The 69,010-nt window shown below is 52.5% G+C and overlaps 3 protein-coding genes across 3 annotated transcripts in view; 2 read left to right on the forward strand and 1 right to left on the reverse strand.

Annotated features, from left to right (window-relative positions):
• Positions 1–8,474: 8,474 nt before the first annotated feature.
• Positions 8,475–36,061, forward strand: Tspoap1 (TSPO associated protein 1). Its single transcript, XM_059271477.1, has 32 exons — positions 8,475–9,702; positions 10,361–10,468; positions 10,704–10,832; positions 11,383–11,562; positions 12,109–12,294; positions 13,546–13,623; positions 13,711–13,794; positions 14,019–14,108; positions 14,267–14,389; positions 14,655–14,759; positions 16,554–16,604; positions 17,695–17,715; positions 18,393–18,597; positions 19,093–19,265; positions 20,378–20,493; positions 20,777–20,886; positions 24,772–25,605; positions 25,770–25,921; positions 26,228–26,593; positions 26,678–26,917; positions 27,383–27,571; positions 28,098–28,943; positions 29,538–29,637; positions 29,735–29,886; positions 30,486–30,654; positions 31,372–31,443; positions 31,820–31,849; positions 32,025–32,128; positions 32,217–32,288; positions 32,510–32,614; positions 33,224–33,285; positions 34,899–36,061. Exons 1-31 carry the CDS (start codon positions 9,376–9,378, stop codon positions 33,251–33,253), a joined length of 5,547 nt encoding a protein of 1,848 aa, XP_059127460.1. The 5' UTR covers positions 8,475–9,375; the 3' UTR covers positions 33,254–33,285; positions 34,899–36,061.
• Positions 36,062–44,337: 8,276 nt separating this feature from the next.
• On the forward strand, positions 44,338–53,211 carry Mpo (myeloperoxidase). Its single transcript, XM_059269601.1, has 12 exons — positions 44,338–44,413; positions 44,560–44,653; positions 44,982–45,157; positions 45,563–45,686; positions 45,787–45,916; positions 46,003–46,209; positions 46,875–47,193; positions 49,035–49,195; positions 50,243–50,498; positions 50,824–50,994; positions 51,768–52,005; positions 52,647–53,211. Exons 1-12 carry the CDS (start codon positions 44,338–44,340, stop codon positions 52,849–52,851), a joined length of 2,157 nt encoding a protein of 718 aa, XP_059125584.1. The 3' UTR covers positions 52,852–53,211.
• A 2,400-nt stretch (positions 53,212–55,611) lies between these two features.
• Lpo (lactoperoxidase) overlaps positions 55,612–69,010 on the reverse strand; it is a 15,956-nt gene continuing 2,557 nt past the window's right edge. The window contains exons 3-12 of the mRNA XM_059269602.1: positions 66,549–66,709; positions 65,905–66,022; positions 65,488–65,617; positions 64,619–64,819; positions 62,927–63,251; positions 62,191–62,351; positions 58,682–58,934; positions 57,704–57,877; positions 56,334–56,571; positions 55,612–56,193 (exon numbers count right to left, since the gene is read on the reverse strand). Of these exons, the coding sequence (XP_059125585.1) occupies positions 55,986–56,193; positions 56,334–56,571; positions 57,704–57,877; positions 58,682–58,934; positions 62,191–62,351; positions 62,927–63,251; positions 64,619–64,819; positions 65,488–65,617; positions 65,905–66,022; positions 66,549–66,709 (1,969 nt within the window). The 3' untranslated portion in view covers positions 55,612–55,985. The remainder of the gene's footprint in view (positions 56,194–56,333; positions 56,572–57,703; positions 57,878–58,681; positions 58,935–62,190; positions 62,352–62,926; positions 63,252–64,618; positions 64,820–65,487; positions 65,618–65,904; positions 66,023–66,548; positions 66,710–69,010) is intronic.

Consider the following 69,010-nt stretch of genomic DNA (forward strand, 5'->3'; position numbering starts at 1 on the left):
GCTGAGAGTACCCCATACCAGGTCTCACGTCTTCTCTTCAAGCTAACTTTACCTGCCCAAAGCCTCCTCATCTCAACAGACAAGATGGCTGCCCTCAGGGTTAGTCAGGAAGAGATGGGAGTAAAGACTGTGAGTCTGGAGCCCTCCAGAATCACTTGTCCAGTCTGGGACTCATCCCTTAAGTGAACGGGGTTTTCTTTCTGTCACAGATTATCCCTAGCCCTACTTCCACATCCTAGGAAATAAGAACGTCGGAACCAGGGGCTGGAGATGTAGTTGCGCTGGAGAGTGCTTGCCTAGCTCGCACTAGGCAGGGCGGTGGTGGGAGCCATGCCTGTAATGCGAGCACTTAAGAGAGAGGCACGAGGACCAAAGTCTAGGTCATCCTGGATTGCATAGCAAGTTCAAGGCCAGCCTGAGCTACACAGATCCTGTCTTTAAAAAACAAGCCAAAACAAACAAACAGAAAACAGAGGCAGGGGGATCTCTGTGAGCTTGAGGCCAGACTGGTCTACATAGTGAGTTCCAGGACAGTCAGTATTACAAAGAGAAACCCTGTCTTGAGAAACAAACAGCCGGGTGGTGGTGGTGGTGCATGCCTTTAATCCCAGCACTTGGGAGGTAGAGGCAGGCGGATCTCTGTTAGTTCGAGGCCAGCCTGGTCTTCAGAGCGAGATCCAGGAAAGGTGCAAAGCTACACAGAGAAACCCTGTCTTGAAAAACCAAAAAAGAGAGAGAGAGAGAGAGAGAGAGAGAGAGAGAGAGAGAGAGAGAGAGAGAGAGAAACAAGCAAAAAGTCAAAACCAGAAAAAAAGAAACCTTAGAGGTTATTTTTCAGCAGAATTTAAATGGCGGCAGCGGCCTCGGGTGCCTCACTGTGTCTGGACGTGTTTCCAAGGGTGGAGTTCAACTCATGTACTTGAACTCTCTCCTAAGACCTCCCCTTTCAGCCCCAGACCACCACTGATGGTTTTGTTTCTCTCTTCCTGGGGAGCTCAGGCAACAGGAAACTTTGGGGGCAGCGGTGGGGGTTAGGCCTGTCCTTCGGAAGTGCCTGTATGCTCCAGGACTTCTGCCAGTCACCTCACCGGCCCCAGAGACCCAAGGGAGGCTGCTTGCGTCCTTGCAGGAGGCAGGTGTGTGCAGGAGTGGGCAGAAAGCCTTCCAGGTGAGCTGGGGGCCTGAGCTGTGGGCCTGCTGTGTGCGGCTCCAGGAAGTGCGGCACCTCAACTGCTCACAGGTGTGCACCCCGTTCCACACAGCACACACCTGATCTTCTCACACTTACTGGGGTCCCTGCCTAAGACTCCGACTCCCGTCTTTTATTGTGTCTCTTCTCTCTGGCTCTCACTTTTAGGGGGTTTTAGGCCCAGGCGCCCCAGGCTCCTCTACAGTTCCTTTGTTCTTCAGCCCCAGCCTCAAGATGGGAACCACAGAAAATTCCAGACCCTCCAAGAAACTTCCTGATCCCAAAAGCTATGGGTAGAGGCTGGACTCTGTGTGGTTTGGGGCACTAAAGACTGCCTGTAGAGGGGACACAACACAGCTTCTTCTCATAGGGAGTAGACGTCAGTGACACCCACCACCCTGCTCAGGACAGAGAGGGGCTGGTCCCCTCGGACTCTGAGGTCTGACGTGTTACAGGGTGTTACAGACTCAAGACATCTATGGCGCCACACGGGCCAGAAGCCAGGCCCTGGCCTCCCCAGGGCACATCTTCTCCAGGGCAGGGTGCCTCCCCAGTGATAGGTCTAGGGCTGCGAAGCCCTGAAGGATAGGGGTCCAGGGACCCAGGTTACTGCTCAACCTTGATATTCTTATCCTCTTATCTCCTGGGACAGCACTTCCCCTCCACCCAGGTCCGAGGCCTGGTGGTGGTCTCTTAAAGGAACACGGTCCTATTTTTGGCCAGCTGACCTCGAAAGGCTGTTCACCACTGTTTCTTTAGACCTTGGAGTAAGGGTCATGTTCTTACTTTCCTGCTTTCCCTTTGGGGGGGACTGGGACTGATAACTTTTCCAGGCTGGTAGTGCCTCTTGCAGAAGAAAAGGATGTGGAGCAGACCCCCCTCTCTCTGTCTGGCCCTCCCCCAATTCCTTTCTGGGCCTTGAATCTGTATTCCCTGAAGCCTGTGTGGACCTGTGGCTAGATGGGATGCCCAGAGAAGACTCTCATGGCCTTCCCAGAAGGAGTCATTAGTGGTTTTTTCTATCTCCTGCCTCTTCTAACTGCTCCTCAAGGCCATTCTTGATTCTAGAGCCAAGCTCACTGAGAGGGAAACCTGGAGAAAATATGGGGCCCACACTCAGGCCCCTAAACTCCTGCCCAGACCCCCACCTTGCTCCCATCCCCCAGCTAGGGGCCCTAGGCTGGGTAGTTTCCTGCCTTCCCCATGGGGAAAGTGGGGGTGACATGCAGGTGGGCGGGCCCGTGCCCACATCCGGTGGCCAAGAGAGCCTCCCCTCCTGTCAGAACCTCTTTTTCTCCCCTCCCCCAAGACTCCAAGATACCTAGGCCCTGCCCAAGGACCCTCTTCCCCACGGACATGGCCTGTCCTTCTGTCCTTATAGGCCCTAAAAACAAAATGAAGACCCAACCCGATTGTGACACACACACACACCCACACACACACCAGCTGAGGGCTTTAGGCTAGGCCTGGGAAACTGTTGGCTTTCAGGGGTCCTGAGGACACTGACTCCCTGGTCTATAGGTTCTGACCTCCCTTCATGCCTTTGTACTTCCACAGCCTCTCAGGAGAACAGCCAGGCCTTACTTGGTCTCAGCGCCCAGAGAAAGGGCTTGTCAGTGTGTGTATGTGGGGTGGGCTCGGGGAACTGTATTTTTCTAGTGTTGGAGTTCAGGACTCTTTCTCCTGGGCACTCACTGAAGGTCCTAGCAGGGACCTGGGGTCACCTCCAGTGAGTCAGCCTCAACTCTTGAACCATCTCCTGTGGCTAGTTCCACTGGGGAAGGGCAGGCCCGGGATCCAGGAAGCCACCTGCCCAAGGCCTGTGAGATGGCCTCTTCAGCCCCCTCCCGCCAAGACCCAGCCTGGTCTCTGGTTTCCTGTCAGTCTGCACTCCCCAGGGAGGGGAGGGATGGCTAATCTCTGGTGCGTTGTGGAGGCGGGCTCCAAGACCGTTGGGCGCCCTGAGGGCGGACCCACGTGGCCTCGGGGTTATAAGCCCTGCCCACCCCGAAGGGAACCCCACTTTGGAGCCCTGTCCCTCTCAGCTCGGCAGCATCAGGTAAGGGCCCTAAACCTTCACTCCAGCCCCAACCAGGGCTCCTTAGCTCCGGGCCTGAAGGGCGGTGAAGGGCTTTGGGTTCAGGTTCTAAGTAGAGGCTTGGGTGCCAGGGCTCCCTCACAAAGCGGCAGGCAAAGGAACGACGGCGCTGGAATCCGCTGGCCTTCATTTCGAACAGCTTTCAAAATCTTTTTTTTTCTTTTTCTTTTTTTTTCGAGACAGGGTTTCTCTGTGTAGCCTCGGCTGTCCTGGATCTCTCTCTGTAGATCAGGGAGAGATCCACCTGCCTCTGCCTCCCGAGTGCTGGGATTAAAGGCGTGCACCACCACCGCCCGGCTCAAAATCCTTTAAATTCTCTAAAAGCGGGGTTAAGGGGTAAAATGATTCCCGCACTCCCCTCTCCCATAAAGACGCCCCTAAGGCTCGGAGGAAGGGGGGCTGGAGAGCAGGGTGGGAATGGAGAGTGGAAGAAGGCTGGAATAGCGGGACCAGGATCTGCGACTGGTGATGCCCCCCCCACTCCCAACATGGATGGCCTCCGTCTCCATCCGCACATTCTGGGACTCCAGCTTGGGGGACAGCCAGGAGTGAGGGCCTCGGGGTCTCGGCCTGCTGGGGAGGGACACAGGCTTCTGGGGGCCTGAGCCTCTGTCTAATGCAAAGGCTGGGCACCCGGGCTTCTGCGGGAAGAGGCTGTGGCCGCCTCAGTGGGGTTCAAGGCTGGGAGGCACCACCCACCCAGGCAGGACGCTGCAGGTCTCAAGATAGGGCTAAGCCTCGGGAGTGGCCGTGGCCTCCACCTGAGTGTCCCCAGAAGGGAGAGCATAGGGTGGAAACCTGGAGGGGAGGGGGAAGGGAAGCCGGGCTCAAAGAGGAAGTTGGGGGGGGGGGAGAGACTAGCCTGGCGCCATGCTGAGTCACCACCCACAAGGCCCAGGGCGGGCCCTGGAGGGGGCCACAGGCGGGGTTGGGGGGGTGTAGGGGTCCTTGGGAAAGCAGAGGAGGGCAGAGGGAAACTCGGGGGCAGAGGGCTTATTTTTAACGCAGGAGTCAGCAGGAAGAGCAGGTGGCCTGAAGAATACCCGTGGACTGACGGACAGACAGACAGACAGTGCAGTCACCCATAAAGTAGAAAGCACTACTAACAGCACTGGAGGGTGTAGTGTTTCCTACTTTATGGATGAGTGTACTGTGGGCTTCGGAGACGACGACAACGACGCCACCGCCCTGGCCACCTGCACCGTCCTCCTCTGCCAGGACCAAGAAGACGGGTGAGCATCTCTCCAACCCCCTCCCCCACTTCACCAGTCCCCCTCCCCCCCAGACTTTCACTGCTCCCCAAGCACTGTACTTCCTGACCACCCCCCACCCCCACCCCAGACAACTGTGGAAACAGCACAGCAGCTCTCCCGCAGTCAAGTCTGAGGAGATGGGGTGGGCTGGATGCCACACCTGCCGGCAGACTGGGGGGAGGCCAGAAGGGAGGCCGGATGGACGGGGATGGGTCGGGGTCACAGGGCCCTCAACACTAATAAAGAGTGGACTTGTTTCTCCCTTTCGTCTGAGACTCTGTTATTGGGGTGTTGGGGTGGTGTGGGTTCCATGGGGTACCATCCAAGAGAAAGATTGGTTCTGGCTGAGGTAAGAAGGCGTAGGCCAGACTAGGCCGCAGCCTGGGGATGGAAGCGCTTGGGTCACCGGAAGCAGACCTCCTGGCAATGTGAACAAAGGCCTAGGGTATGAGGGGCCTCTACTTTCGATCCTAATTCCTGCTCCAGTTTCTGTTTACTCCCTTCACCTCCAAAATGAAGGCCACTTGCCACTGGTTTGGGCCTAAACAAGTCTAGAGCAGTGCTTCTCAACCTTCCTAACGCTGTGGCCCTTTGATACAGTTCTTCACGTTGTGGTGAGCCCAACCATAAAATTATTTTTGTGGCTACTTCATAACTGTAGTTTTGCTACTGTTATGTTTGTTTGTTGTTGTTGTTGTTTTTTTCGAGAAAGGGTTTCTCTGTAGTTTTGGAGTCTGTCCTGGAACTCGATTTGTAGACCAGGCTGGCCTCGAACTCACAGAGATCCTCCTGCCTCTGCCTCCCGAGTGCTGGGATTAAAGCCACCCACCACCGCCGCCGGGCTTACTGTTATGAATCATAATGTAAATATCTGTGTTTTCCAATGGTCTTAGGTGACCTCTATGAAAGAGGCATTCGATCCCCAAAGGGGTTGTAACCCACAGGTCAAGAACCGCTGGTCTAGAGGATCCTTGGTAGCATAAGAGTTGGGTAAAACCACTATGGCACACCGTGCCCACCAGCACCTTACACATTGACAGGTCATGGATGCTAATCAGCAAAACATACATGCGTCGCCGTTCATATGCATTTCACCAGGCCCTGTACACAAATGCCAGCAACATGCACAAGCCAAGAACAGACTGAGATGTGGCTGGCATATCACATGGTGTATAGTTACCTAGGACAAACAGATGTTCATAGTACTTCATACACATACAGTGGTATATATACATGACATGTCACGCCCAAGAATATATCCACATAGTGACATTCACATAAATACAGTGGCTCCATGTACATATAAGTGACACTTTTAGAGGTGATAATATAAAATCACATAATGGCACACACACAGAGCCAGGATCTCTGTGGGGGTTTCTACACCTATGGACTGAAAAAAAAAAATTTATTTTTATTTGTGTGTGTGAGTACAGGGGTATGTGTGTGTGTGCTCGTGTGCGGCGGCATGCATGTGGGGGTCAGAGAACACCTTGCACAAGGAGTCAGCTGTCCACTTTCACCATGTGGTTCCTGGGGATCGAACTCTGGTGGTCAGGCCTGGTGGCAAATATCTCCCCCCATGGAACCATCCTACTGGCCAGTTTGAGAGGGGAAAAAGTGTCTTTAATGGCAAACCAAGTGTGTGGTATGTGCCTGTAATCCAGCAGGTGGAGACTGGAGCTGTATTAGACCCTGAGAAAGGAAGCTGCATCTTAACGTACAGACATCTCTTGTCATTATTCTCACGGTTTCCGCAATAACACAGTAAATTAATTTGCTTAGCATTTACATCATATTATAAAGTAGATATTATAAACAATCTAGAGATGTAAAGCATGTAAGAGGGCTGACGATAGAGCTCAGTGATAGGGTGCTTGCCTGGCATGCAAGAGACCTTGGGTAAACAGTAAAATGTGTACGTATGAGCTGTGTGCAGATATTTCATCATGTTATATAAAGGACTGAGAATATATATATATATATATATATATATATATATATTGTCTGAGAACTTGGTGGGGCATCTAGAGATGATCTTAGAGCCAATCACCCTTAGGCATGGAAGAGAGAAAAAAGATAATGTATACATGCATCTCCATATCATCTTTTTTTTTTTCTTTTTCTTTTTCTCCCCTTCCCCCCCCCCCACCCCCCCGGAGCTGAGGACTGAACCCAGGGCCTTGCGCTTGCTAGGCAAACGCTCTACCACTGAGCTAAATCCCCAACTCCAATATCTTTTTTTTTTTTTAAATTGGTTTTGGTAGCCAGGCGGTGCTGGCACTTCAGAGGCAGAGGCAGGTGAATCTCTGAGTTCAAGGCCAGCCTGGTCTACAAAGTGAGTTCCAGGACAGCCAGGACTGTTACACAGAGAAATCCTGTCTCAGATAAATAAATAAATAAATAAATAAATAAATAAATAAATAAATAAATAAATAAATAAATAAATAAATAAATAAATAAAATTTAAAAGATTGGTTGTGTTTTTTGAGACAGTTCTTTTTGTGTGTGTGTGTGTAGCCCTGGCTGTCTTGGAACTTGCCCTGTAGACCAGGCTATCCTTAAACTCTCAGTGATCCATCTGCCTCTGCCTCTCAAGTGCTGGGATTAAAGGCATGCACCATCACACCAGGCGAGTATCATTATATACACATGTCATTGTGTGCCATTACACATTATTGCATGACAACGTGTGACCTAATTTGTTGATGCCATATAATGGCATCTATGTACATGATTTATGCCATGATGTTATAATTTGAAAACTTATAATGATAGCATCATACTCATAATTGTATGCACATAAACATGGTGTCAAACAGACACAGAAACTTGCACAGATAAATATACAATGAGATTCATGGATGTAAAATAGTACGCATACATACAAAGATCCTCTCCACATGTGCACAGATATAAATAGATCTCTTATACATACATACTATATAGTGACATGCATATTCATGCTGACCTAAAGTTACGTGACAAGCATCACGGAGTGACTTGCCCACTGATGTATACACTGCTTTAGGAAATGAACATGTCGCCTCCTGCCCATGCAACCCTCTTTCCCCTAGTTCCATCAGCTCCGGGCGGCCGTGGTGGAGCCTACCTACAGTCTGGGGTCAGGGAGTGTTCTCTATGGTTTAGCTGCTATTCCGCAGGGGTGCCACGTGAGGGCCCCCGACCTTGGCTTGAGACTACTTGTTTTGCTGAGTCCGGGAACAGGGGCTGCCTCTCCCCAACACTTCTCTCTAGGGATCTAGGTGCCCCACATACAGGCAGTCACCTGGGTGGGGCAGTTCCTACGTCCTTGTTCCCAAAAGCCATTTTTCTCATAGCAAAAAATAAATAAATCAGCAAAGCCTAAGGCTAGACAGAAGATGAACTTCCTGACAATTGAGGGCAAAACCAGCCCAACAAGTCATGTCTTGTGGTCTCCCCTGCTGGCCTGGGAAGCCTGGGTTGTCCCCCAAATGTTGGCGGCATGAAGAAGCTGAAGGAATTTTTCAGCTTATTTCGGCCTCTCTTTGGTCACCTTCCTGTTTTCAGTCTTTTATTTCTTTGTTTTATCCCAAATCCCATCTTTTCCAGTTCTGCTCTTCTGTATGGCTAGGTCTCTGTCACATTGTCCTATCTCTATCTGTTTTGCCTGACAGGCGAGGACCGCTCCATTTCCTTTCCTCTGCACCCTGAAAGATGAGGGGGGTGTGGGGTCAAGGGGATGAAGAGGCCACATGGGCGGGTGTCTAAGCTGCCATCCAGCAAGGAACCTGCTCTTCCCTCTGTCCCGACCCTGCCAGCCTGCCAGCCGGTCCAGCCCACCAGTCCAGCGCCATCGCCATGGAAACCAGCAGCTGACTTCCTATTGGTGGGCAGGAGGGGAGGAGGAGGGGGAAGGGAGGGCTGATGATTCTCCCCTGCTCCCCCCACCCCACTCTGAGGCTCAGCCCTCCTTCGTGCCCACCATCTCATTTGGGGAGCTCTGGAACCGTGAGGGACCCCTGCAGTCCCTCGAGCTGAGACTAGCTGGGGCCGAGACTATGAGGCAAGCAGCCCATCGACCCAGGCCTCCTTAGGACCGCCCAGCCACCCAGCAAGCAAGTGATCAGCGGCAGCGGAGAGAAAAGCTGGAGATAAAGGACCACCCTGGACCACTGGGGATCACCCCCAGCAACTCCTGAGGACCCCATCCAGGCTGAGGGTCATGATGGATGGCCAGACTCCCAGACACTGACAGACAGCTACCACTACAGATACGCTGGGCTTTACAGCACTGGCACACTGAGATAGAACCAGGGAGCGACAGCATCATACACTGCCACAGCCCTGCAATACAGACAGCCCCCACCCCACGCAGGAACCACTGGTAACTCCGAAATAGGCACAGACAGGGACACATAGCACCATCCTCCTCAACACACACACAAGTGGGGGTACCCATCCTCCAAACACATATGAGACATCATTGACCTGCAGGGACAGACCTGGACACGCGCATACACATACCTTCCGCTGGGCTTTGCTGGTGGTGGCCTCTGCACACCCTCGCTCCCCTCCACAGGAGACACCTTTGCTTCCCCACACACTCTTATACTCGCAGAGCCATGAGTAAACATACCTGACATTCCCCCCAGCTCCCGTCTGGCAACCCTGAGACCTTCTGAAGCCTCCTTCTTGGGTGGGAAGAGCTCAGCCAACCTCTCTCTGATGGAGCCTCGGTGAAGCCAAAAGCTTACAGGGAGAAGGGTCTAGCCTGGCATGACCCTTGTCAGTCTCCCCACTTGGCTGGGTGATGTCCCCAGGTCCAGATTCTGGGGACCCTTGTGGAAACCATGGAGCAACTGACAACCCTTCCACAGCTTGGAGACCCCGGAGCCATGGAGCCATGGGCACTACCGGCCTGGCAGTGCTGGACTCAGGGCCAGGGGTTCAAACCTGGAGATGCAGCTCCGAGCGTGGCGGTTACTCGGACAACTCTGCAGGTTAGAGGACTGAGGTCTGAAGAGAGCTCCGAGCCGGAGGGAGCCCTGAGCCCTGGGCCTGTAGGGAACACTGACCCTGAAGGAACCGAGACTGGGCTGCCCAAGCTGCGACAGCAAGCAGAGAGCCCTGGGCACAGCTGCTCCGGGCTAGAGGATGAGGAAACACAGGCTTGTAAGGTAAGGGAGGCTAAGGAGGGCTGCAAGATTGGCCAGCCATAACCTGTAGCCCCACTGCCTGTCTCTGTCTGTGAGTTGGTCTATGTGATCATCTGTCCTTGCTTCCTGGGAATCTCAGCGGCTTCATTCTGTGTCCCTCTGGCCCTGCCCCTTGGTGTGTGTGTGTGTGCGTGCGTCTCTCTGATTATGTTAGGTCTCCTCCTCCATGAGCCTGTCTGTTTTGGGGGGTCTTGGGGATGTTGGGGGTATGGAGGTGGGCTCAGTGCTGGGCTGAGTCAAGGAAGATCATAGTGTGGGTGGGTGTAAGTGATCTACTGAAGAGGATGGAGGAAGCGGGACTTTAGAGGGGGGCAGGGGACTTCATGGACCCAGGATGTCGAGAGGAATGGGGAAGGGGTCTGATCTGGCATTACCCAGGAGGATATGGGCAGAATGGCAAGGGCAGAGGAACAGCAGGAAATGCCCCCAGAATGGTGTGTGGTGGTGCAGGGCTGCCACTGAAGGCATGGAGAACTGGATGCTCCTTCTCTTTAGGTCCCGGCAGTACCCTTCTCTAAAGGCCTGGGACATAAGAGGAGGGGAGCTATTTCACACGGAGGACCCTGGCTAGGTTGAATAGGTTTCTGAGGCACTGTACCAGTCCTTCCCCATTTGACAGGCCAAGTCGAACGTGGGCTTTGGGGTCAGGTCCAATCTGGAGCTGCTGAGGGCCCTAGGGGAGCTGCAGCAACGCTGTACCATCCTGAAGGAGGAAAACCAGATGCTGGTGAGGCCTGGAGAGTGGGGTCCCTCTGGGGACCCTGATCACCCCATAAACATCTCTTCAAGGAGGGAGGTACCCAAGGGCGACATCATCATGTACCCCACACCCGGAAGACCCTTGCTTAGCACCGCCGAGGATCTCACTGTGTGCCCAGGCTCTAGCCTAGGGCCTGGGGAGTAGTAATGGGTCTGTGGGGTGCTCCCCACACAGTCCAATTCTGGCTGACCCCCCTTGTCAGAGAAAAAGCAGCTTCCCCGAGACGGAGGAGAAGGTGCGGAGGCTCAAGCGGAAGAACGCGGAGCTGGCGGTCATTGCCAAGCGCCTGGAGGAGAGGGCCCAGAAGCTGCAGGAGACGAACATGAGGGTGGTGAGGACAGACTGCCGGGTAGAGGCTTGGGTGACTTGGGAAGAGAACCAAGGCTGGGCCACAGGGAGTGGGCTTGGGTGTCACAGACTTATTACCCAGGAAAGCAGGAGTCCAGCGGCTGTGTAAGCAGGACAAATGCTGGCCTGGATTGAGGTTGGAGGTGTCTGGAGCTGTCAGGGGAAAGGGGTGCATGGGGGAGGCTCCTGAGCAGTCAGGGAGCAGAATTCTGGCTTAACACGTGCTGGAGCTGTTTGCAGCCTCCTGCTGAGCTCATCTGGGGTGTGGAGCTGGACTGGGGGCAGGGAGAAGTCCCATCCTAGTGGCAGCCCTGAATTAACAGTGTCCTCTGAGCCTAAACTACGATGTGATGTAGAGTTAACGCTTTCGATCCTGCTTGGGGATCCAGGATGGGGTTCATTGAGGATACGGTTCTTCTGAGGCCCCAGACTGGGTTTCCTCCTAATTCTTCCCCTGGGAGATGAGGAGTGGGAGGTGTGCTTCCAGCCCTCAGATGACCACCCTCAGATGCCTTTACCCCTCCTCTGGCTAGGTGAGTGCCCCTGTGCCCCGACCTGGATCCGGTTTGGAGTTGTGTCGTAAGGCCCTGGCCCGCCAGCGAGCCCGGGACCTCAGTGAGACAGCCAGTGCGCTGCTAGCCAAGGACAAACAGATTGCTGCCTTGCAGCGGGAGTGCAGGGAGCTGCAGGCCAGACTTACTCTGGTGGGCAAGGTGCGAAGGGGGCCTGGGTTTCTCTTCCTGCTCGATCCTACACAAGGATATCTGCTTAGAGTGTGGGCTGTGGACCAGATGTTAATGAGATGCAAATGAAACGGAGAGGTGGCGGCTGCTGGGGAGTAGGTTCCCCTGGCAACGGCCCAGGTGGGAGAGGGGAGAAGGCGACTGAATGGAAGGGGGTGGAGCCGTGAGTCCCAGACCTGGACATTTCTGTGCTCCAAGCCTGAAGCTGTGTGCCAGTGGATCTGACTGTAGGAATCCACACATAGTTCACACTTGCGTGAAGGAGTGTTCACACAAGCATTTAGCACAGTGCAGGCCCACTGCGAGCGCCCAGTGAACGAGCTGCTGTGAATGTCTGCCCACGAGCCAGGGGAGGCATGTGGCTGCATACTCATGCTTATATGACCAACCATATACGCATGGGAAGCTGCGCACTTTCCCGCGCATCCGAACCGATCCAGTATGGTGGAGAGGTGGAGATGATCAGGGGCCAGGCAGGGGTTGCGTCTGACTCGGTTCCTGGTCGCCCCACCCCAGGAAGGTCCCCAGTGGCTGCATGTGCGGGACTTCGACCGATTGCTACGCGAGTCCCAACGGGAGGTGCTGCGGCTGCAGAGGCAGATCGCCCTGCGCAACCAGCGGGAGCCGCTCCGGCCAGCCGGGTCCCCGGGTCCCACTGCTCTCTCCAGAGTAGGGGCGCCGGCCCCGGGGGCCCCGGGAGAGGTGAGCGCCTGCGCATGGGCAGGTGTGTGAGTGTGCTCAGATGCGGGGTCGGGGCAATCCGGGGATCTCCCCCTGCACGATGCTCAGAGGGGGACCCCCGTGGTGACATGCACGCTCTCCCAGGGTCTAGGGAGCCTTCCCGACTAGGGAGCGGGGACTTGTCGAAGACTCCCGCGCTCGTACCTGCACCGCGCCCTACCCCTGGGGGTTTCGGGGTTCCTCCCTCCGCAGGCCTGTGCCCCACGGGGCCAGCCTGGCCGCCCCTGCCGTGTCGCTAGTGGTACGGCCCGGCCGCAAATCCCTGGTTGCCCTGGCAGCCGCCCGGGGCCCAGCCCGCGCCGCCTCCTCCCGCAGCTGCGGTAGAGAGGGGACGCCCCCTTCAGCGTCCGCCCAGGGGCCAGGTCTGGCCGGGGTTACCCTGGGGGGCGGTGCATACGACAAAGTTCCAGGTATGGGCGACCTTCATTGAGCCGGGGCTAGGCAGCTCCAGTCCAGAGGGCCTGGACACCCCCCGCCGCGGAATCTAGAGGCCTGGCTCCTATCCATCATCCTGGGTGGGCAGCGTTTAGATTAGCCTCCAGGGAAGAAGCCTGGGGGCCGGGGGGAGAGGAGGGATCTGATAGTAACATAAACCTCGCGGGGTGGGGTTTCAGGAAGGGGTGATGGTGCTTGCTCAGACTCTGCCCCTCAATCTGATCTATGGAGGAAGATGTACCTCCCATCAAGACCTGTCCTCCAAAGTTCTCAGGAATAAATGGGAAGCTGATGAGGGTGGGCTTGGGGGAAGCCAAGGAGGTCTGGCTAGGTTTACACTACTCTAGGCCAAGCTCAGACAGGATGACCCAGAAGCCCAGCTCTAGGAACACCACATATAGATATCTCTCTGGGGATCCAAGCAGACTCCTAATTCTCTGCTAGTCACGGAAGGACACCCAGGACAGTTATTGAGTGCAGAGCAGGGAGCTGCTGAAAGCTAAAAAGGGAAAAGCTTTGGCCTGGATAAAGGACCCATCTCCCAGGGCACACGTGGGGCCTGGGATCTCAAAGCACTATGGCTCATAGATACAGGGTTGCAACCTTTATCCTTCCATGTCAGCTGGAGATATTGGGAGGGGTGGGCAGACAGCACCCCTCACCCATAGGCCCAGATGTCATCGCTGACCTGGTTATGAGGTGAGATCTTCCCATAGGTAGGCTGGCCGGGGCCAGGCTGTTCTCTGGTACCATGTCCCTTCCCCTGGGTATTCGCAGGCCATACACCAGGATGATGTGGACAGCCCACAGGTGGTCCTAGGGGAACCAGAGAAACAGCAAAGGGTGCAGCAGCTGGTAAGTCCTAGGTTGAGGGCTGGAGGCAGCCCACTGTGGGCAGCTCTACCTTTCCCCATGAGAAGACCTTGGTTCTGACCCCCACAGGAGTCAGAGCTCAGCAAGAAGCGAAAGAAATGTGAGAGCCTGGAGCAGGAAGCCCGGAAAAAACAGAGGCGATGTGAGGAACTGGTAAGCTCCCAAGGCCGCCCAGGAACCAGCTCCCTTCTTTCTCCCAGGCCGGCTCCCTCAGCTCCTCTTGCATCCTCCCATCCTTAGGAACACCACTTTCCTCTTGTCCTTAAGCTTTCCTTTCCTGGCCACTGCAGGTTTCCATGGGAGGCCTTGCCCGGGAGGGCAGGGTCCTTCATGTGAGAGGGCCCTTTCCTCAGAGCTTGTCTGACCTCGGCCCACAGGAACTACAACTGAGAGCAGCCCAGAATGAGAATGCCCTCCTGGTGGAAGAGAATTCCCGGCTCAGTGGGAGAGCCGCAGAGAAGGAGCAGGTACAGTTTCTGCCCTGTCCCTGGAGAGAGTTGCGCCCCAGTGAGGCCCGAAGGCCTCTTCTTGGGGTGTAGTTTGAAGGGAGCTGTTCCCCTTTGGGCAAGTTGCAGGCGGGACAAAGCTCACACATGCCCACCCCCACCCCGTGGCCCCTCTCCAGGTGGAGTGGGAGAATGCAGAGCTGAAGGGACAGCTCCGGGGAGTGAAGCAGGAGAGGGACTCAGCCCTTCGCAAAAGCCAGGGCCTGCAAAGCAAGCTGGAGAGCCTGGAGCAGGTGCTGAAGGTGAGAGGCTTGTGTAGGTGGAGAAGGTGGGACAAGCCGTGTGTGTGTGTGTGTGTGTGTGTGTGTGTGTGTGTGTGTGTGTGTGTGTAGCATCAGGGCCTGAGGGGGTTCTGGGGCCACCAGCCCTTGGTCACTTCCAGCCTTGGTTTTCTTTGTGACAGAGGGCCTGTGGAGCAGATGGTAGTTGAGGTTCCCCGGTCTTGCGTCTTCTGTGGACATGGTAGAGTGGGAAGCTCCGACCTTGACCCACGGTCTTGTGTTTCAGCACATGCGGGAGGTGGCCCAGAGGCGGCAGCAGCTGGAGGTGGAGCATGAGCAGGCTAGGCTCAGCCTGCAGGAGAAGCAGGAGGAGGTCCAGAGGCTGCAGAAGGTGGGGGCAGGAGCCGGGGCAGGGGGCACATTGGGCGGCTGAACCCCAGCTGTGCGCTCACTCATCCAACAAGCATGTTTGGCCTACCCGCTACTGTATGCTAAGCGTTGGGGAGACAGCGGGGAATGAAATATGGGTTCCGGACCAGTCAATGGACCAGCCAGCAGATCCTGAAATTTGGGGCCAGAGTGGGTGATGTAGTGTGACCCTGTTTTAGAAAACAAAAGGTAGAAAAGTAAGATTGATTCTGTGCAGGAGAGTGACATGATTCAACTCATAATGTCACAAGGTCAGGCTGGCGGGATGGGTACGAGGAGCGACATCCAGCAGGTGATAAGATGTCAGGGCTGTGGCAGGAGTCTAGGAGGTGGAAGTACAGTGGAGACAAAAAGTGAGTGGACTGGAAATACAGTCTGGGGATAAAATTGCAAGGACACTTCTGTGCCGCTCCTTGTCTGTTTGAACCCTGGGGAGAAGGAGGCTTTTCATCCCGTCCCCACCCTCAGCACGTGAAGGGTGAAGGCAGACGAGTCCATTCTGTTGCTGTGATACACGTCATAACCAAAAGCAAGTTAGGGGAGGAGGAAAGAGTTCATTTCGGTTTACACTTCCAGGTTATAGTTCACCACTGAGAGCAGGAGTCCAGGCAGGAACTGTGGAGGAGCACTCCTTACTGGATCTCTCAATGTCTTATACTCAATTAGCTTTTTCTTTCTTTCTTCCTTTTTTTTTTTTTTTTTTTTTTTTTTTTAAATATGGCCTTACTATATTACCCTGGCTGGCCCAGAATGCTCTAAATCAGGATAGCCTCACATTTACAAAGATCCTCTTGGCACTGTCTCTGGAATGCTGGGGTTAAAGGTGTGCGCCACCACACCTGGCCCCAAGCTAGCTTTCTTTCTTTCTTTTTTTTTTTTTTTCTGGGACAGGGTTTCTCTGTGTAGTTTTGGTGCCTGTCCTGGATCTCACTCTGTAGACCAGGCTGGCCTCGAACTCACAGAGATCCGCCTGGCTCTGCCTCCCGAGTGCTGGGATTAAAGGCGTGCGCCACCACCGCCCGGTGTAAGCCAGCTCTCTTATACAGCCCAAGGCCACCTGCCTAGGAATGCTGCCGCCCACCGTGGGCTCAGTCCTCCTCCGTCAGTTAGCAGTTAAGACAGTGCCTCATGGGCGTGCCCACAGACCGATCTGGTCAAGGCAATCCTTCAGTTGAGAGTCTCTCTTTCAAGTTGACAAAAACTCGCCCGGACAGAGCAATGACTCTGGGAGACAGGGCACCTTGCTTGAGTTTCAAGTTCTGTTTTTGGGAAGTTTGAGGGGGTATGATAAAACATTTAAATGGACACATCCCAGACGACTGGGCATGAGTCTGGAGCTATTAGGTGGCTGCCCTTGGAGGTGTTGGGGGTCACCAATGCCCAGAAGACTGCAGAGAGGCCTGTGTCCAGGGGCGCCTTGACATTCCAAGGGATAGAAGACAGGGGGCAGAGAAGAGGGTCAGAAAGAGCCACCGATAGGTAGGGTAGGGTCCACCCACCAGAAGGGTGGGTGTCCAGGGAGAGAGACCGCAGCTGGCCCCACCTCTTCTCGGCCCTCCCACCTTCCTGTTTAAGGCAGAGCTCCGGGTGGGAGGGACCCTCTGGCCTCCTGCTCCCCAGACCCTCTCTCCTTTCCTTCCTACTCTTCGTCCCCCTTGTCTTTCCAGCCCCTCATCCTCTTCCTCCCTCACACCTCACTCTCCACCTGGTCCTGTTGAGCATCCCCCTCCCCTCCAGCGTGTCTTCCTGTTTGCAGGCGCAGGCAGAAGCCAGGCGGGAACATGAAGGAGCTGTGCAGTTACTGGAGGTAGGGCCTTGGGGTGTATAAGGACTTGGGGTATATAGGGCCTTGGGGTGTATAGGGCCTTGGGGTGCATAGGGCCTTGGGGTGTATAGGGCCTTGGGGTGCATAGGGCCTTGGGGTGTATAAGGACTTGGGGTGTATAGGGCCTTGGGGTGCATAGGGCTTGGGATGCATAGGGCCTTGGGGTATATAAGGACTTGGGGTGTATAGGGCCTTGGGGTGTATCAGGACTTGGGGTGTATAGGGCCTTGGGGTGTATCAGGTCTTGGGGTGTATAGGGCCTTGGGGTGTATCAGGTCTTGGGGTGTATAGGGCCTTGGGGTGCATAGGGCTTGGGATGCATAGGGCCTTGGGGTATATAAGGACTTGGGGTGTATAGGGCCTTGGGGTGTATCAGGTCTTGGGTGTATAGGGCCTTGGGGTGTATCAGGTCTTGGGGTATATAGGGCCTTGGGGTGTATCAGGTCTTGGGGTGTATAGGGCCTTGGGGTGCATAGGGCTTTGGGGTATATAAGGACTTGGGGTGTATAGGGCCTTGGGGTGTATAAGGACTTGGGGTGTATAGGGCCTTGGGGTGTATCAGGTCTTGGGGTGTATAGGGCCTTGGGATATATAGGGCTTTGGGGTATATAGGGCCTTGAGGTGTATAAGGACTTGGGGTGTATAGGGCCTTGTGGTGTATAGGGCTTTGGGGTGTATAGGGCTTTGGGGTATATAGGGCCTTGGGGTGTATAAGGACTTGGGGTGCATAGGGCCTTGGGGTGCATAGGGTCTTGGGGTGCATAGGAGCAGGACATAGCAGAAGGAGGGACCGGAAATGAGGCTGGGCCGAATCCCCTTTAGTGTTGGCCTATTTCTAGGCTGGGGCGCACGGGCAGGGCTCCTGAGTCTGGGCAGTAGTCCTCCCACTGCCACCCACCTCACCTCAGAGGCTGCTTTTACTTTGAAATGTCCTTTTCATATCCTTGCATCCGCCCAGGGCACTGCCAGGGTGGTATCCATCCATCAGAGGCCCCTGGCTTCCCTCCCTCTCCGGGTTATTGACCCGTAGAAGGAAATGTTCTGACTTCTCTGTGCTTTCCTCCCCCGCCAGTCTACGTTGGATTCCATGCAGGTACAGTCTACTTATGCCTTCCACCTCCTGGTGTCCCCCGCTCCCCAGCCCCCTCATCTCTCTTCCCTCAGGGACCAACTCTGATATACCACAGAGGGGCCATCACTGATGGCAGACCTGAACTCCACAGATCTCTGGAGAGCTTACAGGACACGTGGGCTGTCCCCTCATCTCAAACCTGCAGCTGAGCTTGGCAGACCCAGGGCCTTCCCTCCTGTTGTCTTAGACCGTGAGGAAGTTCGTCGCCCACTGACTCATGTTCCTTATGACATGTCAGTGGGAGAGCCCTTGATCTAGAAGCTTGCTTGGTGATTGAGGAAAGGGCATGAAAATTGGCTCATTCTATCCAAAGACATCCCTAGTTTCCCATGGAACTTCTTGCCGACCTCTCTGAGGACAGGGCCACTGCCTATGGGAGAATAGCTAGGGCCAGAGCTAAGAACATTCCGGAGTTGTTGTTGTTGTTGGGCTTAGGAAGTCGTCCCTTTGGCCTATAAAGTATTCTGAGGCAAGAGTGGCGCCGGCCTGGGTCTGAGAGTCGGGGCCCTGGGTTGGTGCTCAGGCTGGGGGAGTGGGGAACATATGTGTAAACTAAAGTCTGATGTGGGCCTATGTGGAGCTGGCGGGCGCTGTACAGCTCTGCTAGGTCCAGTAAATCACAACGGGTCTTGTTGTAGGCCCGGGTTCGAGAACTTGAGGGCCAGTGCCGCAGCCAAACCGAGCGCTTCAGCCTTCTGGCACAGGAGCTCCAGGCCTTCCGTCTGCACCCAGGCCCCCTGGACCTGCTTACTTCCGCCCTGGGCTGTAGTGCCCTTGGGGACCGTCCTCCACCCCACTGCTGCTGCTCTACCCCACAGCCCTGCCAGGGGTCCGGCCCCAAAGGTAAGCTTTCCCCTAATGACATTGGGGTTTTTGTATAGTGCAAGGCTAGAGTTCAAGATTAGAGGCCAGCCAGCCATCCAAAGTCACACAGCAAGTTAAAGACATACCTCATTGAAGTCAAGATCTGAGGCCGCTGTTCTGCCTCGAACGGGGGTTTGGGCCCTACCCGTCAGTATCAGGGTCTTAGGAAGAGTCGAGAACTGAAGGTCAGTCAGATCTGGTGGTCCTAGCTCTCTTCTCTTACCAGCCAATTGGAGATAGCATGTTGCTTAACCTCTTAAGAGATAGTTTCCTAAGCCATGAGGCAGGAAGAACTCAATACACTTCATGAATGCTCCGAAGATTCAGATAGATATGAATCACAGTGAGTTTCTCCCCCAGACATTCCCCTTATTGTTAGGAAATCTGGGTATAAAGGCCAGACGCCCGTACCCCTATTTCCCCAGTCCCTCCTCAGACCTCAGATCCCAAGCTCACTTGGCATCTTCTCTTTAGACCTTGACCTCCCGCCGGGCTCCCCAGGACGCTGTACCCCCAAATCTTCTGAGCCTGCTCTTGCTACCCCTACCGGAGTCCCTCGAAGGACGGCGAAGAAGGTGGAGTCTCTTTCCAACTCGTCTCGCTCGGAGTCCATCCACAACAGCCCCAAGTCATGTCCCACACCAGAGGTCAGTGCTGGCCCAGGGACTTTGGACTTGGGTGTTGGCTTAGAGAAGGGCCAGAGGTGGAAGGAGTTAGGTGGCCACTGATCCCGAGCTGGGACATAGAAGGCCTGAGGGTTCCTCTTGTGGGCAGGAACTCAGGCGGAGCCTGCTCTCCAGGGCCTGCCTACCCAGCCGCACCTCTCTGGGGCCCAGGGAGGCCCCTAGAGTCCTGGGCCGGATGGAGGAGACAGTTTGGCGCCTGATCCTCATAATGACTCTGCTCATAAGAGCGACTGTAGTGGAAGGAGTCGCTTGTGTGAGGAAGAGCACGGGGTTCCTGGATTCAGATCCCAGCTTTATCTTAGGAAAGTCACTCATGGTGTCTCAAGGCTTTGATTTCCTGGGGCGGGGGGGAAGGGGATAACAAACATTGCCTTGTAAGATTGTTGTGAGGGTTACGTCTCAGCGAGGGCCACCCAGGAGATGCCCAACACGTGGCCGCTGTAGTCATTACTAACTCCACTCACAGCTCTTGTGATCACCTCCCAACTCCGGGAAGTGGAGGTGTCAGGCCAGGAGCAAGCCTACTCACCAGGGTTTCAGAAAGTGGTACAACCCAGCCCTGGGCCTCTGCTGCCCCCTGGTGGGATAGAATGATGGTGCTGGCTTTGGGCTTGCCTCAGTGGCTCTGCCCTTGAGTTCCAGTGGGGTTGGAGCCGGAGATACAGTTAGAGGGCTAAAACAGGGGGAGTCTCCAGGCCCCCTTCCTGCTTGCTTCCAGCTCTTTACAATTAAGATGCTTTGCTGAGCTTCTTCTTTAGGGAGCCAAACTGTCACTGAAGCCTACTCCCCTGTGACCTGGCCACCAGTCAGGTTCCCCGAGTCCTGGGCTGGAGCCAGGACTCAGGGAAGGGTCCAAGTTGTCCTCACACTCAAGATTAGGACAGCTGTGTGTGTCACAGACCTTCTGTCTCAAATCTGGTTTAGAAGATGCCAGGCCTTGTTGCCACTGGCCTTGAAGTATAATATTTTATGCTCCCTTCTCAAAGTCCCAGCTACTCTGTCTGCAGTGTCTTTGGCTTTGGGCCTTGGACCATAGACCCTGGCGAGGAACCAACTCTTTCTTCCTGCTCCAGGTGGACACAGCCAGTGAGGTGGAGGAGCTGGAGGTAGACAGTGTCTCCCTGCTCCCAGCAGCTCCGGAGGGCACCTCAGGAGGAGCCAGGATCCAGGTCTTCCTAGCACGCTATAGGTAGGTCCTTCTTGCTCACTCTGCTACTCCTAGCACTGGGGTGCACAGAGGACAGGTATGGATGAATATGGAGACCCCTGGACACAGTGGAGGGTGGTACAAGGGTCCTGGCTGAACACTGTGCTTACGGCACAGTTGAGCCAAGGTGGGTACCATGAGTGCTCTACTTGGCTACGCTAGTAACCACATCTCCAGAAAGGCTTGATGTGTGACCGTGTGAAGCTGAGTATGGAGGTGAGATGTCAGCCACCATGTTCTTCCCCCTCTGCTGTTCTCCCAACAGCTACAACCCCCTCGAGGGTCCCAACGAGAATCCAGAGGCTGAGCTTCCACTGACAGCTGGCGAGTATATCTACATCTATGGTGACATGGATGAGGATGGCTTTTTTGAAGGTAGGACTGTAGTAGGAATCACCCAGCTTTACTGTCCCTGAAGACCTCTGTCCTTCCAGTCCTGTTCCTCAGCACACTCCGGCCACCCCAGCTTTTCAGACTCAGCTAAGGGCTGCTCTGAGATTTGGGACAGCTGGCAGGGAAAGAGACATGACTGGCCTGGAGAAGGCCAGGGTCTCTAACAAGTCCAGATGCTAGGAAGAGTGCCTCGGGATACTTTGACTAAATCAATTGTGCTAATAAACAGAGAATGGCACTATTTAACACAGGTGACAATTGCAGTTAGGTCTCTGTCTGCACTGGGTGCTGGACTCCCGTCAGATACGAGGAGGAGGAGTTCGTATTCAGATCCCACGTGGTCCGAGCAGGTGGTGGGTAGGCGCCAGGGCCAGGGCAGGACCGAGCTTCAGGGAAGTTGTCCAGGTCCTGAAGGGAGCCACAGGGCTCAGCATGCGGCAGGCAGATGTGTCACTGACACTAGGGCCGCTGGTAGACCCTGCAGAAGGAGTGAGTGGCCGCAGGAGCCTCCTCCAGAGTGCTCCTGGCTGGTGCTCCGAGCCGCATCCTTCGACATCGGGGAGGTGTGCTTGGAGCACGGCAAAGCCCACAGCTGTGTGTGGAGATTTAGGAAACGGGTCAGATCGGAGTGAACCCCAAGAGCTTTAGAGCTTGCTTAGCTCCTTTCCCGGGGCCCTGTGAGCAGCTTCTGGGGGTGCTGATGCATGCCTTTGTACACCAAACGGCTAAACTTCCCGTAAGGGTAGATGCTGGAGAGCTAGACCAATGGCTTCCAGGAGACTGGTACTTAATTGGTGTCTTCGCAAATTTTGTTGGTTTGTTTGTTTTGATATTTGTTGTTTCTGGGGTTTGCACCTAGGATCTCATGTGTGCAGGTTACTGTAGCACTGAGCACAAGCCCAACTCTCTTTTTCTTTTTTAACCCAGGATCTCACTAGGGTTTCCAGACTGGCCTTGAACTTGGTTTGTATCCAGGCTGGCCTTGAACCCTTAATCCTCCTGACTCAGCCTCCTAAGTAGCTGAGATTTCAGGCCTGTGCCACCAAACCTGGCTGTCATGTGTTTTAATGAGAACAAATGCTAGAAATTATATATACACACATATATATGTAAATTTTGACTTTTTTATTATGTGTATGTGCCTATCTGCATGTCTGTACATGCGCTGAGAAGAACAGAAGAAGGCATCTGATCCCCTGGAGCTGGAGGTACAGGTGGTTGTGAGCTATCCTGTGGGTGCTGGGAACCAAACCTGGGTCCTCTGCAAAAGCAGCCAGCAGAATGCGGCAAATGCTCTAACCACTGATTCATCCCTCCAGGTCCACAGTACCAGTTTTTTAAAGGGGACAGCAAAAGCACAAACAAATCTTATACCTTAGTTTACGGGACTTTAAATTACATAGTCTCCAGGACTATGTTTGTTTGTGTGTGTGTTTATTTTGAGACAGAGGCTCACTGTGTAGCCTAGGCTAACATAGAATTCACTATGTGGACCAGGCTGGCCTCTGACTCACTTTTTGCAGCCACGTCACTCCAGTCTCTGCATCTGGGTCACATTGCCTCCTCCTCCTGTCGCTCCTGTGTGTCTCTTATAAGGATACTTGTCGTTAGATTAGGGCCCACCCAGATAACGTCGGATCAAGATATTTACTTAGTTATATCTACATAGGAGTACTACCAGATTAGTAATAGTTCTCAGGTTCCAGCGATTGGGGAACATGGCCATATTTTGGGGGGCCACCATTCAACGTACTATGGTCCTTACGACATTAACTTACTGAGAATCCCTATTGTTTCTTCAAGTGTCCTTTGTTTTCTAATACGAGCAGAAAAGTTAAGAGGGGAGGGGCATGCGGTACTGCTGGGGCACCCCCTGGCACCCTGCCGCTCAGCCTGCTCTGTGCTTTGTCACAGAGAGACCCTCCAGCCACCCACGGTCTGCTCCCCAAGAGTGGCTTCCCCTTTTATATGCCATGTAGGTACCCTGCTTCTTCTCTTTTGATGTCCCTTAAATGCACGACAATGTTTTTAAAATTCATCACATCTTTGGGGCTGGCGTGCATAACAAAGGCACACTGGTTACTGCCTGGATTGATGCCCGCTGTGCTCCTGGGCATAAGGTTGGAGCTCCTGACCCTTTCTAGGCCCCCCAAGTGCTCGGCTCTGTCACTTCTTATTTGATGAGGTGGTTTCCCCCCTCTTTTGTGGGTATCCCCTATTCCGCAGGCCTGTGTAAAGTCTACTACAGTTACACGTCTTCCCTCTTCCCTCCCTTCCTTCCGGTATGGGGTCTCCTGTAGCCCAAGCTGGCCTCCAATCCGTTGTGTAGCTCAGGGCGGCCTTGGACTCCTGATCCTCCTGCCTCCACTTCTCACATGCTGTATTACAGACGTGTACTCAGATCTTTAAAAAAAAAAAAAAATCTATCTATCTATCTATATCTATATCCATATATAGATTTATTCCTTGACAATTTCATACATGTATACAATACATTTTGTGCATACCCTTACCAATCCCCCCTTCCTTCTACCAAGGCTCCATCTCACTTTCACGTCTTTTTCTTTTCACTTTGTGACCCACTGTGTTTAACCAGGTCCACTCGTGTGAGCATGGCTATGAAGCCATCCGCTAGTGTATGAGTAACTCACCAGTGGCTGCATCACTGGAGATAGGGGCTTCCTATCCTCCAGCATCTGGGGGTGGGGTCCTATGATCCAAGACATTTAAAATTTCTGTGTGTGTGTGTGTGTGTGTGTGTGTGTGTGTGTGTGTATGCGCGCGCGCGCGTGGGTGCGTGTGCGAGCACACCTGTAGAAGCCTGAAGATGACATCACAGTCTCTGAAACTGATGTGGGTCCTGGGAACTGAACTTGAGTCCTCTGCAAGAGCAAGAAAGTACTCTTAACTGATGAGCCACCCTCATGCTTGAGATAAGATTCCCACCATGTAATCCAGGCTTGCCCCCCTACTTCCCATCTGCCTGCCTCTGACATGCGGAGAGCTGAGACTATAGGCATATACCCCCCCCCAGATTTTTAATATGAAAGTTTCTAAATATGTCGACTACATCAAGAGGTGTTAGGGTTGTGGTTCATTTGGTAGAGTACCTACCTGCCTACCGAGTGCAAAGTCCCAGGTTCAATTCCCAGCACTGCGTAAAACCATGGATGGTGCACATTTGTTATCCTAGTATTTGTGAGGTGGAGGGAGGGGGATCAGAAGCTCAGGGTCATCCTGGGCTACACAGTGAGTTCAAGGCTAACCTGGGCAACACGAAATCACAGGAGAACAAAGCAAAACAGAAATCAAAGGCCAGTGTGATGAACGTCTACACCTGGATTTTACAGTCGTCTGCACCCTGACATGCTTGCTTGATCCATATGTAGGTAGGAAACAAAAAGCTAGTTTAAAATGATTGTGGACATCATGACATTTTCCCTAGATATTCGTTGCTTTAGGATGTGGATGTACCCAGATCTTAATATATATATTCCTTGACAATTTCATACATGTATACACCTGGGAGCTTATTAGAAACACCAAAACTCAGTATGTCCCAGAGTGGACTTACTAAGAATCTGCATTTTTCAAAAAAGCTGTGGGTGATTCAGATGCACATTAAGATTTTAGAGGCGCTGTCCTCTATGACAAAAACCCTGTTATTACACTCACAAAGGCCTATAGTAGTTCTCTAATTAAAATCTTGATTGCCCTTCGGTCTTAAAATCACCGACAGGTAAAGGTTGACTGGAACCAGGTACTTAGGAAGCAGCCATTGAGAAAATGCATTACCAGATGAGCTTTTCTCTGCTTCTTTGTCTGTCCCCACCCTCCCCCCGCCTTTTCCTGCCCTCCCTCTGCCAGGGGAGCTCATGGATGGCCGAAGGGGCCTGGTCCCCTCCAATTTTGTAGAGCGTGTGTCTGATGACGACCTCCTGACCTCCCTCCCCCGGGAGCTGGCTGATCTGTCGCACAGCTCGGGCCCTGAACTCAGTTTCCTGAGTGGAGGCGGGGGAGGCTGCAGTAGTGGGGGCCAGAGCAGCGGGGGACGTAGCCAGCCCAGACCAGAGGAGGAGGCTGCAGGAGATGAACTCAGTCTGAGCCCCCCGCCAGAGGGACTGGGCGAGTCTCTGGCTGTGCCTTACCCCCGCCATCTCACGGTCCTCAAGCAGTTAGCCCACAGTGTGGTGCTGGCCTGGGAGTTGCCTCCTGAGAGAGTAGATCTACGTGGCTTCCATATCTTTGTCAACGGGGAACTTCGTCAGGCCTTGGGGCCCGGGGTGCCCCCCAAGGCTGTTCTTGAAAATATGGACCTGCGAGCTGGGCCCCTCCATGTGTCTGTCCAGGCCCTAACCAGCAGGGGCAGCTCAGACCCTTTGCGCTGTTGCCTGGCTGTGGGTACTGGGGCTGGGGTGGTACCCAGCCAGCTACGGATCCATCGGTTGACAGCCACAACTGCTGAGATCACCTGGGTACCGGGGAACAGCAACTTGGCCCATGCCATCTACCTCAACGGAGAAGAGTGTCCACCCGCTCGCCCCAGCACCTACTGGGCAACCTTTTGTCACCTGCGGCCTGGCACGCTCTATCAGGCCCGAGTGGAGGCTCAGATCCCATCGCAGGGGCCTTGGGAACCAGGCTGGGAGAGACCAGAGCAGCAGCGAGGTGCCACCTTGCAGTTCACCACACTTCCGGCAGGTATGTCGGTGTGGACAATGATGTCCCCCCAAACCCAGGAGAGCCAGGCGGCGTGAGTGCTCATGGCAGGGGAGACTGACTTTGTCTGCTTTCTCAGAGACGCGGCTACCATCTCTGTCGGGGAGAGCCCTACGTTGCTTTTTCTTGTGCCCCACATCTCCCAGGTCTACCTGATGCCCCACTGGATGTGCAGGTTGAACCAGGGCCCTCTCCTGGAATCTTGATGATCAGCTGGCTCCCTGTCACCATTGACGCTGCTGGTACCTCCAACGGTGTCCGGGTCACAGGCTACACCATCTATGCTGATGGGCAGAAGGTATGGCTTGGGGGACTCCAGCTGCTTAAAGTCAAGGGGCAGCGTGTGGGTCCTTCCAGAAGCCTGTCTTCCTGGCCTGGCAGGGACGCACAGCCCCTGGCCTTTGGGCACCGTGTCGTAAACTGGTGGAGAGCGTGGGTCTTGGCAACCCATGGAGGATTGGATGGCTTCTGCTCTGAAGCCACGTGGTCAGGAGAACTAAGAAGAGGGCTTGGGAAAACGCCGGCAGAACGCCAGTAGCCAGCCATCCTGACCTCACGCTGGGCTCCCCTAGCCTCTCTTCCCTGCTTTCTCTCTTCCCTGTAGATTATGGAGGTGGCTTCCCCCACAGCAGGCAGTGTGCTGGTGGAGGTGTCCCAGCTGCAGCTTCTGCAGGCCTGCCATGAGGTGACTGTGCGCACTACGTCACCCCATGGCGAGTCCACTGACTCCATCCCGGCCCCTGTCGCCCCAGCCCTGGCTCCTGCCTGCCAGCCAGCCAGGATGTCCTGTCTCTCACCACGACCAAGTCCAGAGGCCAGAACAGCCCTTGCTTCAGTCTCCCCAGGACTTGGGGATCCCAGCTTTCCCCTCCGGCATCCTGCCCGCCCTGGAAGTCAAGACTCCCCTGCGAGCCTTCCCATGGAGGTGTCCGAAGCATCCCAGGAGGAGCCCCCAGCCCCCTGCTCTCAGGTACGTCACCTGTTGGGTGGGAAGCAGGTGCACACTGAAGGAAGGGTTGGAGCCTGGGCTCATGCTCGACGCCATCCATTCCAGGAAGAGTCTGGGGCAGCTGTCCAGGGCACCTCGGAGGAGAAGAGGGCTACTGAGCCAACCCCAGGACGAGAAGGCCCCGGCCCTCTGGCTCCCTCCCTGGCTAAGCAGGAAGTAGAGTGGACTTCAGGAGAGACTGGCCCCATGCCTTGCTCCACCCAAGGAGAGCCAACCCAGAAGGCGCCGAGTACTGAGGCCTGCCATGGAGGAGATCTGGGCTCGGAGCTGAAACTCAGAGCTGAGGTAGGGGTGGGAGGCATGCTGTGTAGAGTCAAGACATCTCCCTACACTTCGCCAGCCCCCTCTGCCTGTCCTCTGCCCTGGCCTGGCTCCAATACCTTTGCGTGGCATGTCCGCTTCTCTGATATATATCATTTCATCACCTTGATATATATCATTTCATCACCTGTTTGAGTCTCCCCCGTTACCTTCCATCCCTACCATTGCGCGTTTTGGCCACAGCTCTCTCCTCCTCTGCTAAGGGATCCTTTCTGATTCTGGCTGGTGCTGACCCTGCCTAGAACCCTTCCTGTCTTTCCTTCTTACCTCTCCTCTTTTAATTTGGCATTCCTATTTTGAGACAAGGGCTCATTCTGTAGCCCGGCCCGGCCTGAACCCACTCTGTATCTGAGGTGGACCATCACCCTCCTCCCTTACCCTTCAGAGTACTGGGATCCCAGCCATAAGCACCTGTCTTGCCTTTGCTAGAAAGAAGACATGTCAGAGCTTGGAGTTCGTCTGGTGAATTCCCTTGTAGATCACGGCCGTAACTCAGACTTATCAGACATCCAGGAGGAAGAGGAAGAGGAGGAAGAAGAGGAAGAGGAACTGGGTTCCAGGCCTTGTTCCCCCCAGAAGCAGGTTGCTGGCAACAGCGTCAGGGAGAATGGAGCCAAGGTAATGGGGTGGGGAGGAGCCGGTGGGCCCAAGACCCGAGGCTCCATGGGCCACCAAATCCCATGGCAGCTGCTCCAGCAAGTCGAGGCGTGTGGCCTGGGTCCCATCCTAAAGAGTGGATGTGAAGAACCTCGGGGCCTCTGCCCTGCTGGCAGAGCGGGATGGGGCACTTTCCATACTCTCTCCCCACCCCCAGTCTCCCACATGTTGCACCCTAGCCCTGGGAAGCCTTCTCAGAGCCTTGTGCTAGGAGGCTCCGGGGAGGGGATGGAGAATTCTCTACCTGACCCTCCCGGCTCGCTCCCTTGTGCTCCTGCCCGACAGGGACCGATGTCCTCCTCGGTTCAGCCCAGACATGTGTGTGACTTTGGTCCAGCCACTGTCCCTCTGATTCTTTCCTCTTGGCAGGCAGCTGAGGGAGGGCTGGGTGTGTGGCCCCAATCCCATGTCCTCACTTGAGGGCAAAGGCCCCGGACCTCTTGTCTTCCTGGTGGACTTCTCGCTGCTCTCTTCTCCCCACTCCCAGCCCCAGCCCGACCCCCTTTGTGAGACTGACAGCGAGGAGGAGATCTTGGAGCAGATCTTGGAGCTGCCTGTCCAGCAGCTCTGCAGGAAGAAGCTGTTCAGCATCCCCGAGGAGGAAGAGGAGGAAGAGGAGGAGGAGGAGGAAGGGCAGGAGAAATCAGAGCCTGGCAGCTCTTCCCAAGACCCTAGCCAGCCCGAACTTGTATTGCTAGGGCTGGACTGTGACAGCAGTCAGCCCCAGGGACCTGGCCTGTGTCCCTTGTCTCCTGAGCCCTCCGGGGCCAGGGAGCACCTGGAGGATGTGCTGGGCGTAGTCGGTGGGAACAGCCGGAGGAGAGGAAGTGGCTCCCCCGAGAAGCCCCCAAACCGCAAGCGACCTCAGGATCCCCGAGAACATTGCAGCCGTCTCCTTGGCAACGGCGGCCCCCAGACCCCTGCACGGCCAGGCCCGCCACGGGAGAGGGGCAGCCTCCCTGTGATCGAGGGCGTCAGGGTCGGACAGGAGGCGGGTGGGAGAGGGCGACCGGGTCTTTCCCGGAGGTGTCCCCGCGGCCCTGCTCCAGAATCCAGCTTGGTCAGCTGCCTCTCTCCAAAGTGTTTGGAGATCAGCATTGAGTATGATTCTGAGGATGAGCAGGAGGCGGGAAGCGGGGGTATTGGCATCACTAGCTCCTGCTACCCCACAGATGGGGAGTCCTGGGGCACAGCAGCTGTAGGAAGGTCAAGGGGACCTCTGAAGGTCAATTCAGGGTCCAACCCCTACCTGCGACTCCCAGCCTGGGAGAAAGGGGAACCAGAGCGGAGAGGCCGCTGTGCTGCTGGCAGAACCAAGGAGCCACCCTCTCGGGTCTGTGCCCACTTCCCGCCTTGGGCGGCCCCCTCTGCCTGCTGCTGCCTGGTGGCTCTGCTTGCTGCCCACCAGCCACTCCCATTCCACGCTGCCACCTCCATCAGCAGAGGTGGGGCTGGGCCTCTGGGCTCCCTCACCTGTCTCCCCCCACCTACATTCCACTGCTCTCTGCTTCTGCTGAACGGAACTGGGATGCACAATATTCTGTTACTATTGGCCACCACGTGCCGCCTTGGGCAGGGTGGCCCTTTCCTCCGAGTAGCTAGTTATGTCTTCAGGACACTTGACCGTGATGCCATATCCAGAGAGTCACCAGCCCTGATGCCAATGGGAGACTGTCCTCTCGCATTCTCCTCGGCCCCCCCAGGCCCCCTCTTCTGCACTCATCTATTGGGGAGCTGGGGCCTCCTGCCTGCCCTCCCACTGTGGGGGTGTCTGGTGCTCAGCGAGGCTGGGCCAGGTCCCTGGAGAGGAATGCTGTGCTCCTGTTCTGCTGTGCTGCTTACGCTGACGCCGGGGCCAGAGCCGGGGCACGTGGGCCACCGCGGGGATGGTGTGTCACCTCTGCCCTCTGCTGCCCTCTCTTTGCAGGCCACAGAATCTGGGGAGTCCCGAGGGAAGGACAACTCTGGGCGGAGAGGACCCCAGAGGAGAGGGGCCCGGGTGCCTAGGCCTGGTACCGCCGAGCCGGGTGAGCACCTCATAGCGGCTGGGCCAGGTCCAAGGGAGCCTCTCTGCACCTTGGATGGAGCTCACTGAGTCACCGCTCTGTTCCCAACCCTCCACAGCCCCTCCGAGGAGCCCTCCAGAGCAACCAGCTCATCAGAACCTGCCTGTGCGGGTCTTTGTGGCTCTGTTTGACTATGACCCTGTATCAATGTCACCCAACCCTGACGCTGGAGAAGAGGAGCTTCCCTTCAGGGAGGGCCAGATCCTCAAGGTGAACCAACTCTAGCCCACGTATTGTCTTCCCCCAACTCCTCTTGCATAGGGCTGGGGGAGGGTCAGAGAACGTAATTTCTAGAGCTGGGTGATGCAATTCGGACCCTGCTTCTTCCACTTCGCCCCGTGTAGAACCTCCCTGGGCCTCAGTTTCCTCTCTGGTAGAATGGGAATGGTCTCTATTGCCTCCCGGAGTTGCCTGTAGAGTGAATGATTCAAGGTACACGTGGCACTTCTTCCTGCCACGCGGTCGGCAGTGGGACTATTTGCTTGTTAATATTAGCATTTTTATTATGCTTTCAAGTGTTGATGGGAGGCTTTTTGCTTTTCTCTGGCACTGGAGAAATCCAGTCTGGGGTGCTCTGAGGCAAAGACCATATAGACAGCAGATTGGGGGTGGGGGGAGGCGGGTACAGAAGAGGTGATTTTTCTCAAATTCCTCTTAGTTCCGAGTTTTTCCTGTTTCTCCTCTCCTCTGCCCCAGTCTTCAGAAGACAGAATTCTCCTGCAGTTCCTAGTGGGGTGCTGCCAGGACCCAGGGCTTGGGTGCAAGGAGTGGGTAGAACTAGTATTGAGACCACCGGTCTTTGCTTCCAGGTGTTTGGAGACAAAGACTCGGACGGTTTCTACCGGGGTGAAAGTGGAGGCCGCATAGGTTACATCCCCTGCAACATGGTGGCCGAGGTGGCTGTGGACAGTGTGGCGGGGAGACAGCAGCTGCTCCAGCGGGGTTTCTTGCCCCCAGATGTTCTCACCGAGGCCTCTGGTATGACCTGTCGCTGCCCCTCACCCTTGGTTTGAACCCAGGCCCATCCTAAGAGATTCACACGTCTGGGGGTGGCTCCAGGTGCCTCATTTGTCCTGAGTTGAGTAGAGCCACTCAAGCCTGGCCTGCCTGCCTCTGCCTCCCACCTTCCTGCAGGCGGCCCCGGGGTACGGCGTGTTGAAGAGATTGCAAAGATGTAACTTAGGTCCTGAGGGTCAGCCTGGCTCTTACTGCAGATGTAAGGTACAGGCCTTAAATGAGCTCACTATGAAATATAAATAAAATAAAATAAAATAAAATAAAATATAAAATAAAATAAAATAAAATAAAATAAAATAATAAAATAAAATAATAAAATAAAATAAAATAAAATAAAATAAAATAAAATAAAATAAAATAAAATAATGGAAGAAAGGAGCAAGGTCAGAAATCTCAGAGGCCAGGGGCCTTGCTTAGAGCTCTTGCCTAGTGCGCAAGGTCCTGCATCTGGTTCCCAGCACTACAAAAGAAAACAACAGGGTTGGGGATTTAGCTCAGTGGTAGAGCGCTTGCCTAGCAAGCACAAGGCCCTGGGTTCGGTCCTCAGCTCCAGAAAAAAAAAAAAAAAAAAGGAAAAGAAAACAAAGACCTGGAACCCTGGGAAAAGCCTCTAGGCTGGCCTATTCCTCCACTCTTGCCTCAGTTTCTCTCTTAGATCTATCTGTCTTCCTCAATCAGGGAATGGTCCTTCTGTATACTCCTCAGCCCATATGACCGGGCCTCCCCCCAAGCCTCGCCGGTCTAAGAAAGGTAAGACCCTGACCGACACCTTGCGGTACCTGTGACCACTTGTGTGGATGGGTGATGGGGTGGCGGTGCGTGGCTCTCTGAAGAGACACCTGTAGGAATTTGAGCAGATAAAGGGATTGAAGCAGATCCCCCACACACACACACACACCTCCAGCGGGGTCTTTGTCTGTAAGTTCTGTGCACACTGAAGCATGTTGCTTACTGGCTCTGGGTCTCAGTTCAGTACTGAACCAAAGAGATGATATTCTAAGTATTTCTCCTCCTGTGTCCCTCATGGGAGGGTGAGCATCCTGTCTGCCCCCTCCACCCCCATCCCAGCCCGGGACAAAGAGGGAAAGGCAGGCAGGCAGGACTCAGAGACACATTCTCTCCACAGCGGAGCTGGAAGGCCCACAGCCCTGTCCAGGTGAGGAGCCGTTTCTGGGCAGGGTGTCTGGGGAAAGGGACGGGCTGGGGAGGCCCCACTTGTCAGGAATGATGACAGTGGAGGGGTGGGGGACTCGGGGTGGTGGCCACGGGGCTTCCGTGTTGAGGCCAGTATGTGGAGGGGTTCAGGAGCAACTTTTCCCCCCTCTCTACAGGTCCCCCTAAGCTGCTCCATTCTGCTGTTCTGAAAACTTCCCGACCTATGGTGGCTGCGTTTGACTACAACCCCCGGGAGAACTCTCCCAACATGGATGTGGAGGTGAGGACCTTCATATGATGCCCGGAGATGGGGAGTGGAGTAACGAGACCTTTCCAGGTCTGACATCTGCTTCTTGCTCTCTCCACAGGCAGAGCTGCCCTTCAGGGCAGGAGATGTCATTACTGTGTTTGGGAACATGGATGACGATGGGTTCTACTATGTAAGATCCTTGTGGGGGAAGGAAGGTGTATTATACTCCATTATACTCCGGTTCACCTGCTGGGCAGGCATTAGGGCGAGAGATCCTGGCAGAAGGCCGGAGAGATGAGCTGGGTTACTTGTGGGGACACTGGCCCTTAGGCTGTTCCCCAGGGTCTCAGGGTCAAGGGGACAGGGATGGTACCTTATCCTGTCTCAATCTCATCGGCATCTCCTCCTCAGGGGGAGCTGAATGGACAAAGGGGCCTGGTTCCATCCAACTTCCTGGAGGGCCCCGGGCCCGAGGCAGGTGGCCTAGAGTCTGGGACATCCCAAGCCGAGAGTCAGGTCAGTGAGGAGCTGGGCTACCAACTAAGCATTTCATCTCTACCCTGCTGGGTGTTCTGGGACTGGGATGCTATGGCGGGAGATTCTCAGAGGCTGAGTTCATGACACAGAGGAACACCATGTGTGTCCCAGCAGAATAGGGTTCTACTAGGTCAGCCTTACCTAGTATATGCCCCGGTCTGCAGACCAGTGATGGCAGAGACGCTGATTCCCAGGCCATCTGACCCAGCTGATGATACCCAGGGGCCAATGTAAGTGAGGAGCCCCATGGAAAAGGACCCCTGCCAGTAGCCAGTCATTAGGATGTTCCCACCCTGCTAGGTCCTCCTGCCTCCAAGGTGCCTTTTGAAGCCAGTTGGCCTGCAAGGCCCAGCTTTCTGGGTTCTCCTTACGTGCCTCTCCTTGGGCTGGGTGGGATACAATTAAGTATCCCAGAGAGCAGGAAGGTCACCAAGAGACCAAGCTCCAACCAGAAACCCCGTGCAGTAGCCACGAACGCAAAGGCTGGGTCAAGCAGGAGCCACCAGGTCCCTGGGCCACTTGGTGACTGACAGAGAGCGTGCCGGTCTGTTGGTAACCCCATCTCCTGTCTTTGTGCCCTGTTCTCAGAGAACGAGGAGGAGAAGAGACCAGTGCTAGATGGAGATAGATATTGGTAGAGAGAGCAACATGTAAGTGGGGGGACTGTCTCACGTGTCTCGTGTAACCTCCATCCCCACCTCACCGTAATTACACTTTGTCTCAAACAGAGTTGACTTGGCTTTTCCACTTTCTTCCAGGAATGGGGGAGGGAGATCTTGCCATGAGCCACATGTGGGTGTAGGATCTCCGCTCCCCCTACCTTGCCCTTACCCTGGGCAGTGCCAGCTAGCTGTCATAGGATGGCATGTCATCTTAATAGATGACATCGTGCCTGAGCTGACTCCTCACATTCTGTAGCATGCAGCTTACAGAACATTATGTGACCTTCGTGATGTGACTCAGTGGTACTATGATACTGTATGGCTGCGGTATTATAATATTGGCAATTATTATTGGTGACAGGGAGGTGACACAGTAATGTCACCAGTAATAATAGTCTTCCTACCCTGATCCTCTGGGATTCGAACGGTTAGACTATCAGACATGTGCTTTTATTCCTGTTGCTTAAGTTTCTCTGCTTAGAGGATAAAAGGGGTAGCTTGTACAGTTGAGGTCTGTAGGCATCCTCAAGCTATTCTCTGGGGTCAGTGAACCCCTCTTCGTGTTTCCCCAGCCACCTCTCCCTCCTGGGAAAGGCTTGGACTTCTCAGTGGCCGTGAGCCTGGGCTGTAAATGTATTGACTTCTAGGCCTGGGCAGAGACTCCGTCTGCGGCTGTCCTTTGTCCCTCTGCCAACTCCCTCAGGGCCGCAGTGGTGGCAGCCGAGACAGGTTTGGTTGCGCACCCGGCCCCTCGCGCCTCTGGTCTGGGCTCTGTGGTTGGTTTTGGCCAGCAGCTTGCCAGGCTCTTGGCAGCATTGGGGGCTGGAGGGAGAGAAGAGAGGAAATGCAGTTTGGCAAGAGCTGTGCCCAGGTCCAGGTGAGGTCCAGCTGGGAGTAGCTTCCCGGTGATTATGGTGATTACCCTGTTTGCCCGATTCCCTGGCCTTAGGTCACCAAAGAGCTCTGCCTGGTGGGCTTGAGACAGGAGGAGCACCTCAGCATTGTGCAAGGAGCAGGGAGGAGGGTTGGCCAGGAGGAGCTCAGGGAGGGCTGCCTGAGATCCCCTCAGCGGCCATTGAGGGTAGAGTCTCAGTCTCTCTCTCCGTGGAGACCCCTGGGGCACCGTGTCCACTGCCTTGACGGGGATGCTCCTCCTTTTTGTCTGTGAAGTGCCGCAGGTGCCCCTCTAAATGTCTTTGCCCTGGCTCTTCCTTCCCGGGCGGAGAGATGACATGTGGGAAGTGGAGGTCAGCTTGGTACTTACAGTGAGACCCCAGGAAGGAGAGGGGTACACCCAGGGCCAGTGACAAAGCAGAGTCCCATGAGACTTCCTTCCTTAAGCAGGGCTCTCATCACCATCTCCCTTACCTCCATGTTGTGTGTCCGTGTGTGTCAGTGTCTGTATATATATGTGTATGTGTGTCTATGTGTCTATGTATGTGCATCTGTGTGTGTCTCGTGTGTGTGTGTGTGTGTGTGTGTGTGTGTGTGTGTGTGTATGTGTGTCTGGGACAGTGGCCAGGTCTGTGACAGAAGAACGAAGGAGCAAAAGCATGGTAGGGGGAGCCAGCCCTGGTCTCACCCTCTTTCTTATGTTCCAGGACCCTGGAAGCACCATCCAGGGGCCTCCGGTGCCCCGTAGCTGTCACTATGGCCTCAGCTCTGGAAGTCCCTCCAGGACCAAACTGGGAGAGCCACAGGGCATAGCTGAGAAGAAGCACGGTCTCCTCTCCAAAGGAAGGGAACTCCTCAAAAAGCTGGGCTCCAGAAAAGAGTGAAGCTGTCCTCGGCCCCGCAGGCCGAAGTGGCCCCTGGAAGCCCCAGATCAACTGTGTGGCTGGACAAGGAAGCCCAGCCAGTCCAGGACTCCTATTCTCTGAGCAAACACTGGCACTCAGAGGGATCCGGGGGGACCTGGCGAGGGTGGGGCTCCATGCATCCTCAGTGAGGAGTCCTTTAGATAGACTCTTCCAGGAGGGAGCTGAGTCACAGAGTAAGTAACCAAGCACCAAGCACTGTTAGATCAGGACTGGACCCGAACCTCTGGATTTCCCAGTCTGCCCTCCTACCTATCTATTCCTGCTTTCCCATCACGCTCTGCTGGCCCTTCCTTGGCTTCCCTGCTTCCAAGATGGGCCCCTCTAATAATGGCTCTGGCTGTCTTCCCCCTGTCTTCCCTCCCCTGAAGGAACGTTTGCACTGGAGTGTCCCCTGGGGCAGGGGGCAGAGCCATGTATATATGTACATACTCAGTGCCTCAGTCCAGCTCCTCCGTCCGCTTCACCACACAGGTCAGGGGAGGAGAAAGGCCATGCCAAAGCGGGCCTGACCCCGCCCCATAGTGCTCCACCCCCTCCCTGCCCAGGCCACCTGGCCTCTGTGTCATCCCATCCCCCAAACCCAGGGGACCAGGGGCCAGAGAGCAGGAGTTGGGTTTGCCTTATTTTGCTCATTGGATTCAACTTCTCTTTTGCATCATCATTTTCTTCCAGTCCCTGTTGGGGTCCAGGGGCTGAGGGAAAGGACAGATTTATGCAGCTATTTTCATACGTCCCGTGTTCAGAGTGGGTGGCGTTTCTCCACCCCAACTCTAGCCATCCCATCCTTCATCCCTTGTCTGGGCGAGTCTCTTTGCATGTTTCCTTTGCTGTGGTGGGAGATGTTTGATTGGACCCCCAACCCTACCCTGGTCTCCAGGGATGTGGGATGGTGGGGGCTTTGTTTAAAAAGACATTTTATTATAATAAAGTCTATTTTCACAAAATTGATGCTGGCCTCTGCCTGGGCAAAAGGCTCCTCAGAGGGGTGGGTCATGCCGATGACTTTGGATTCATGACTTCCATACCCAGAAGCTTTCCTTGAAGGGTGGCTAAGGCAAAAGCTAATCAGGATCTTGCATCCTTCCTGAGTCCCCGGGCTAGGTGTGAGACAAGGTAGGCTGGTGGAGGAGAGACACCTTGGGAAGTGAGTAGAGGAAACAGAAGAGGGAAGACATCCGTTTCAAGATAGTGGGCTGGCCACACACTAACCGCCACAACCCCCCCCCCACACACACACACCACATACACGAGATCCATAGAAATAACAGACCCAAGGAAACCAGAACCGATGAGCAGGCGCCTCACGTCCTATTAGAAAGCAAGAAACGAACATCTTAGGCTGGAGACGAACAGCAGGGTTCATGTTCAGAAACCTCAGAGCAGAACAGTTTCGCACACTGCTCCATCCAGAGAGACGGGTTAGACACTCAGCAGCAGCAAACCCGAATCTCAAGTAGTACCACAAGTCAGCAGAGAAATGACAGATCAATATTGAGAGGTCTCACTGGGTGTGAAGGCGCATGCCTTTAATCCTGGCACTTGGGAGGCAGAGGCAGGAGGATCTCTATGAGTCTGACTACGTAGTGAGTTCCAGGCCAGCCAAGGGCCACATAGTGAGACCTTGTCTCAAAAAAGCTAAATAAATAAATAAATAAATATAGAAATATAGAAATAAAGAAATGAAATCTTTATGGTATCTCCCTGTTCATATGCATGAAACTTTAAGATGAGTTAAAACCTGAATGTCAACTGTTAAGGTTTTATAAGCATCCACAAGAATATATGTTTACTACCTTAAAGAGGGGGCAGAAAGAGGGGGACACAAAGAAACAGAGACAAAAAGCAAAATCTGAAGGAGAAGATTATCGAATGGCATGAAAAATAAATGAAAAGCAATTGATGAAGAAAATATTTGCAGCATATGTTACAAATATTTTCTTCTTCATCAATGGTAACATACACAAGAACTGAAGGATCACCGTTTACACAGAACATAAACGACACTGACCAATCAACAAAAAGAGGGACAATTCGAAAGAAAAATGGAGAAAACCGGACAGAAAACTGACAGTGGTTTATAATGCAAATAAAAACACACCCACTCTCACTACTAAGAGATGAAATTGTATCAGTGTCACGTGATCCCACTCCAGTTTTGAAAGCAAAATAAACTGGAGTGCTGTTTGGAAATATCTAGGGAACAAAAATTCAAAATAATACCTTAGAGGCAGGGGATGTATAGCGTGGAATATCCCCTCCCTTAAAAAAATTAAAATGTGGGCTGGAGAGATGGCTCAGTGGATAAGAGCACTGGCTGCTCTTCCAGAGGTCCTGAGTTCAATTCCCAGCAACCACATGGTGGCTCACAACCACTTGTACTGAGATCTGGCGCCCTCTTCTGGCATGCAGGCAGAACACTGTATACATAATAAATCTTTAAAAAAAAAAATTAAAATGCACAAAACCACGGCTAGAGCTCTTGCCCAGCCTGTTGAGGGCCCAGTTCAGTCTCCAGAACCTGGAAACACAAATGCTAAGATCTTGCAGCTGCTGTACCCCGGAGAACAGGTATGTGCACATCAGAGGCTTCCTATCTCATTGTTTCTAATGATGGAAAAATGTCAGCTTCTATTAAGAGAAAATTGATCACATAAAAGCCTTATAGCCCAATGAAGGAAACGTAATAATTGAAGTCAAAGGACTTTTGGCAAAACTGTGGAGTATATGTAAGGCAAGTACTATACCACTGAGCCATGGCCCCCAGCCCTTACATAACAATTTAAAAAGAGATTATTTTTAAAAATGTTTTTATTAATTCTTTGGGAAATTCATACACCATAGTTTGATCATATTCACCCTTCCCTGGCTCCTCCCAGGCCCAGAGCTGCTTTCCTCGACCACCCAACATTGTGCCCCCTCTCTCTCTTTTAGACTTCTGGAGCCCGCTTTGTACTGATTATGTACTCTAGGGCGTGGAGTCATTCACGAGAGCCCGGCTACATAGCAGGGGTCAAGCCCTTAATGAAAACTGACTCTCTCTCCCTGCAGCTATGAGCGGCCAATAGCAGCTAGAGGCGGGCTTGTGCGCCGCTCCACCTCCCCACGCTGGGACTTGGTCTGGCTTCTGCTTGTACAGCTCTTGTGCACACTGAGCGACACGCTGTTTTTAAAGTAACACAAGGCATATCTGCAAGAAGTCTCTCTCTCTCTCTCTCTCTCTCTCTCTCTCTCTCTCTCTCTCTCTCCTCTTCTCCTGCTCCCTCTCCCCCTCCTCAGCAGTGGAGAATGAGTCCAGGGCTTCATTCAGGCAAGCACTCCACCACGGAGCTACACACCCAGTTGGGATATGTTGCTGAGCATTAGACATAAAGTGATGTTAGTTATGGAAAAATATTCCCCACAGATCCACAAATGAAAACGTACAGTTTGGAGAGACAAATAAAACTGACCACAGTGTTTATGTTTGAAGGGAGAAGAAAAGTGACCCAAGTTGGGAGTGTCACTGTAACCTTGTGTAGGAGGAATTTTAACCTCATCTGTAATTTTTTTGATGTAGGACTCCACATGTCTCAGGCCAGCCTCCACCCTGCTATGCAGTCAAGGATGATCTTGAGTTCCCATCTCCATCTTCTGAACTTGGGCGTTATAGGTGCATTACACTCTGCCCAATTCATGCAGGGCAGGGGACTGAACCCCTGGCCTCCTGCATTCTAGGCAAGCACTCTACCAATGGAGCTATATCCTCAGCCCATTGTGTGATTTTAAACCTTCACTGAAAGAAGATTTTGTTTTTGTTTTTGTTTTTTTTGGTTTTTCGAGACAGGGTTTCTCTGTGTAGCTTTGCGCCTCTCCTGGAACTCACTTGGTAGCCCAGGCTGGCCTCGAACTCACAGAGATCCGCCTGGCTCTGCTTCTCGAGTGCTGGGATTAAAGGCGTGCGCCACCACCTCCCAGCTGAAAGCAGATTTTGAAGAAAGTCATGGCAAGCTCTATCTACAGGCTGGGTGCAACTGCTGTGTTTGCGTCCCTATGGTCAATGCCTGATAACTCAGCTTCCAGAGCTTGCTGGAGGCACTTCCTTACACACACACACACACACACACACACACACACACACACATCTTCCTCTAATTTCAACTGAACTGTTTCCTAAACAACGTTAAGAAAGAGCAATCTGTTTTGCAAGCAGTGGCTGCCCAGTTTTCACACAGGAAGCTGAGCTAAACCCGAAGGGCTGGGATGTTTGGGAAAGTCCGTCAGGGAGAAGGGAGAGCAGAGAGATGTGTGCATTGGATGGGGTGCTCCCTCCCATCATGACTGTAGTCTGGAGATGTGGCAGTTCCAGGGGTGCCCTCCAAAGACCTTCCCTGGGACAGGGAGCTGAGGTATGACTGCTGGGACAATGCTCATTTGGATCCTCCTTCCAGGGAGTCATCTTCTTCTGGTCTTCCAGGCTCTCCGAGGCCTATGAGCACCAAACACACACAGAGCCTGGCTAGGTGAGGGAGGAACAGTGCACAGATAAGGGAGGCTGCTGGCCTTGCAGCGACCCCAAATGTGCCCAGTTAAATGGTCGGAATCACTGGGAAGTCATGAGCATCTCCAGCCCTGTGCACACTGGGCCCACAGCACATGCCCTGAGGCATAGGTTGGAGGCTTAGCGAGGACTCTGCTTGAGAATTTGCCCTTCACCTGGGTAGAGAGCTGCCGGCATCTGCTTTCTTTCTCAGGGGTATTCTTCGTTTCTTGCAGCCTACAGAAAGGCAGGACCGGCCTCCTAGCTGGTGGGAACTCACAGTGCTCTCAGTTTCGAGGTCTAAAATCTCTGTGTGACTGTCCTATGTTGCCTGGGTGACCAACACTCTCCTGCTTCATGACCTTCACAGCTGCCTGGGCCCTTCAGTACAAAATTCACAAGAGTGTTGGGCCCCGGGGCCTGCCTGTCTCCCCAACCTAATCTAGTGCCCACTCAGCTCCTGCATTGAAATGATCTGAATGATGTCTACTCAGTCCAGTGTTTGGGGTGCACAGAATGCTTTTCCCAATTTGTGTTTATTTGGTCACCCCAAAACATTCTAAGACAGAGAATAAAGTATAGGTCCCTCAAGGAAGTCTTTTTTGGTCTCTCCACCCCCCCCCCCCAGTTGATCCAAATGCTTTGACACTCCCTAAGAGTTTTGTGCATGTATGTAAGATGCCATTTGCTTGCCTTTTGGCTTCCTCACTGTGGGCTCCTTGAGCACAAGGCCCACACTTTGCTCCATGGAGTGTGTTTCCTGCCCAGTGCAGCCCAACACGCAGCATATGCAAGGGCTTAATAAATACCCGTTAAATAAGTCACTGACGAGAGGTCAGAAATAACCGCAGAGGCCATTAGGCAAAGCGTCTTGGCTCGGAAGCCAGGGAACCTGACAGATTATTCTGAACTGTGCCGCACTGGTATCCTTGACAACAGCATTTCCTTGTCTGACTTTCTTCTTATCCTCTCTCTCTCTCTCTCTCTCTCTCTCTCTCTCTCTCTCTCTCTCTCTCTCTCATGTCTCTTCTTTCCAATCACTTAAAAAGGGCTGATGCGGGCCACGGGGAACAGCTGCTGTCATGCTTGGCTGCTGGAAGGATGGAGTGCAGTCCTCATGAGGGGTATTTGGCAACAAATTCTAAAGCCCTAAAATTGTGCAAGCCCCAATTTTACTGCTAAGATATTCTGAAAAAATAAATTAAGACTGGGTCTTCCTCTGTCTCAAACAGGCTGGCATCAGGATCCACCTGCCTCGGCATCCCCAGTGCTGGGATTAAGGACATGCAGGGCTGCCCCCATCATAAGACTTCTTGTCTAAGGAAATAACTGAAGATGTGACTAGAGATTTATCTCCAAGGAGATCCCTCCAAATATTGTCCATAGCAATGAAAATGGGAAACTAACTAAGTATCTAACAAGAAAGAGTTAGTTTAATAAATCACATAAATTATTTGGACAGAATCTGCAGGCATAAAAATAAAGCAAATGGCCGGGCGGTGGTGGCACACGCCTTTAATCCCAGCACTCGGGAGGCAGAGCCAGGCGGATCTCTGTGAGTTCGAGGCCAGCCTGGGCTACCAAGTGAGTCCCAGGAAAGGCACAAAGCTACACAGAGAAACCCTGTCTCGAAAAACCAAAAGAAAAAAAAAAAAAAAGCAAATGATGCCCAATATGGTGGCGCACTTTAATCCCAGCACTCAGGAGGCAGTGGCAAATGGATCTCTATAAGCTGGAGGCTAGCCTGGTCTATATAGTGAGCTCCAGGACAGTTAGGGTTACATAGAGAGATCCTGTCTCAAAACAAACAAGCAAAAAGGAAGGAGACAAAAGGGACCAGTGAGGTGGCTCAGTGGGTAGGCTCCTGCACCAAGTTCCATCTTTGGGATCCATACAGTGGAAAGAGAGAACTGACTCCTCAAGTCATACATGTATGCACACACAATAAGTAAATAAACACAATGAAGCAAATTGTAAACATGAAACAAATGCCCATGTACTGACAAGGAGATGTGTAGACTCAACTGTTGAGTCCTAGAAGAAGTTGTGATGGTCTGGGTGGTAGTATTTATCTGTGACCCTACTAATCCAGAGGCTGAGGCAAGAGGTACTCAAGTTCAAGACCAGCCTGGGCAATATAATAAGACCCTGTGTCGAAAAAGTTATAAAGCAATATAAAATTATTCTTAATATTCTTTCAAGAAAAAAAGTATTTCTACACAAAGGATAGTAAATTATTAAAGTATTGGTGAGTACTAGGATTATGGGAATTTTGTTCTTTCTTATTGTTTATTTATGTGAAAAACAATGACAAATCTTAAAAAGTCAACTACAAAATCAATTGGTTATAAGTAATTTCTATTTACTTTGTTTTATTTCTGAGACGAGGTCAGGCTGGCCCCAAGTTAGCTCTTCAGCTGAGGCTAGCCTCTGACTTCTGATCCTCCTGCCTCTGCTTCCCAAGCGCTGGAATTATAGGCATTGCCAACACTTCCAGCTCAGTTTATTTTTATTTCTTGCTTATTCATACCCTTTAGATTCTCATTGACGAAAATATGTTACCTGTAGATTTTAAAAAGTATACTTAAGGGCTGGAGAGATGGCTGAGAGGTTGAGAGCACTGACTGCTCTTCCAGAGGTCCTGAATTCAATTCCCAGCCACCACATGGCAGCTCACAGCCATCTGTAATGAGATCTGGTGCCCTCTTCTGGCATCCAGGCAGACAGAACACTGTCTACACAATAAATAAATAATTTTTTTTAAAAAGTATATTCAAAAGCTTCTAAAATTCTAGACCGGATTCTCAGAAGGCCATTTGTCCAAGTTCATGTGTGGCACCACCAGAAGAGTGACTTTCTCTCTCCTGAGCTTGGACTCAATTTCCCAGGTGACAGGATCCCTGGACACAGTGGGAAGATACTTGGGTGTAGCCTTGTCCCTTGGCCAAGATGGGATCTGAGCATAGACAAGAGTGGATGACAGGAAGGTGACCAAACAGTCCCACCCCAGGCCTGAGGAGGGTCCTGGGAGGTGGATAGGCACCGTACTTTTCCTGATGGAGAATGGCAATTCTACAGCCAGCCTTTCTCAAGGGAAAAACTCCTCCTTTTCTATTTCATAACCATCCTGAATCATTAACCCGACCCTTCCTAACTGACTGGTCTTGTCTAGGAGAGGCCCTGGGCTGCATCACCAACTGACCATTAACCACAACCAGCTCTGCCCCCTCCAGAAGCAGACATGGGTCCCTTCCCACCAGAAGTCCAGAAGAAGGGGCTATGGAGGAGACAGAGGAAGTTGCCTTTGCTCCGCGCCTGTAGCCCCCGGCTCCTCCTTCCTGTGAAGCCCAACTGTCCCCAGCCAGATTTCCTGTTCCCTTGGCCCCACTGAGACCGGGTCCCAGGGTTGGAGTGGAGGTGATTCTGGGGCCCCTAAGGGGTTAGCATTGCTGCATTTCCCCATCACCTTCCCTTCCCCCTGTGGGGATACACCACTCTCCCTAACTCCTTAGCTTTTGGCTCCTGAATTTTGTATCTTTCAAAGGAATCCGGGATACCCAGTTTAACCAGTGTTTTGAGGGGCTAGCTTCTGTGCTCTCTGGGAATAGCTCTGATCCATTCTCTTGCCCATGTCCTCCATTTCATAGGCCCCTCTGTGCATCCCTGTTGGTAAAGTGAGACATGTGGGCTGACTGAAGAGACACATCAAGGATGCAATGAGGCCTTGAAGGAGCAGGGGGTCACGACACCTCGGTGGACTGAACCCCCAAGCACCCTTCCAGAAGCATATTTATTGACTGTTATACAAAAGTTATTTTCAGGGTGAGACGAGTTCCTCGTAACAGACCCCTAATCTATGTGTTTCTTTTTCTTTTCTTTTCTTTCTTTTCTTTCTTTTCTTTCTTCCTTTCTTCCTTTCTTTTTTGAGACAGGGTTTTTCTGTGTAACAGCCCTAGCTGTCTAGCTGTCCTGGAACTTGCTTTGTAGACCAGGCTGACCTTGAACTCACAGAGATCCACCTGCCTCAGCCTCCCTAGTGCTGGGATTAAAGGCCTGGGCCACCACTCCTGGCAATCTGCTTGTTTCTTAAAGAGCACGTCACCTCTGTAACCTCAGCCTCTAATTGTTCACTGTTTGCCGTGCTCAATACTGCAAGACCTCCTGGTCTGCCCAGAAGGTCTGTGAGTAAGATCATGCAAAGGCTGTAAAGCTCCTTCAGAAAAACAGCTCGCAGAAAACAATCACAATTTACCACAATGATTTCTTCAAAGCCTGAGTACATCTAAAAACAATTGCTTCAGTCTGATGTTTATACCAGATACAATGACCCTCCTAAATTCCCACCACGCATCCCTAACCCCAGTGGGGGAGGAGAGTCTAGTCTTGGGACACCTCTTTTTACTTTGCCCCGCCCCCAGCTTAGAGGACATAAAAGTCCAGTTTTAGTGAGAGGTAGTGACAGTGTGTCAGGTGAGCTGTGGAGTTGAGCTCTTGGTGACGGGAGACTACAGCTGGAGGGTGGGGTGGGTTGTAGACCCCTCCCTCCCAGAGGCCTTCCTCATTGACCGGACCCACTGGGGTAGGGCTGAGTATGGACAGAGAGGAGGGGGCTTGGGAGGCAAAGGATGGTAAGCCTTTTCTCAATGCTCTTCTCTCTGTACTCACATGCTCTGGGCACTTCCTGGGCTGGGGTCTTTTGCAGAGATGAAGCTATTCTTGGCCTTGGCAGGCCTCCTGGCCCCTCTGGCCATACCTCAGACCTCCAATGGTGCCACTCCAGGTAATAGTGCCAAAGGAGGGGAGAGTGAGTAACTGAGGAGGGTCTCAGCCAGCTGCTCCCTCTTCCCTGAGCAGGCCTCCTTTGCTCTGGAGCCTGATGAAGGGCTTTGGGACCACTCCTGACCGTGTGGTTTGTGCTCTGGACAGCTATGCTGGGGGGCGTGGAGGAGTCAGTGATCCTGACCTGTATGGAGGAGGCCAAGCACCTGGTGGACAAGGCCTACAAAGAGCGGAGAGAAAGGTGGGAATTCCAGGCACTGGCCAGCCCTGGGCAAACCTGCTCCAAAGCTTTTGGAGAAGGGACACACAGCGGGGACTTTGTAGAAAGGATGGGGACCCACAGGTGAAGCTGGACCTGCCGATCTGTACTTGAGTTTCTGGCTGTAGGGACATCTCCCAAGCCACTCTTTCAATGGCCTTGCTTCTGTGTGGACATGCAGGTCCATAGCCTTTTGACAAAAGAAAACCCGCTTTTCCTCTGTGGTTCTGTACGCAGTCCTGGCCCACCACAGGCTGGGCTCGGCTGGGTGTCTCCGTACCCCTTCTCTGACCCTCCCTTGTCTAAGCAGCATCAAAGAGAACCTTCGACGCGGCACCGCCAGCCCCATGGAACTCATCTCCTACTTCAAGCAGCCGGTGGCAGCAACCAGAACAGCCGTGAGGGCTGCAGACTATCTTCACGTGTCCCTAGACCTGCTGAAGAGGAAGTTGCAGCCCCAGTGGCCAGGGCCTTTCAATGTGACTGGTACTGCAACCCCTCCCCTTTAGTCACCCCCCCCCTCCCGCATCCTCGGGAAACTTCTACCATAAGCCTCTCTCTCTCGCGAATACAGCAGTTTCTCAACCTGTGGGTCACGACCCCTTTCATAGGGGTCAAGTGGCAAATTTACAGTCGGGCAGTAGCAACGAAAATAGTTTTGTGGTTGGGGGGGGGTCACCACAACGCGAGGAACTGTATTAAAGGGTCGCAGCCGCATTAGGAACACTGAGAATCCTCGCTCCGAGGAGTCTCAGAGGTAACCTAGCACTCCTCTACTCCCCAGCTAGCGAACTCACCCCACCCTCACCCTCACTGGGCTCCTCAGCCTCCAGGTTGTCTAGCATAGGAAACGAGGTGGGAGAGGGCTAAGATCCGGGTTCACTCTTGCAGATGTGCTGACACCTGCTCAGCTGAATCTGTTGTCCAAGTCCAGCGGCTGCGCCTACCAGGACGTGGGGGTGAGGTGCCCTGAGCAGGACAAGTATCGCACCATCACGGGACTCTGCAACAACAGGTGCGGGGGCCCAGGGCAGGGGTTCACGGATGTGTGATGTGGTGGGTCTAGGTCCCGCCTGTGGCGACCCCTTGGGCCAGCGCTCTGTGCTTCCCTGCAGGCGCAGCCCCACGCTGGGGGCCTCCAACCGCGCCTTTGCACGGTGGCTGCCGGCAGAGTACGAAGATGGTGTCTCCTTGCCCTTCGGCTGGACGCCCGGGGTCAAGCGCGGTGGCTTCCCGGTGCCCTTGGTGAGCGAGCGTCCAGCAGAGGGAGAAGAGCCTAGGCTGATGGGCAGGGCCCAGGCATCCACTGACTCCTGCTGTCGCTGCTGCAGGCTCGAAAGGTGTCCAACGCCATCGTGCGCTTCCCCAACGATCAGCTGACCCGGGACCAGGAGCGCTCGCTCATGTTCATGCAGTGGGGACAGTTTCTGGACCACGACTTAACCTTGACTCCGGAGCCAGCTACCCGGTCCTCCTTCTTCACTGGCCTGAACTGCGAGACCAGCTGCCTGCAGCAACCCCCCTGCTTTCCCCTCAAGGTTCTTCCTTCCTCCACCCAACATGGATGGTTCACATTAGTGGCCATGCCCCTTCCGTGCCCTGGTTCCTTCCTAGCCCGTTTGCTGGTCCTGACGCGGGGATCCAGAGTCAATACTCGCCTCCCTCCGCAGAGCCAGCTGTCCACTGGAGAATCAACCTCCCGGCCTAGTATGCGCCCTGGGTGGTGGGGTGACTGGCTCTTTGTGGAGCTGGGAGAATTCTGGGATGAGGACCTGATCTGTCTTCTTCACACTCCCAGTGTTCCCTGCCTCTCTGAGGGGCTTTTCCCTAACCCTGCTTCACATTGTGTACACGTGCATGACTGAGGGAAGTGGGGAGAATGGAGGCAGAGATTGAGAGGGAAATGAAGGGTCAGGAGACTGACGGGGACGTGGTGATAGCCAGGGGACAGAGAGGAAAAGGCAGAGACCGTGAAGAGGGGTCAGAAGACTGGCCTTGCCTAACCCCGAGGGGATCTCTGCACTCCAGTTCATGTATTCTTTGTCACCCCTACACCTCACTATCTCTGCTGGCGGAACCCCATTAATTCTATAGGTCCTTGAGAGGCCTCCCTGCAGGTTGGAGGGGTCAGAGTTCTCTTGGCAGAACGTAGCCACTCACGCCCTACCCGCAAAAGCCAGGCTAGCCTCTCTGTGTGCCGCAGATCCCACCTAATGACCCTCGAATCAAGAACCAAGAGGATTGCATTCCCTTCTTCCGCTCCTGCCCAGCATGCACCGGGAGCAACATCACCATTCGCAACCAGATCAACGCTCTCACTTCCTTTGTGGATGCCAGCGCAGTATACGGCAGTGAGGACCCCCTGGCCAGGAGGCTGCGCAACCTCACCAACCAGATGGGGCTGCTGGCTGTCAACACCCGTTTCCAAGACAATGGCAGGGCCCTGATGCCCTTTGACAACCTGCACGACGACCCCTGCCTCCTCACCAACCGCTCGGCTCGAATTCCTTGTTTCCTGGCAGGTCAGCCTGGGGCCTCGACTGGAGTGGCGTGGAGGTGTTCCTTGTGGGAGCCTGTATGTGAGCAGCTTGTGGGTTTGTGATGGGAGGCGCAGGTCTCACCAACTCCTTATCAGTCTAGTTGCCTTGGTAACAAGTTGGATGGAGACAGAAAGGAAAATAACAACCACAGAAACACCACACACACACACACACACACACACACACACACACACACTCCTCCACCCCATCGGCTTAAGATGAAGACACAGGGCTGCCAAGGAGCCTCTATCATCTCTTTCTCTGCTTCTTCCCTCTTCTGGACTATGGAAAAGGAAAGAGCTGAGTCGTCCCTTGCGGACGGAGAGCTAAAAAGGCAAAGAGGAATGTGGTGCCCTTGCCCTGTAGAACTATACTGTCCAAGCTGGAGCCAGTAGCCTCAAGTGGTTATTTTAATTTAAATTATTTTTAACAGGAGGTGGTGGCACACACCTTTAATCCCAGCACTCACTCAGGAGGCAGAGGCAGGAGGATATTTGTGAGTTCAAGGCCAGTCTGGTCTACAGAGTGAGTTCCAGGACAGTCAAAGCTAAATATAGTGAGACTCTGACTTGAAATAAATAAATAAATAAATGATTTTAAACGAAATCAAAAGTTTCTGAGGTAACCACATGTTAAGGGCTCGGTAGTCCCATGGGCAGTGGAGAAGTGACTGTTTTTATCACCCCAGAAAGTTCTAGTGGATAGTGTCACAGAATATCACCTCTTGGTCATTTTGTTTCTTAGAAAGACAGAAATGGGGTTTCAAGTGGAGACACCAGGCTGAAGTTTGGGGATAGGATTGTGGTTACACCCAAAAATCCACCCCCCTTCTCTGTGATTTTTAGACTGGGTTGTATATCTAGCCTTAGCTGGTCTGGTACTTGCTTTGTAGTCCAGGCTGGCTTCAGAGGTTCCTCAATCTTCCTGTCTTTTCTCCAAGTGGTGGGATGTCACACGGGGCGGGAGGGGGGGGGCACCAAGCCCAGACCAGTATGTGTTGATGTAACACAGCGGAAACAGGTCTCTTCTTGTCCCTCACCCTCCCTTCTAAGGGCTCCTGATGGTCTCTCTTGCGGTCTTTGGCAGGATAGTCAAGGTCAGTGCAAAGGCGGATTTCCTAGAGGAGGGCCCCCTCTCTTCTGGGCTAGCCATGACTTCTGGTTGTTTACGGGATAGAGAAACTGCTCTCGGGATGTCTTTTCCTCTTAGAATTTTCTTTCTAGAGTTGGCAAGGGCTGGAGCCAGTCAGTGTCTTGCAGCGAATGCCCTGGCCCTCACCCTCTGGCCCTCCCTGTTGAAAGTTTCGGGAGGGCTAGAGAAATCAGGGACTTGATTTCCTTGAACAGTCTCAGGTGTGGACTCCACACATTCTGTGCTCTTCTCCCACAACAGGCCAGACAACTGGCTTCTAGTAAGCCTGCTACTGACAGTTATGTTCAAATAGTGGGGGCTTTCTGGGGTCCTGTTCTGAGAAGGATTCGGAGGTTGCATACAATTTTTGCAGAAAACATGCATGCTACTTTTTGGCTTACACCAAATACAATAAGCTGAGTACTCCTTCTCAGGAGTGTTCGTGTATTGTAGGGTGTGTGTGTGTGTGTGTGTGTGTGTGTGTGTGTAGCAAAGGGTAAAATGCAGAAAGGCACAAGCCTCGGACCTTGAGCTTAAGGAGTTCCTTAAGTAAGGCTGATGGCCAGGGGACAAGGCTGCAGAAGGACCGCAGTGTTCCCAAGCTCTTCTGTCAGCCTGGGAGAGTCCCTGAAGGCCTTTGCTGGGCGGGGGATGGAAGGACACAGATGTGACAAAGACTTTGCTTCTTTAAGGGGACATGCGCTCCAGTGAGATGCCTGAGCTCACCTCTGTGCACACCCTCTTCGTTCGAGAGCATAATCGGCTGGCCACACAGCTCAGGCGCCTGAATCCTCGCTGGAGTGGGGAAAGGCTCTTCCAGGAGGCCCGAAAGATTGTCGGGGCCATGGTCCAGGTAGGCTGTCCTACAGCATCCTGGCCATGTGTTCTTGGGCCAGTTACTATCCTTCCTTATCATAGGCTTCTTTACCCATAATGCTGTGAGGCTCAAAGGAGCCAAAAGGAAACACTGGCAGACGAGACCAGTGCACTTCCCTTCCCTGTCTTCCCAGGACTTCCTTCCTGGGGGCTCAGGGATGCTGTTGGCTGGTCTTTCAGGCAGCATTTCTGCATTTGTTACTAGGGAGGGTCTTGAACCAATGCAGCACTGTCACTATTGGCTCTTTTATCCACTTGTCATCATCTTAAGTCCCCCACCCTTCGGGGAGGGACACTGTTCCTCTGTTTTCTAACATTTGATGTTCCAGTGACTCCCATTCTCCCAAGAATGTAAATAATCATCTACATTGTGAGCGTGGGTGCACAGAAGCATGCACTCATGCATGCGTGCATGAATGCATACACTCATGCATGCATGCACGCATGCATGCACACACACACACCTTCACTAGATTTTAGAGAGAGAGGTGAAGGTGCTGAAGGTAGGGTTTGATTTACACTCACACTCACAAGTGGGATTCATTTCAGCCTCAGAGGCAATTCTAGCCTTGGATCCAGTGTGAGACGGTCCCACAAATTCCCTTTCGCTGGGGGACATCTCCAGGAAAAGCAGAGCAGACCTAAGCCCTGCTACAACCCTGTAGCAAGCCCTACTGTGTGCAGGCTAAGGCTGGGCACTGTGAAGAGTCTCAGGAATTTCAGAAATGAGACACTACTAACTAAAGACATGAGAAATATTACCCTCACTAACAAGGCGCTTTGTTTAGTCTTGTGAGAGAGACAGGGATATAATTTATTCCTCGTTTAAATTTGTGGTTCAGAGAGGTCAATAGATGACCTAAGGTGGCACAGCCAGGGATCGTAGAGCTCTGTTTATGTCCTTCAGTGCTACTCTGTTAGGTTCAGATCAAAGGCCCTGCTCCTAGCCAGGTGGGGGTGATCCCCGAAGCCAGAGACCGCAGGGAGGAGTGAATAGACATCTCTTGAAGTCACTTTGTTTTAGATCATCACATACCGGGACTACCTGCCCTTGGTGTTAGGGCCAGCAGCCATGAGGAAGTATCTACCCAGGTACCGATGCTACAATGACTCAGTAGACCCTCGCATTGCCAACGTCTTCACCAACGCATTCCGCTATGGCCACACCCTCATCCAGCCCTTCATGTTTCGCCTGGACAATCAGTACCGGCCCACAGGGCCCAACCCCAGGGTCCCACTCAGCAAGGTCTTTTTTGCCAGCTGGAGAGTTGTGTTGGAAGGTGCGTGGAGCCCGAGAGAGGCCAGCAGCTGAGGGAGGGATAGTGTGAGTTCTGCTCTGGGGAGCCAGGCTGAGGAGAGATCTTTTTCTGTTCCTTCTTCAGAGAATAGCCTGGCTTTGCACTTTCACTGACCCAGGAGGCGAGGCTTGGGATCATCCCAACCTTGTGAACCCTTGGGTCAGGGAGTGCCTGCTGAGGATCGCCCTTTGGGACCACCTTGGCCCCAAGTGCTACATGTGCCTAGACCTCTTCTCTGATCCTTAGAGTGCACCTGGGATCTGGTAGCAAGCTAATCCTTCCTTTCACCTTGCTCTCTTTTGCCCAGGGGGCATTGACCCCATCCTACGAGGCCTCATGGCCACCCCTGCCAAACTGAATCGCCAGAACCAGATCGTGGTGGATGAGATCCGGGAGCGACTCTTTGAGCAGGTCATGAGGATTGGGCTGGACCTGCCGGCTCTGAACATGCAGCGCAGCAGGGATCATGGTCTCCCAGGTGAGGAGCCAGCCCCAGCCCTGTACCACCTCTCAGGGAGTTCATAGCTTCCCTTCCTGCACAGGGCCCTTTCTCCAGCTCTCAGGAAGCACCCCAGGCCAGGCCCTGTCCTTTCCAGACCCCCTCAGCCAAATTTCAGCCTCTCTTGGCTTCTTCACAAACTGGACTCTTGTATCCTGCACTAGAAGCTGAAAACAGTACCATTCTATGATCTGGAAATCTGTCTCCATCATCAGTTCCTTCTGACCCATTCATGAACTCGAGGGCAGGAGAGTACCACTGACTTTTTACTGATTAGGAAATTGGGGTTCAGAGGGGTTCAGAGCTTGGCTAGGTGCTGTAGCCAGGTCAATGACAGATCTGGAGCTTGGACCCCAGCGGACTATCCTAACACAGAAGCCCATGCCTGTGTTGTGGAGAAGCACAGTGGCCACACCTCCGAGACACTTTCACTCTCTCGGTCAGAGAGAGACGCTTCGGGATGCTCTAAGGGACAATATGCTGTTCCCGTGCTTGAGTCTGGCAGGATTTGTGGCACGATAGGGCTTGCCTCAGAGTGAGAGAGAAAGGAAAGACAGTGAGAGGTCTGGAGAGGCCCAGCTGTCCACTTTGGCCTGAGCCAGTCATTCATTCAGGGCTCCGTTCTGCTTATGGCCTTGTGTACCGAAGTGGGCTTTTGAACGTCTATATAGATCTCCCTGCTGTTCCCGGTCCTCTCTTTACCTGCAGGACAGGGGCCCATTTACACCTACCTGTCCTCTGACCCAATGCAGGATACAATGCCTGGAGGCGCTTCTGTGGGCTCCCACAGCCCAGCACAGTGGGCGAGCTTGGCACAGTGCTAAAGAACCTGGACTTGGCACGGAAGCTGATGGCACAGTACGGCACACCCAACAACATTGACATCTGGATGGGTGGTGTGTCAGAGCCCCTGGAGCCCAATGGCCGAGTCGGTCAGCTTCTGGCCTGCCTCATTGGCACTCAGTTTAGGAAGCTACGGGATGGTGATCGGTAAGGAAGCTTGGGATGGCAGGGTGGCACACACATGTGGGGCTGGGAGGCATGTGCAGGCCACAGCGCTCGTGTCCAGCTCAGAGGACAACTTACAGGAGTTGGTTCCACCATGTGAGGTTCGGCGATGGTTCTCAGGTGGTCAGCCTTGGGGGCAAGTGCCTTTACCCATTGAACCATCCTGCTGGTCCAAAAATGCCACTCTTAGTATTTCCTCTGGGTTTCTCAGTGTCCCTATGGAACTGTCAGTCACCATGGGCTAGTCACAGTTTAGTCCCACAGACTCCCTTTCATGTCATTCCGTCATGGTCCTGACCATCTCCATGTCTAGTTCTTATCTAGCTTGCATGACATGTCTGGGACCATTATAAAAAGGTGTCCCAACCAAGGAGAGCCAATCACAAATGCCAGCCAGGCTCCCTTCTGCCCTTGTGGCTACATGCATGACACAGGGGCCCTGAGACTATCCAAGTAGCCATGCCCCTGTCTTCTGTGCTGAGTGGGCACTGCCCAGGGCCTGGAGCTCTCTGTGTTGTAGGGCAGAATCTTCCGTGGCCCTCTCACACTTGGGAGGTCCTCCCAGCCCAGGATGTTCTCATCGGGACGTCCTCAACCATGATGTCCATGATGCTCCCGTGCAGGTTTTGGTGGGAGAACCCAGGTGTGTTCAGTGCGCAGCAGAGACAAGCCCTGGCCAGCATCTCCTTCCCCCGCATCATCTGTGACAACACCGGCATCACCACTGTGTCCAAGAACAACATCTTCATGTCCAACTCATACCCACGAGATTTTGTCAACTGTACTTCCATCCCCAGGCTGAACCTGGCTCCCTGGAGGGAGGCTTAGAGCCTGGGTAAGGGCATGCCACATTGAAGGGTGTCCCTGGTGGGCCAGTGGGAACCACAGGGAACTCTTCCCTGTGTGAACCCATCCTTGTGGATGTTGTAGGTGCCCGCTGAAAAATAATGACCGGATATTCAGTTGTGTGTGCACATGTATGTTTGCATATGTGCTTGTATATGTCTGTATATGCAACATATGTAAATTAGCATTTCACATTCGTGTTGTCTGTGAGCATGGGCAATGTTTGGTGTGCCCATGTGTATGTCAATCACGAGTCTGGGCTTACTGTTTATGAGAATGTTAAGAACATGAGAGGCCACCAGCAGATTGGGTCAAGTCTTAACGCTGTAGATAGTACTGTAATTTGGGCAAATGACTCTATATATTAATTCTCTTTCTTACAAATAAAAGCAGTCATGGCTTGTTAGAGGGCATATTGCATCCTCCAGATCTCTACTCACTGAGCACCTACTATGTGCCAGGCGCATGCTAGGCATGGGAAATAGAGGCGAAAAGACAAATGCCAAGTCCTTGATTATATTCTGGTTGGCAGAAACAAGGCTGTGGCCTCTGGAGGGATGCAGTTAACAGCTGGCCTGTGTGCTCGTATGATGGGCCTAGGCTGGCCCAGCTCAGCCCATGGTTTCTCCTTCTTCCTTACCCTGTTCTCTTGCTATTCACAGGAGTCTGTCTGGAGAAGAAGTGAGGCCATTGGCTTCTCTGTATCATTTGTTTGTAAACCTGAAGTATACACTAATAAAACACACTGGGTGAGGTCTGTTCTGTGTCCATGAAGGGGCTGCAGCCTCAGTGGGAGGCTTCCTCCAGTCTGAGCCAGTGCGGTCTGTACCCTTGTGTTTCTAGAGTGATGTTGCTGGGAAGCCCTCTCTGGCTAGTTCGTGTGTGGAGGGTAGCTAGTTCTTAGAAGCCTTGAGGCCAGGCCACACTGAACAGACCCTCATCCCTCACCGCCTTCCTCTACCACTCTGTGGACAGGAACGTGGTCACCAAGTCCTGACGTTTGCTCATTACTCTGGCACGTGTTTGCTACTTACTCCTTCGGTGTCAGACCCTGGGAAGGGGAGGGGACAAAATGGTGTCCATGGGATGGGCAGCTGAGGTCTGGTGGGAAGGCTTTGCTGGAAAAGTGGAGGCCCCTGTGTCCCTGCAGACTAGAACACTGAGTGGCTCAGGGATCCTCAAGGGGCAGATGGCTCCTTACTCCAGGATTCCAGTGATCAGACCTCAGTGTTGAGGGAAGGGGAGGGGTGTGTCTGGCCTGGGATCTTGTCAAGAGCTGGCCCTTAGTGGGTTGGCACACTCCTTCTTCTCTCCAGATTCTCACACGTGGGGAGGACCCCTGGGAATATGGTGAGGTAAAGATAGGATCTCACTGTGGGGAGTAGCAGTCACGGACTTCTCCCCTTTACCTCACTGAGGAGGAGAGGGATGCTCACAGAGGGGGAGCCTCATTCAATGCTGGTTTGGGATGGGTTGCAGATCAGGGCTATGATCAAGGACTTCCCAAAGAAATTGCCATAGGGTGGGAAATGACTCTCTGATTGTTTGGTCTTTATCCGTATGGTACTTTCCCTCTGTATTGCTGATCTTGAACCCAGGGCCTTGCGTATGCTAGGCAAACACTCTACCACTGAGCTACATCTCTAGCCCTTTTTTACTTTGAAACAAGGTCTTGTCAAGTTGTCCAGGCTGACCTTGAGCTTGCTCTGTAGCACGGGTCTATCTTGAACTTATGATTCCCCTGTACCATCAGACCTGGCAAGGGTAGATATCATTAGTCAATTAATTAACCGAACAATGGATTTATTAACTAACTAATTTCTGTAGTGCTAGGGTTGAGCTAGGGCCTTGTACTTTGGAGGGTCTTTTTACATTATTATTTATTCATTTATTTATTTTTAGTTTTTTGTTTATCACTTATATGGGTGTTTTGCCTGCACGATGCCTAGGTGCCACAAGCATGCAGTACTCACAGAGGCCAGAAGAGGGCAGAGGATCCTCCGGGATTGGAGTTTCAGACAATTGAGAGCAGCTTTGCTGGTGCTGCAAATTGAACCAGTGTCCTCTGGAAGAGGAGCCAGTGCTCTTAACCACTGAGCCATCTCTCCAGCCCCTGGAGGGCTTTTACACACATGCGTGCACACACACACACACACACACACACACACACACACACACACACACACACGAATGTCAACCAGGCAATGGTAGTACATTCCAGCACTAAGAAGGATGAAGTCATGTAAATTTAGGAGGATTGAGAATTTGGGGTTACTCTGGACTACATAGTCTGTTCAAGCCCACCTAAGATATAACGTGAGACCCTGTGAAAAAAGTTAAAGGCTGTATAAATACACATCGGGCCACAGCACAAGGAATGTTCTGGAGCTGCCACTTTAGAAGCTATACAGCGTCCAAGGACTGTCCAGCATAAATAGGGTGTTTCTTAGAGGACTGACGAAATCAGTTTTAGTTCCTGGGAAATCCAGGCTTGGAAACCCGTGGTACCCCACAGCAGTGTCACCCCGAGATCACTAAGGCTCTTGCACCTCTCACTCAGTTATGATTCTCCCCATCAGACTGATTGATGCCCAGGATCTCCTAGCCATAAGACACATCTGGACTCTAAGCATCCGGGTACTTATAGCCATGGTTGCAAGACCTGTCCCTCAGAAGGAACAGTTGGATATTTATTGAGCACTTTGTGTGGTGAACACCATGCTGAGTGCCACAAGCCATACCCAGAAGCAGATGGAGAGTCTGTGGCTCAGGATGCTTATATTCTAGTCTGGGAGGACAGGAGGAAACCTAAGGGTCAGAGGTCACAGCCTCAGTCAGTGCTCATTCAGGAAGAGGGCAGGTGACATCTGACAAGCTGGAGGGGCGTCTTGTAAGAGGATGATTTCCACAGGCTGAGAAGGTGACATGGAGGTGGTGGGACCCAAGGGGAAGAGCCAGAAAGGCTGAGGCCACCTTTGACCACCATCTGGAGGATGCAAGAAATGAAGATGTGGGACTTGGGTGTCCAACTTGAAAGGACCAGGTCATTGAACTTGCTTGAAATGATATCTTGGACCATGGGCTGTGCAGTGCAGGAAGCCATGGGCAGGAGGTTCCTACTTCTTCACTGAGGCCCAGGGGGAGAGGTCCAGCTTATCAATAGAAGAGCAGTCCACAAAGCCATGGGGGTAGCTGTTGGCCTGGAATGGGTTCAGCGGGACCTTGTTGATGGCAGTGTTGTCACAGACGAGTCTCGAGAAGGACACCTTCTGTAGAGAATCCCGTTGCTTCTCTGTGAAGACCCCAGGGTTCTCCCACCAGAACCTACAAGGACAGAGCGGGGTCGTGTCGCACAGTCCAGTGACTATCCTATGATGACCTATGGAGTCAGATCTCATGAAGAGCATTGGGGATCCCTGCCTACGGGAAGGACTCCTCCTGCCCCACTCAGTGATTTTACTTGCCTGTCTCCATCTCGGATCCGCTGAAACTGCCGTCCCAGGAGGCAGGTCAGGAGAGGCCCTACTCGACCCCTGTGGACCAGCGGTTCAGCAATGGCCCCTAACCAGATATCAATGTTGTCGGGGGTTCCATAGAGATCCAGCAGCTTCTTGGCCAGCATCTCATTTCTCAGCACAGCACTCAGCTCTTCTAGCGTCTTTGGCTGTGACAGACCACAGAAAGCTCTCCAGGAGTTGTACCCTAGGGGAGGGAAGACAGGGCTGGCTCACCCAGGGACCCGTCACTCGTGTTTTCCCTTGGGGATGTCACCACTCTACCCCCAGAAGCCGGGAAAAGGCTGGGATCAGAGCTTTCAGGACAAGGGAAATATAATGCATGGCTTTTCATCTGTGGTCCTTCAGTTTGGGGAGGGTGACAGCTTACCTGTGACTTACATGGGTCTGGGCACTGTACCAAGCACCATGCAAACAAATGAGAACAAAGCTGTTGGAGCCTGCCTCAAGTCCTGGAACTAGTGTGACTGTTGACACTGATGGTCAGTGTGACAAGATCTGGAATACCTTTGGAGACATCTCTGGGCATGCGCATGAGGGAGTGTCTAGATAGGGTTAATTACGATGGAAAGACCCTGAACATGAGCAGCAGCAGCCTGTGGCCTGAACATAAAGAGGAAGGATACTGCACCAGCATCCATCACTCGATGTTTCCCGACCACGGCTACACTGTGACCAGCTATGTCGTGGTCTGGGTACCATGCCTTCCCTGCACGATGGGCTGACTGCACCTTCACACTGATCCACAACAAACCCGTTCTTCCGTTGTGTTTCTCGGGGGTTTCATCACAGTGAATGAGACCAGCAACTAAGACAGCTGGTACATGGCCTGCTGAGATCTGATCTCAAGCAACCTGGCTCTTAGGAACAACAAAACTGCTTTTCATGTGTACAAAGAAAACTCCACCAGATCTCCACCCTTCCCTCCCTTCCTCCTCTTCCAGTTAAGGTTTCTCTGCGGAGCTCATGCTAGGTTTGAATGGACAATCTTCCTGCCATGGCCTCTGGAGTACTGGGCTTTCCTGTGGATGGCACCAAGTCTGGCGCTTCTGCTCTGGGCTTTTAAACTGGTTTCATAAGTTCGTTGTTGCTCTTGTTTTCTTCTGGAGCTCTAAGATAACAGCAGGTGTGTATTCACATCTCTGCATTAGGAAAACAGAAGACTCCGTTTCCTGGATGTCTTCCATGGGTTTGTAAAATGGGCTTGCCTCTAGCTTCAGGAATGATTGTCTCCTTGGAGTTCCAGAGGACAGTGTCCAGGAGCCCCAGAAGGTAGCCAGAAAGATCTCCAGACCAGGTGAGAGCCCAGACCCACTCACCAGGCTGTCCGTGGTCCCGGCTGCGCTGTATGTTGATGGCAGCCAGGTCGAAGCCATGGATGGTGTGATTCGGCTGGAACAGCATGTTGCGGAGTTCCCCAGTCATCATTTTATCCTGATGCACCAACTTGGCCTTCTTGGCCAGCAGGCCTCGAACCAGAGGGTCAATTCCACCTGCAGAGGAACACCAAGAGGCCATCCTTCAGACAGGAATAGGGTGAGGGCATGCTCCATGCTGGGCCCTCTCTGCCCCAGATAGCTTCTCTCAATAGGAAATTGGAATGGCTGGGGTATCTCTGCATGGAACCAGAGAGGGAAGAGCACAATGCAGCCTTTGTTCCAGGTAAGAGGAGTCCAGTCTATGCTTTCTGAGGTGACAGAAAAGGGCACTCATGGGCTGATGGATGAATGACTAGCAAGCGTTTTTTTTTCATGTCTTAGCTCATGGCGTCAGCTCCTTCGTTTTCCACACATTTTCCCAGAGGAAGATGGACCACATGTCTTCAGGAAACAGCCCTGCCTGGTTAAACTTGAAGGAAAGTCAGTCTCAACAGAGGAATAAGAAAGTTGCACCCAACCTATGACACCTCATGGAGAAAGAAGGTTCTAGAACAGCACAATTTACCAAGCTCACAAATTCTGTTTTCAGAGTCCAGAGACGCCTAGGGCAGGAAAAGGCAGAAGAATCTTAGACAGTGGGAAACCAGAAGGAGGAAATAACTATTATTTCCTGATCACTCTTTGTGTCTTAGGATCACAATAGAGTGTTCTAATAATCTATCTCATTTCATTTGCTGTCCTATGAGATGGTACTACTGTTGCCCTTATTTTACAGACAAGGAAATTAAGACTCAGTGAGATGAATTCTCCTGTCTGCCTCACACAGGAAGTGTCTGGAAGGTGATCCTCACACCAGGAGTCCCTACAAGTTGGAGAATGAGAGGGCTCAGGCGAGAGCACTTCCCTGAAAAGACTCACCATCTTTGACCAGCCTCCAGGTGTTGAAGAAGAGCTTGTGTAGGGGGAGCTCAGGTTCTGAACCCCAGGGCTGATAATTCTCATCCAGGCGAGACACGGTAGAGGGGACCTCCAAGTGGCCAAAGCGGAAAGCAAAGGTGAAGACATTGGAAATTCGGGGGTCTACAGTTTCACTGTAGCCTTGGTATGGGGGTATCCACTTCTGCATCTCATCACCCAGTAGGATGGGGAGATAGTCCCTAAAGGTGACAATCTGAAGGGAGAAAGGAGTCATGAGGAAAGGACATGAGAAGGGGTAAACTCCTCTGCAATGGGAGGCTGGAGAGGAACTGCTGCCAAGAGGATGGCAATGGATAGCATTCGTACCCAGTTTCCATTCCTGTGACTGTGGCAGACATCGTTAATCAATCATGACATCCTTTCAGCTCTTTCTCATGATATCTTCACATAGGTTATACTAATTGGTCATTTCAATTTGATACTCTCTGTTTTAGCAGCAAGATTTCTGGCTCTAGTAGTTTATATAGAAATAGGTCATCTTAATTAAAAATAGCTGTGTGTGTGTGTGCGTGCCCCTCTGTTTAAAATAAGGTGGTATAGCCTTATTTTCCTTTATACTCACTATTTACTGTAGCTAAAGAACCTGAAAATTATTCCACAGGAAATAATAAAAGGACTCTGAGCTGGTGTGGTGATACCTGTCTATAATCTTAGCATTCCAGAGGCTGAGGCAGGAGATTTGAGGCCAGCCTGGGCTACACAGTGAGACTGCTATTTCCAACTCGGACAAACGGCCCTAGAATGACAACAATAATGACACATGGCTGTGGTGATCCACACCTCTAGTTCCAGGCCTGGCTCTGTGAAGGCATGAGGATGTGGAGTTTGAGGTCAGCTTTGTCTACACAGTGAGTGTGAGGCCAGCCTGAGCAACATGAGACCTAGTGAGACTGTAGAGATGGCTGTGTGGTTAGAGCACTTGCTGCTCTCCTAGAGGACCTGAGTTCAGTTCCCAGCACCATGTCAGAAAGTTCATAGCTATCTGTAACTCCTGCTCCAGGGGACCTCATACTCCCTTTGGACTACGAACAGAGACAAATTAAAATGTCAAGAAAATACTCTGAAAGCTAGAAAAAAGAATATGAACTGTCTGAGGACCCCAGAATTTGAAGAATGACCATGCAGTGAGTTCCTCATACCCTCGGATTGAACTGGGTGCAGAGGAGGCCTGCAGCCTGATACCTTCAACAGAGATGTACAAAAAGAAGCCAAGAAATGCCTGCTTTCTCTTTTCAGAGACCAAGGGCCAGGGAAATCCAATGCAGACTGGCAGAGAGCCCCAATCCCTGCCTCACACATCAAGCCCTCAAGAGCCCTAGCCAAACCCACCCCGCTCCTCAGTCCAGGCTGTGGACGGTCTCAACTTTCTTGGGGGCAGCGGAACACTGTCTGTTTCCTCTCACCCTTGGCTCTTCACCAAGGAGATCCAGGCATAGTGGCTTCTGCTTCTCTAGGAGGTTGCTTAGCAACATCAGGCAGCCAGAAAAAAACTTTGGTGCCCTGAACACAGCACCAGCAGGAAGGGAGTGGAAGTTCACATGCACTGGATGAATAAAGTGGACCAGAGGAGCATGGGAAGGACTCAGGACCAAGCTGTCACTGGAACAGAATCCTAAGCAGACCCGAATGTATGTGCTAAACCTAAGCAGGGTAACCACCAGCTAGAGTAAAGATTTGGACAGTATCAAAGTCTCTAGAATGTTCAGTAACACCAAGAACCAGGAAAGCCACACTTGGAGTGAGAAAAGGCAGTCAACTGATGCCAGTACCCACAGGAATCAGACAGAATTGGCCTGTAAGGCTTTTATGCAGTGCTGGGGAGATAGCTCAGTCAGTAGAGAGCTTGCTCTGCAATCACAAGGACCTGGCTTTGATCCCCAGAACCCATAAATAAAAAAAAAAAAAGCTGGGTGCTGGTCATGGTGGCATGGACTTGTAATCTCAGAGCTGGGGAGGCAGAGGCAGGTAGTAGATCCCTGGAGCTTGTGGCCGGCCAGCCCGACCTCCTTTGTGTGTCCAAAGCTAAAGCATGTGTTTGGCTTTCTGGAGGAATGACCCGTGAGAGAGGCTGTCCTCTGGCCTCTACATACACATATGTAGGTGCATGTGCCCCAGACATATGTGCACACCCCCCAAGCACACAAACACGTACAGATATATATTTGCTGCACTGTTTCAGATTGAACCTAAAGCCTTGACTGCTAGGTTGGCACTCTACCACTGAGCTGCAACCCTATCCTACCGTTGATAAAGATTTTAATGTCACCATCTTGCCTGGTCGTGTTGGTGCACGCATTTAATCGCAGCCCTCAGGAGGCAGAGCCAGTCAAATCTCTGTGAGTTCGAGGCCAGCCTGGTCTACAGAGCGAGATCCAGGACAGAGAGAAACCCTGTCTTGAAAAACCAGAAATTAAAAATTAAAAAATAAAAATAAAGTCACCATCTTAACAATCCCTCAACCAATTATAGATTTTCCTGAAACAAGTGGGAAAAAGGAAACATCTCAGCAAAATGTAGAGTTTTAAAAATAAAAATAAAAAAGAAATGAAATTATTCAATTGAAAATACACTACTTGAAATAATAGTAGTAATAACAGCAATAATAAGCTTGAGTTAACTCAGCAGTAGTTTTGAAATGACAGTGGCTAGACATAGAAAAGATCAGTAGAATTTACTACTACCTACAACAGAAAATGAGCTCATACAGAAGCTCCAGCAAACCAGACCCTAAGGATTCCATAGGACAATAATAAAAGATCTAACTACTAACCAGCCAGATGTGATGTTGAACGCTCATGATCTCAGAGCTTAGAAGATAGAGGCTGGAGTATCAGGAGGTCATGGCCAGTGTGGGCTTAATGAGACCCTATCTTAAAATCAAACCAGGGTTGGGGATTTAGCTCAGTGGTAGAGCGCTTGCCTAGCAAGCCCAAAGCCCTGGGTTCAGTCCTCAGCTCCGGAAAGGAAAAAAAAATCAAACCAAACCACAACATACACACACACAGACTCATACACACACAGGCACACACACACACAGACACAGACACATACACACACATACACACACACACACACATACACCATCAACCCTTCTAAGTCTCCTTCAGTTAGCTAGCTGATAAAGCACGAGGAAATTCAAGAAGAAGAAGAGAAATTAAAATAGCTGAAGACACTGCAAAGGAACAGCCCCAAGAGCGAGAGAACCTGTGGTCTCAGGGATAGCAATAGCGCAGGCTCACGGAGGGACCACACCTCGAAGACTCGCCACATTCGGAACGTGGGGATACATTTTAAAGCAGGGAGCTGATCAGACACTTAGAGAGAAGCAAAAGAGAGGAAGGAGTAGGGACGAGCGTGGGAAACAGTATCAGCTGGAAGTAACCAATCGGAAAGCAGAGGCGGGTGCTGGAGTGGGCAGCCGGCAGAGGCAGGTGCTCCTGCCTCCATACCTGTACGAAGGCTCCCAGAATTTTCCTGGCTTCCTGATAGAGCTTCTCAGCATCCCAGTGGGGGTTGAGGCTGTTCAGTTCTCTGGCTAATCGATTGTGCTCCCGGACAAAGAGTGTATGGGATGTGGCCAGCAAGATCTGCTCCGAGGCTCGGGAGTCTCCTAAAAGCCCAGAAGGCAGGAAGATGGGTTCTCTCTAAGCAGGACCAAGGAGCTGCACAAATAAAATTGAGCCCCCAAGACTCTCTCCTAAGCCCCTCCTTCAAGGTAGTTTAAGAAAAGTCAAGTGGAGAGGGACAGACAGACGGACAGTGAAGGATGTGGTGGGATTATAGAACTGTGCCACCAAGCTGGGCTGGAACTATGCCCGTGATAGAGAAGACAAGAAAGTTATATTATATTATATTATATTATATTATATTATATTATATTATATTATATTATATTATATTATATTATATTATATTATATTATATTATAAAATACTAATGGCTAATATTGGTGGATGATGGGGTTATGTGGATTTTCTTTGTATTTTTCCCCCTGGATTTACTTTGTTCTACAGTGAATACTTGTTTTTGGATTCTTTCTTCATCTGGGCCCTTTGTCTCCTCCCTAGTTCAGTGTTATGATCGTGTTGGCTTGGGGCATTTTTCTGGAAAAATGCTGAGACGGAGCAGCCTCCTTTAACAATCCCCTCATCCTGTAGCCCCACCCCCACCCCAGGCTAGACTCACCTGCCAAGAAGCAGGGCACACCAGCAGTGGCATTGATAACCTCACAGGGACTGGGCTTCACTTTGACGAAAGGCAGGAGGGGCAACCCATGGTCTGAGACCTCTTCATTGACAGCCATGAGGCCCAGGGGGCTGCTGAGATTTCGAAGTCGATTTGCCAGGCCTGACTCAGCACCATACACCAAGCTAGCATCCATAAAAGAGGTTAGTGCATTGATTTGCTCTCGGGCCAGGGATTGGTAGGGCGATGTGGGGCAGACAAATCCCGCTCTGAAGAAAGGCATGCACTTCCCCTGAGTCTTCAGCTTAGGGTCACCAGTTGGAAACTGTAGAGAGATGCATTGGGGAATATGATTGTACAAGGACAAAACATCTGGACCCCGGCAACCCTTCCCAGGGTCAGTCTGGATGAAAAGATGCTCACGGCACCCTCCTGGGCTTCTTGCCAGACACTGGCCCTAGATGCCTCCTGCTGATGTTATACTTCCTGGACCCATAACACTCCAAAGTTCTTTATATCCTGATGCTCAAGAGCAGAAAGTAATGATTCATTCTTCACAGTAAGAGCTCAGAAATGACAGGATTTCCTGAGAGCCCCAGACAGGCAAGCCGCATATGACATGCGCTTTAGTAATTACTACTGGAATATCAGCCTTGGGATTCCATGTGCCAACCAGTGTGTGTACTTCATCTCGTTCTGTCCCTCAGAGAGCCTGTGAGGCAGGCCGCCGAGTCTCTCACACACGAGAAAACAGTCTCAATAAGTTAACCTGCCTCAGCGCCTACCAACTAGGAGGAAAAGACACGAGACTCAAGTCCAGATCGACACGTGGCTCAGATTTTTTTTCCCCACCACAGCACGGAGTATTGATTCATCGTCCTGAGTAAACAATTCTCCAAATATAAAAATCTACAATTAAGAAGAAGAGACCACTGCAAGCCTCTCTCCTGCCGGGCATTCCCTGTTGCTCTCAGCCCCTTCGGGGAAAGGAAGTCTCCCTTCAAGGCAACATAGAGTAGAATTCCATAAACTAAGCATAGGAAGAACCCCATGGACGGAAGGGGGGTGGGTGGGACGGATGGATATGTCTTGATAAAATGCAGACTCTATCTCCCAACATCTGGGGGGAGGCTTGAGATTTTGGGTTTCTAATAAGTCCCCAGGAGACTCAGATGCTGCTGGGTGGGGTATAGACAATTTCCCGTTCTGTCAATAGTTTATGTGTTCATTTCCATGATAGCCTTTTGTCCTTGAGAGCAAGGATGTTTTTTTGGTTTTTTGTTTGTTTGTTTGTTTGTTTTTGTTTGTTTGTTTGTTTGTTTGTTTTTGTTTTTTTTGTTTTTTGTTTTTTTGAGACAGGGTTTCTCTGTGTAGCTTTGCGCCTCTCCTGGAACTCACTTGGTAGCCCAGGCTGGCCTCGAACTCACAGAGATCCGCCTGGCTCTGCCTCCTGAGTGCTGGGATTAAAGGCATGCACCACCACCGCCCGGCGCAAGGACGTATCTTACCTTTGAATTCCTAGTGCTTGCCACCCTCCCCTGGCATAGAATAGGTCACTGTTGTCTAATTGCTGAGTGGATGGATGAGCACATGAATGGATATGAAGCTATGACGTCAGCGTTGAACGCTATCAAGAGATCTCGATCTTTGGGCTGGGAATGTGTGCTACATGGAAGCTGCAAGAGGCCCTACCCTGATGGGGAAGCAGTTGTCTCCCTGGATACAGTGTTCATCACACTGGGCTTTGGAGTAGTTGTCTGCCTCAGTTTCGGGGGCAAAGTCCAAGTCGTGGTCCACGATCTGACCCCACTGCATGAAGAGCAGGGATCTGTTTTGGTCCAGAACCTCCTCCTCCTTCAGGTAGCCAGCGATCTGGTTGGAGACTTCACGGGGCTGCACATGGAGGGGAGGGAGGTCAGGTTGGAAGAAAGCATGCCTTGAGGATTCAGATTCAACCACGCTTTGTCCCAAGGGCCATCCCAACAGGCGTGTGCAAGGTGGGGTGCATGGTAACTTTGTAGATGAGGACACAGAACCCTAAAGGGGAGACGTCGGTGCTCTTGACCCTGCAGCTACTGAAGGGATAGGGGTGGGATTGAACCTAGGTCTGTGTGACTGCACAGTGGTCAAGCAGCCTTACTATGGAGAGAGAAAACCAAGGCAAGCTGACGGTGGCATGCCTGTGACTGAAGTGCCAGGTTTCTGGGCATGGGAAGAAGGACCCTGGGGAGGGGCTGCCAACTCAGATGAGGCCAACAGATCAGACCTGCAGTAAAACGACAGCTGGTACACTCCAGGGGCAGGGACAGAGTAGGCGCAAGTAGAACAGTGTAAGGAAACCATCTGCCTGGGAGACCCCAGGGTACCAGGCTTGCACAGTTGGGACATTACCGCCACCACCTGGCTGGGCCCCGGGCTCTGCTGCCCTCTCGTGGCAGTTCGGGGAACATATCGCTAGGGAGCAAGTCCTAATTTCAGCGGCGCCCCCCTCTCTCCTTTTCAGTGCGGTGTGACCTGTGTGTGGCTCATTGCCTCCCGTCCTGTACTCCGTCCTCCTTCACCTGCGGGAGAGGGAAGCCGTTCCGCGTCTTCCCCGGCGTCCACCCGAAGGGGAGGGAGAGCCCGTCCTCGTACTCTGCCGGCAGCCAGCGAGCCAGAGCCCTGTTGGCGGATCCCAGCTCCGGATTCTTCCTGAAACCCAGCAAGACAGCTCTCAGCCACAGCAGGTGGCCTCCGGGCTCCCGCCTTCACCCAGAGCCCCTTAACCTGAGCTCTGCGGAGGACAGGCCCTCCGCATTGTAGGGTTCTGAATTTTCCCAATCCCAGGGCACGGGACTGTCTGCCTTGGTGGAAAGGACCGTTCCCAGTGGGCCACAGTGGCCTCACTGGAGATGGGTATTCTTTAAAGGGATCCAGTAGTTGTGATGTCATGTCCAAGGGGCAGAGATGCTGGCCGGGGCAGTGGCTCTTAGGGTCACCTGTTGTTACAGACTCCAGTGATGGTCCGGTAAGGGTTGCTTATGTTGCAATTCACTGCCGGAGCAGGGGGATCACAGCCCACCTCCCGAGAGAGCTTAGTGAAGTCCAGGCCTTGGCCTGAAACAGAAGAGAACCCCAAACAGGGCGGAGTTCTGAGACACAGAACAGTAACTGGCCGGGAGTCAGACTAGAGATGACAGCCCAGGGTTCCCCGGAACAGGATAGGTTTCATCTCTTGAGAACTCCCTGCAAACCCACATGACACTAGTAGCTTACATCTCCCCTTCACCTGAAGGAGTGAGGACACTAGTTTGGGGCCAGAAACCCCGTTTATTGACTTTGGCATTCCCTCCGGGCAGAAAAGCCTTACAAACTGCCATAATACAGTGAGCACACTGAGCCCTTCTCTATCAGCTGGCAGTATAACCTCGTCACAACGAGTTCTTTCATCTGCAAAGGGGGCATGGGCTTAGCTGTTCCCTGAAGGCCCTCTGAGCTCTGCCAGTATGGCCTTTGGGTTTAACTAAGAAGGAAGACGGACAGAAATGTCTCTTTGTGTAGCTAGTCCCTAGCAGGTTGGGGGGCCTCTGTTCTGTACTGATGATCCCTTCCTGTCATTAGAGGGCTAGCGAGTTGTCTGTACCTGTGACATTGGTCAAGGACACCGCCTTCTTCAGTTTCTTTAGAGACTCTTCCCACACCTGCCCGCTGCGGATGGCTGTGCGCGTCTGGCCTTTGGCTTGCTTGAGATACTCTGAGAAGTGACGGGTGGTAGGAGCCTGGGTGGTCAGGGCAGTCTTCAGCCTACAGTAGGAACCAATGGGGTTCATAAGCTGGCTCTGCAGAGGTGTGTCAGCGGCTCACAGGAGAGGTGCAAAGGAATGGGTGAACAGGGGAAGACACAAAGGTTCTGAGGAGTAAATGTGGGCTCCCTCTTGTCCCTTCTGACACTGTTGGAAAAACCTCTTTGGGGAGAAGGAAACCATGGTGGCTATGAAGTTAAATCTGATCTTTTTTTTTTTTTTTTTTTTTTGAGACAAGGTTTCTCTGTGTAGTTTTGGTACCTGTCCTGGATCTCACTCTGTAGGCCAGGCTGGTCTTGAACTCACAGAGATCTGCCTGGCTCTGCCTCTAAGTACTGGGATTAAAGGTGTATGCCACCGCCACCCGGCTAAGTCTGATCTTAAGTAAAACTGGTGGATGAATCAAAAGATCCCTAATTCCAGCTGGAAGATTGTACCTGGCTGGCTGTGTCAGAACCCACTGGGTATCTTAAGACCACCCGGGTCCTACAATGGATGGATGGCTCCAGACTGGAGAACTCCTGGCACACTGCTGAGCCTTGTAACCTAAGACTTTTAGGGCCAGGACACAAATGTGCCTCCAGTTCTGCCCATGCATCTGACCCTAGAGCAGGTGTGGAGTCTGTGACCAGAAGCACAGAGCCAAACGCCAAACATCTCAGGAAAGCTCAACCTTAGTCTTTTTGTCTTCCTTGTGCAAAACAAGAACCCCCAAGATGATCTACTCTGAAGTCTATGACAATTCAGAGAGGCTAGAGACTTGAAAGTCCTCCATGGCCTCACTGTGCCTCAGTCCCCTGTGTGTGAGGATCTCTCTACTAGATCTCTGTCTCTAAGTCTCTGAAATATTGAAAATGGCTCTGGTTCTCACGAAATCAGCTTTCTGGTTGTGTTTAACTCACTGGCTGTAGTGCCTGCCCTGTCTCTGTTCACATCAGGCTATTAGCTCCATTTAAAGTGCCGACAGGTGCCATGGCTTATCCCAAGGAACTGACAGCTGAGAGGAAAGGTACAAGGAGAGCCAGCTCTAGCCTAACCTTTCTAAAGAGAACCATGCTGTCTTCCTGCTGCCTGTAAAAACAAAACAAAAACAAAAAACCGGGCATGGTGGCGCACATCTTTAATCCCAGAACTCGAGAGGCAGAGGCAGGTGGATCTCTGTGAGTTCGAGGCCAGCCTGGTCCACACAAATCGAGTTCCAGGACAGCTAGGGCTGTTACACAGAGAAACCCTGTCTCAAAAAACCCCTCAAAACAAAACAATAGCAATAAAACAAAAACAAACAAACAAGCAGAAGGCAAAACAAGACAAAACAAAACAAAACCCCACAAGCTTTTACCATGCAACAGCTTTGGCTAGCCTGGAACTCGATATGTAGACCAGGATGGGCTCAAACTTACAAAGACCTTCCTGCCTCTGCCTCTTGGGTGCCGAGATTAAAGTCACACGACACCACGCACATCTTTTTTCTGTTTTTATGAGGAAGTGTAGCTCGGTAGCCCAGAGAGAGTGGAGTCAGATCTAAAGCTAGATACCTCAAGCACGGGTCTGGAGCTCTCAGTACAGCCCAGAGGATTTTCCAGGTCTTCGAGTTGGCAATAGATTTCTCTGAGTACTCAGAAAAGAAATCAGAGAGGCCCCAGGAAGCCACTGAGTTGTTCAGGACCGGTGGATTTGCCATCCCTGGCCTCTCTGCTCAGCCCCCAAGGAGAGTCGGGGGAGTCCTGGAACAAGGGAGAGAACCTCTGGGGTCCCTCTTGTCACCACAGAGCCCAGGCACTTTAGAGCCAAGGAAGTCAGCAGCTTGGGACTTTACCTTCTTCGACTGACCTTCGAACTCCTGAAACGATACTGTTTCTGGGGACTAAAAACATCTGAAAGTCACCAAAAGAATCATGGAGCAGGGAGATTATCCAGAGATGAGTCGGGGAGAAGCTCTGATCTAGACACAGAACTACGAAGGATTGAAGGTGCCTTCTGCTCAATGCCATGGCCGCTCCCCTCTCCCCTGGACTGGGGATTGAACTCATGGCTTTGTACTTGCTAGATGGCACTTTCTCACTGAGTATCACCGAGCTGCATCCTCAGCTCTCTTCCCTTCTTCTTTTGAGGCAGGATCCTATTGATTCACTAATTGCCTAGGCTGCCCTTGAATTCACTCTATAGCCAAGACTGGCCTTGAATTTGCCATCCTCCTGCATCAGCCTCTCGAGTAGCTGGGATTGTAGGTCTGCACTACTGGGCTTGGCCACATGGTTGTTCCTGTTTTTCAGCCTCTCTACTGGTGGAAGATAGACTTCCT

This window comes from Peromyscus eremicus, chromosome 8a (assembly GCF_949786415.1).
Source record: "Peromyscus eremicus chromosome 8a, PerEre_H2_v1, whole genome shotgun sequence".
NCBI classification, from domain to species: Eukaryota; Metazoa; Chordata; class Mammalia; order Rodentia; family Cricetidae; genus Peromyscus; species Peromyscus eremicus.

Excerpts from the sequence above, each read along its gene's own strand:
- Tspoap1 (XM_059271477.1), top strand. The coding sequence starts at position 9,376 with ATGGAGCAACTGACAACCCTTCCACAGCTTGGAGACCCCGGAGCCATG. Across the intron at positions 20,887-24,771 it reads TGAGGATGGCTTTTTTGAAG|GGGAGCTCATGGATGGCCGA; the intron begins GTAGGACTGTAG and ends TCCCTCTGCCAG. Across the intron at positions 27,572-28,097 it reads TCAGGGAGAATGGAGCCAAG|CCCCAGCCCGACCCCCTTTG; the intron begins GTAATGGGGTGG and ends CCCCACTCCCAG.
- Mpo (XM_059269601.1), top strand. The coding sequence starts at position 44,338 with ATGAAGCTATTCTTGGCCTTGGCAGGCCTCCTGGCCCCTCTGGCCATA. Across the intron at positions 45,158-45,562 it reads AGGGCCTTTCAATGTGACTG|ATGTGCTGACACCTGCTCAG; the intron begins GTACTGCAACCC and ends TCACTCTTGCAG. Across the intron at positions 47,194-49,034 it reads AATTCCTTGTTTCCTGGCAG|GGGACATGCGCTCCAGTGAG; the intron begins GTCAGCCTGGGG and ends TGCTTCTTTAAG.